We start from the raw sequence: 72,089 nt of genomic DNA on the forward strand, positions 1-72,089 counted from the left end.
CATTGGGAAATAATAACATTTACCCGAATATAGGGCGGTAAATTACCTGACAACCAAGTACCCGATATAGAAGCTCTTGTAACGCTGGCAACTGCTCAAGCAACTCAGCAGTGTCTAAATCTTTGGTTCTCTGCATCATTGATTCAATTGAAACAGCATTCTCAATTATGAAACCCAAACAGCAATTACATGTTGTGTATCAGTGACAGTCTCTCAAGGAAACTTCTTTTTACTCTCTAAACACAATATGAGGTTCAAGTAAGCCAGGTCTCTTCTCATTATTTATCATCTAGACTTGGGCTTTAAAAGAAATCTTAAAAGAAAGGTTGCAAGTATGTCTTTCATCAGAAGCATCTCATCCCATGGACAGGGAAACTGGGAGAGTTTGGAGCCCTGATACTTCCAGCTCCTTTTCTTCTCTTCGTCATCTTTGGTCCAACACATAATTTGACAAATCCAAAGCCATCCAAAGGATATTGCACGATTTGTTTGGAAATGAAGGTTTCAAAGGAAGTTAACTCCTTACTTTGACTCTTTTCCATCACAATTATATCTTCAAAAGTATTTGATTTTGGAAAAAAAAGAAAGAAAAGCACATTCAAAATTTTCTTATTCCCCTCTTTGTGCTTTCCATCCCACAAAGAACATGAAACCCTGGATCAACTTTCTCTCCTGTGCCCTTTTGCTACTACTCCGTTCACCTTCGCTTTTAGACAATGGTGGTTGTAGGTGCCACCCTTGAAGTACTGGTGATTTTCTTAGGCAAAGTGCCCTTCTTTTCATTGGAAAGAGTTAGACCTTAAGGAGACTTGTGGCAGCAGTGGGTTTTTAAGAAACTTTGGTGGAGAGAAACAGGGAAACTTTGAGGCAACATTTTCAACACCACAGAAGACTAAGAAAAACATTTTCAGGGTCCCCCTATGATATAATCTTTCTAAGGCTTTTTGTGATTATTCATCTTTTAACAGGCAAGTATACTTGGCGACGGGAGTGCTTTTTAACTCCATATGATTACATAGGGGGTTTGCTGAAGTAATAATATCATTTTCTATTAAAAATTAAAAATAAGAAGAAAGAACTCTTATATGTTTTTCATAAACACAAGTAGGTGCATGTACCAACTGGGGAGAGAAGTAGTATTTTTATCTCCTAGAAAACAAATTGAAAAATCAAATGTAAGTAAAAAAGACAATTAACCAACTAAAGAGAGTATATCCTTACCGCACGATCTGTCTCAACATCATACTTTAGCACACGGAAACATTCCAACCTCTCCTCCAAAAATAAGGCATATGAGCGTACCCAAGCAGAATAATCCCATGCTACATGCAGCACATGAAAAGTTTTAGATTGAGATTTTCATTCTATTTAAACTATCTTTTTCAACTTTAGTGCCTTAGAGGAGGTACCATTAGCACTGGAATCATCTTTAAAATGAGATAAATTAAGCATGTGATTTCTTCTCCTGCCATAGTTAATCAGTTCTTCATGAAATGTGGGGTCCACCTCCCGCAAAGCACGATGGATAACAACCAAAGTTTTTAATGCAACCTACACAGTGAAATCATCATCTATTAAACAAATTTAATAGGCACTACAAATCTGAGTTGGAGATCAAATTTAAACCCAAGCCATCTAAATTTGGAATATGCAATGAGTCACTTTCAGATGAGATGAACACACCGTGATCTGCATATGTTATCGGTCTATCGTACATAAAGCAGTCTGATTATAACGCTATTCTCAACAACAGTTTCTATACTAATGTTACAGGATGGTTGGAGTTGCATGATAAATGTTTATCAACCCTAATCAGAGGAACACTTTCTTAGTAGTAACTAACAACACCATCAATTTTGCGTCCACAACAGGTAGAGGTGCTTTGATTTATCTTACTTTCCCTGAGACTTTGCAAAGAGTGACAGAGTTGAAGTAATCAACTGCAATATCAAATGCACTACTAACATGCACAATAACATAGATGACTAAGCTCAAAAAGCTATAAAAGATCAATTTTTTTACTAGAACTTTGAAACGAGAAGATATATAATTCTTTTGATAGCAGTTGATTTGCAAGGAATGCAGATTTGTAATGCTTATGATGTCAAAAGATGAAGACTTACTGCCCAATTATGTGTCTTAGATAATCTTCTTGCCAAAGCATGGATGCAATATGCAACATCAGCTCTAGGCCTGGTAGCTGAAATAGCTGCGAATATAGCTGCAAAAAAGTCCAAAACCATCTTATTGTAATATTATGATTTCTATTATCGTACAATTCGAAATAGAAGAACTGCATTATCAAACAAAAATGTAAGGTTCAAATGAAAAAAAATGTGAAGATACATTCAATTCTGCAAGAATATTACTATCTTGAGAAGGGCATCAAAGAACACACCTCTAATATGTTTTTCCTTCGCAGGACGTTCAACATGATTTGTTGACTTAACTATAGCAATGTCTAACTCCTGAAGTCAACACCACGCCAAGAACATGAGATAGATCCAGGCTATTGAGATGCAATTAAAGGAGGACTTATAGTACCTTATAATCACTGTTAACTTTAGCTAATGAAACTGTGGTAGTATCCTTCAGAGCTCCCAATGCTTTTCTAAAGCTATTCTGTGTACCCCCACCAGACATTCTCTCTCCCTCGCTATTAATAAACCTACAAAAAAAACTCAACAATATGATATGGTTCACCTTGCACAAACAAAAACTATGCATTAAGCAAAAATCTTCATAAATAATTAATTTCACAAATCGTCAATTGATCTGCCAATTCAAAGGCACCATTGAACCATATAGAAATCCGTCAGGGTAGACAAAAATCACAATAAACTCCATATTCATCAGCAATATTTCACCGACACACAAGAAGTTAAAATTCCGGCAGGGAAAACAAAATTTCAAAAAACCCAATTAAAAAAAGTAGAAACTCAAATCTTAAAAGGAAAAACATCATTTCTATAGATACAGCATGAATTCATCAAATAAAAAAAAATATTTAGTGTGATAGAAAACTCAGATTGAAACGCCAAAAAAAGCTGAAAAGGGAAAAGTAGGAATCGAAGTGAAGGGCCTAGATTGCACTAAACCTAACCCAAAAGTGTACCGTTACAAGTATAAAAATGGAAAATCAAAGAGAAACTATATTGGATAGAAAGATCTAATGAAGTAGAGCAAGATTGAAGGCAACAGAAAACGGAATCAACGGTTGGGAGCTGAGTTGGAAAAAAAAAAATCAGAAAGAGAAAAGAAGATCAAAGGAGTGGATACCTGAAAATCAATGGAGAAAGAGAGAAGAGAAGGCGATCGGAGGTTAGTCTGGAAGCAAAGAAAAGTCGAAAATGTGAAGCTGTGTGTATGGTGGTGGTCGTCGGCGTCTTACACAGCTTTAACTATAAACTTTTTTAAAATATTATTAATTTCTTTTTTCCTATTTTTCTATAATTTATAATTAATTTTATGAATCTCTCTTTATAATCTTTGCTGTCAGAAAAATACGGAGTTTGTAAGAATTTGTACTGCGCCGAAGTTAAAATGGGAAATATTCTTCTATTAGGCGTCTTCACTTGCTTCTTGCTTCCTCCCTTCAGATCTTGCCACGTGCTTAGAATCTTGATTATCTGTCATCCACCACTCTTTAATACACATTAATCAAAACTATTTTGATAACGACTTATTCAATTCTATATGCATATTGACCTTTTTTTTTTCCCTTTTTAACTCTATGTAATTTAAATTCAAGTTTAAAATAAAAGTCCGGATGTATATCTTTAGGATAAAAAAAGTTATAATCTTGTTTTAATACGTTAGATTAATTATATTTTTATATGTTTTACATTGAAAATAATTTATTCAATCCATTGAATCTTTCTTAGAAAAAATCAATTGAATAGTTGTACAATAATGACTCATGATTAATATAATTGGTTCCTTTAAAATTAAAAAAAGTATATCAAACCACATCAAGAAAAGCTAGTTTGCTCAAAGTAAGTACATTTCTAAACAGGAAGTCAAAACTTGTTGGTGTAGTTGAAATCATTCCAACTAGCAAGAGGTAGTTAAATAATTACGGAGCTAGGTTGAAAAATCTTATAATTACACTAACGGCATCGATATTGTATATATCTCAAGCGAATGTCTAAACGTTTAGTCGAACTAAATAACTTTGTAATAAATTAGATATTAAAAAATGTGTTCAATTTAACATTACACGATACTAATTTAAACTCACTCATAAACTAATAGCATAGTATAATAATAATAATAATAGAAAATAAAATTCAAATTAAAAAAATTATTTGGTGATAATAACATCAACAAAAGTTAACTAAGACAAAATAATGAATAACAATGTTACATTTTGAACAAAATAGTGAGTGGTAGAATTGTCTTTTTAAACACAGTAAATACAATTAAATAATTATTAATTATTATTATTAGGCAAATGATGATGGGGAATAGAATTCCAATATGGTTAAATTAAAATGTAGATAGAACCGACAAAGGTTGGATGTAAGTTTTTGAAAGAAAAGTTTGCTTAGAAATTAGAGAAGAAGGGGAAAAAAAAACATATGTAATTGAATTTAGCTAGAGGACAGCGGGGCCTTGAATTTGACACATCACTCAACATTCTCACAAAACCCTTCTAATTTGGGCAATCAGTAGTGACCCACCAAATTCTCCCCTTAAATTAGGGATCTTAAAAGTTAAACCCTTTTAAGAAATTATCAATATAATTAGCCCCACATCATATCATGTGATTAATTACCCCTATTTATTTCATGCTTGGTTTGGATGTTTGTGAAATAGAAATTACCAAAAGTGTTCTTAAATTTATATCCAACAATTAATTGGGGTTTAAATAGTAGGTAATTTAGAATTTGGAAGAGAATTCACATTCTCCTTTTATGTTTGTAGGTTGCTTGAGAACATTCGGATTTTAGTTTTAAAAAATGTTTAGATTTTGTGATGGAAGTAGTGTAGATTCTAAAAACAATTTTCTATGTTTTTATTTTAGGGAGAATTTTAATTTTTATATTTTAAAAAGCACAATTAGATTCAATCATATAAAAATATTTAGAAACGGGAGGTAATAAACTCAATTCTTTTTCTAATATAGTTTGATTGTGTGTGAAATTTTATGTTATGGATTAAACTTTTAACTTCTCCCAACAATAATAAAAATTATAATTATAATTGTTTAAATATAAATTATATTCCTAAATAAATTAATAATACTTATAGTCAATAAACCAATTTTTAAATATTTACACATCTATTAGTGTATATCAACAACTACCAATAATATTTTAGAATATTTGTAAATATTTTGATTTATATATTAGGTTTATGTTGATTTAATAAAATGTAATAAATAACCAACAACCACATTGAATGTGTTAATGAGATGCTCTTTTGTACTCAAGTCACACAAGTTAACTAACTTAAGATTTCCATTAAAATGAAAACAGTTATAAATTGAAACTTAAATAATGCAGCTTCTTTACAAGTTTGGCAATCTATATTCTATTCCTTGCCAAATTAACCCATAAAATTAGTTAAACGCATAAATTATTAACATTTGATATACAATAATAACGAATTGACTTAAACACGAAATAAAAAAAATTTAAATATAACAATAAGATCTAAAGTATTTACAAATGTATTTAGATTTTACTACTACTAAAAACCTAAACATAATAGAATCTATATTTATTATTTTCAAAATTGTGGTAATACAATTAATTATTATTTCTAAAACTATTCACCATACCTTGAAAGAGTATTTACAAAGTCTAATCAAACTATATTATATTTTAAAGGCTAAAATATCATTCTCCTTTTTAGACTTTAATATTTATTAATTTTAATCTTTAAATTTTTAATAAATCTTAAATTAGTGTCATTTGTCACTTTTTTATTAGCATTTTTTCTATAAATTTTAAAAGTTTATTTACATATTGTGTTTTAAATTTTCCATAAAAATATAATTATTCGATCCATTTCAATAAAAGTTATCGGTAAGATTTACTAAAACTATTCGAACTAAAATTAATTGTTTTGAAGCACAAAAATTAAAATGAAACAAATGTGAAAGAAAGTAAAGTAAATTAAATTCTAATGGAAAGACATAACATAGTGTTTTTTGTTTTAAAGTTATTAGAACAGAATGTAAACTGAATAGGTGGGTCCATTTGGTTGATAATCAAATAAAGCTATAGTTTATTAATGTTGATTTTTGTTTTATGGTCATCATCCAGATGCTTTGGACCAACAAGCAAGAAAGAGTTGTATTTTCTTTTAAAGAAAGCTAATAATAATAAATAAGAGTACTATTTTGAATTTATATAGACAAATAAAATAAAAAAGCTAATATTGATAGGGTGTTTTATTTAAAAGGGAAGAAAGGGTTTGGGTTTGGCGTAGGAATAAGAGACGGACAGCTCATCCACATCACTAACTCCAAACGTCGGTTCCGATGTATATTATCATCAACACAAATCCCCAACAACACAACACCCCCTTCCAAACCCTTCAATTACAATCCCCCACCGACAAATCCCTACATTTTTACCCTTTTCATATTATTTTAATTTTACTCAATCATTGTGGATGCAATCATGGACCCTCCAACAAACTTTCACAAACATATATATATGGCAATGACACACATTTTCAACTCAATTCTTATATTTTCAAATTAATTTTAATATTTTTTTAATACTAATTGTTTCGATTGTTTGAAATGAAACGTCGTATCAATAACACTAAATTTAACTCTAATTTAAATATGAAATTTTTTAGTTTAATACAAATACTACTTTTGTTCCGTTTTTTAATTATAATTTATTTTGATCTTCGTATATTGTTTTGTTTTTGTACTTTGTTTTCATTTCTTTTAGTTTTTGAAGGGGCCAAGATAATTATTTTTTTGTAAAATGGAACAAAATGAATATTTAAACTTATTAGGGTGAATTGAAAATAATAATAATAAAAATAATAGTATGGGAGAGTTGAAAATGAATGTTGTGAGTAAATAGCAAAAATGGACCAAAATAGAAAAAAATTAGGGGATGATAGTAGTATACTATAAACCAAAGAATAAATAGAAAAGTTGATGCTCTTGAAATCATGTGAGATTCTTTTTAATAATTTGCCACCAATTAAATTATTTTCTGGATTCCTCTTTTTTTTTCTTCAACCAAAAGAATTGATAAATGTCAAACTTTTAGACTGTTTCAAAAAGGAAATACACCATAATTTTTACTTGTCTTGTTGTGTTCTTTGTTTTATGTGAATCCAGATTGAATTTTGACTATGTTATTTCTGTAAAACTACAAAATTCTTTAACACATGTGAAAATATCTATTTATAATATGTTATTCACGTTAATATTTTCTAAGCTCATCATGGTTGGTAATATCTCTATTTATCAAGAAATCAAATAGGTTAGATAAAGATTTGCTGAGTCTACTCATATTATTCTCACTCGATCCTTTGATATCTCACTCAACTATGTACTTATACAATACCCATATGAATTGTGTTCTCTTCAATTTAGCTAGGAACACAGTAAGTCATATTCTTAATGAAACATGAAGGTCATTATGGTATAAGGGTTGATTAAATCTTTTAAACTAACATTAAACGACTTATAAATAAATTAATAGATCACTTCAAATAAAGTGAGTGTTTGGATCAAGGAATTAGAAAGTTTGTAGTTATTTTATCAACTACACTTCTTGTATCGGTTTTCTTTATATATATATATAAAAGAAGTGCGTAAAATTGAAGTGAAGCTCGAACCTATTGAAAGCATGCAAAATTCGTCGGTGGCTGGTCCCAAATGCAACGTTCAAGATGACAGAGGTCTCCTTGTTTGTACTTTACATGATTGTAGTCTTCAAAGCTGGGTTGGAAATCTTTAATGGGTTGCCTTTTTTGGTTAGATTTTATGGGATTCTTTGATTAGTTGTTGAACTCCTACAACTCAAATTTGTTGTCCTAGTTTTACCAATTGAATTGTTAACCAAGTACAGACGTAAATATGATTCTATTTAAAAAAAGAAATAATAAAAAAATAAAAAAATCCAGGACATGATCCAGCTATTTTTAAATGATAAAAAAGTTGACTAAAATTAAAATAAAAATTGTTATAATTGAACTATAGTCTATATACACCTAGCAAAAAAGTCATGTTTATTCCAAGATTCTACCAAAACTTCATCGCCTACCCTGACTATATTATTATAAAAAATCAAAATCAAAAATTGAAATCAAAACTGAGACTATATGTTTTATTACCTTAGAAGAGTATGAATTACAAATGGTATAAGAAAATGGGATGATAAAAGAATACATAAATTTCGCTCAAGGTGCCAAACGAGGGTGCCTGCTTCGGCTTCATTACCTTTAAAACATTTTGTGCTGCAAAATCTCCGACTAAGTAACCTTACGAGCGAAAACAGACCGATAGAGATCAAAAAGCATCAAGATCTTTTAACCAGAGCGGTACCAAAATATGGGTGGTGATTGAACTCGAATGAAATCTTCAAGGACGGGTCAAGGCCCCCTACCTTGTGGATCAGGTTCAAGGCAACACTGTTGTGCTCTGCGACTTGCTCGATCCTTCGGAGTTCGACAAGTTTTTCGGGGTCGTTTGAAAAGCTACTCTTCAATTCCTTTGCAATCTTCTGGGCATCCTTAAAGCAATTATATGTAACCAGGTTCTGTAGAACGTAAAAAGGAGAGTTTGAGTTTCTTATACATTAATGTACATACTTCCATTAAAATTTAAAATACGCACAGAAATGCGAGCCAAGCGAGTCGATTGCTCGTATGAATCGTATGTAATGTTGTCGGGAATGCAAGCCTTTTGTAGAAGCTCAAAATGTTGAAAGAATCTCTGCATAAGAATATGTAATTTGTTACTTGTATTAGATTTAATAAATGATTCAGAGAAACAGTAAAGATTTAGCTTTGATTTATGCTTTTAATTGAAAGGTTTGATTAAACAATTTTAGGACAAATCGCAAAATCCACCTCTAAGCTATGGTGGTGGTCGTAACAATTATACAATTGAACTTTTAATTATAAAAATTGAGCCTTCAAACTTATACAAATGTTAAAATTAGATCCTCAAACTTGTATTATTATAGGAATAGTATCAATCGTAAAAGTTTGAGGGTGGAATATTATCCCTGGGGTCTAATTTCTACTAGTATTTCAAGTTTGAGGGAAAAATTTAAACATTAGTAGAAGTTTGAGAGCCCAATTTTTACAATTGAAAGTGGTGTAATTGCAACAACCACCATAATTCACTCATTTAATATTAAAGAACGATTGAAATTGAAGTTAAATCCAGTTTAAAGGCTTTACAATAAAGTTAAGGAATAACATTACCTCATACTCGCTATTGAAGGGGCTTGGACTCTGTGCGATCATATGTTCGTTCCTCAAAGCCGCAAGCATCTGAAAGATTTGATTAAAACTCATTTATTGCAGCATTTCAATTTCCCATTTCTTGCTTTAATGTCTTGCTTTGTTTCTTATATAGTCATTTATTACTTTCTCTCTCCTAAAAAGAAACAGAAGTTTACTTGATATTTATATATATACTGGTCTACTCTAAAATATTTCTTTTGAAAATGAGTCTACATGAAAATTGAATCGTAAAAGTAAGATAATAGAAATTATGCCATTTTGGATTTGAATAATGGCTACCGAATATATTTCTGCTCCTGGAAAATAAAAAACCAGAAAGAAAACAAATAAAAATTAATGTGAAAAAACAGGGCCTAAATGTCTAACACGGCAGTCCCAATTAGCAATTCTAAGAATAATGCATAAAACAAACACAAATCATTATCAAACAGCCCTAGTCGAAAACCTAAAAATTTTACAGCTACCTAGGTAAGAATTAAGATCACTTGCAGCTGGAAGCTAGTCTCCAAGCCGCTACTTTGCTCTTTGCAGTCAACAACCGGAGTACAGAAGTCCAAGTTACGTGGCTCCGAAGAATTCTGGACACAAATTGTGGATTGTTCTCAAGTTTTGCTACACTCGATGACCTTGACCCAACCAATAGATTTACCTTTAAACATCTTCATTATATTGAACTATAAACTTAACATAACAATCGTTATTGGTTCTTTAGGCTCACTCTTTAATCGAAGTAATCTCAAGCACCTGGAAGAACTTGGAAGGACATTTTCCATGCTCACTGATAGAGAAAATGGAACATCCCGACATTGACCAAAGTAAAATAAGCAAAGTATTCTTACCATTACTAGCCCTTCAGCGAGACATACTTGGCACTGAAGGAATGACACTGCTGGTGGAATTCGGAAATCTTTTCCAATATCTTTTGAGGCTCCTTTTTTCTTTCCTTTTCGTTTACCTGATTGATAAAAGATGGGAATAGTATTAGACACCATCAATTGTGTTTACTTTTCCCAAACGTGTCTCCTTAGGAAGCTATAAAGCTCATTGTAATTTTGTCCCTAGAATGTTTCTTTGCATTAATTTAGATAAATTATGATAGATATCGGCAGCCAAGTTTGCAAACTCACCAGTTTCATTGTTCATCAGTGCTCTCAGATGTATTTTCTCCACGAGCTTGATTAAAACAACAGAAAGGTACCAATATACCATGCAATAATCACTGGGTGAGTACAGCTCTAATTCGAAACCTAAGACAAGGAACCGTGAAGAAATCCAATACGTTTGCTCCTCTACCCAAATAAGGATGTGTTGGAAAATCTTCATCCATGCATTCTGCAATACCAAATATTTATTCCTCAACATGGTGACCTTAAGTAGAAAGTTCAAAGAAAACAGCATCGAAGGGTCATTAGATTACTTGCACATAAGACAACATAAAATTGTGAAAATAACACAGCAGAAAATACGGCTATGCTAGCAAAAATTTGGAAAAGAGAGTTCAAAAGAAGAATGCGTTTGAAAGATGGGTTTTCATTGGGGTGCATGTAAACATTACGCTTTCACTTCAATAAATACACAAACGTATCTGTTGCAACATCAATTGTAGTACATCAGTTTACAGAGTGCTGTAATAACAAATGGCAATATTCCTCGCTGATGCAATCCGCATACTAGAACTTTGTAAGCATTATTAGTAGGTAGACATTGGAGATATTGTTCAAATACTAGGAGGGCAGATTCATCATTTGAAAGTTGATTGTTGACAAGAAGTTACAAAGTAATGCCAGAGAGAAGGAGTTGAAAGTGACAGCAAATGGAAAATAATGTTTGGAGTCCAACCCTCAGAACTCGGAAGTGCTAGGGTATTGTGTTTTCTTTTATCATGTCAATTTTATCTTTCTATCACCTTCCGTTGCAAATTCAGGTTCCCATCAAACTTCTGGTGGTGGTCTTTCTATGAAGACTTTAGTTGGACAAAAATTGAACAGATATACCTAACTTACACACAAATAATTGAAAGTAGAAATGTACCTCTCCATTTGATATGCTCACGATTTCAGCAATATCCTTTTTGAAAGCCATCTCCATCTGCCAAAACAATATTTATAGAACATCAGCATTCTTGAAGTCATTGTTAAAAATTAAGATATTATGGGTGCTTCCAAGTCTTCAAGGAGCGGGGCTTATTACATAAAAGCACTTCCTGATTTTTCATTTTCTATGGCTGCGTATCAATTTTCTTCTCACATTGTAAAAAACATTCCCCTGCTCTTTTGGAAAAAGCATATTGTGAGCATCTTTCGGAGGTCATTGGAAAAGAATGTTTCATTATATAACACTGATCCCAAAGGCATTAATGAAGTTATCCTTGGGCAATAATATGTAAGACATGAATTTGCAAAGTCATCAGGCTACTAAAGTATTGTTTTCAACTTTTGTAAATAACAGCATTGTTCAAACATAAATCTGTATCCCACACTGCTTTCCCAATAACAAGGTTACATAGATTATGAATCCCTTAGAACTATCATAATCATAAATGATTAGCAGAATTCAGAAACTCGAAGTATGAGAGGAAGCAAAAGCAACAGAAGAGAAGTTTCAAAACTTAAAAGGAGAAATTAACAGACCTGCATGTAGATAACTCGCCAGTCCTGTAATATCTTACCAAGCTTGCGTCTTTGCCATGCAGAATTTGTGCAAAGCACCCTGAGCAAATTTATCACTAACTGCATTTGCAGTTGATATATGACACTTTTAGAAAAGCAATATCCAAGAAATTAGAACATTACTGGAACTGCGGTTCTAAGTATAAGATAGACTTCCATACATGAGTAAAAACCATCAAATTTTTTTATAGAAACAACTGCTTTCATTGAAAAAAAATGAAAGAATACAATACCCACAATAGAAAAGCCCATAATACCCCTCTAAAGAGAGGTTCCGACTAAGTGAAATACTACCTAAAGGATAATTACAAAAAGTCCTCGAGACCAAAGCTCGAAAAGAACATGGATCCTCATCAAGGACCAAACATCAACATCATCCCTCTCCACACCTCTAAACACTTGTCATTCCTCTCTCCCCATAAAGGAAAACATGTAATGGAGCTATTACATTTAGCCACTAAAAGATGTTGGAACTGAATCAGGCATTTAAAACAGCAAAGGGCCTTTAAAATTAGACCAAAAAAAAAATAAAGAAAAGAAAAACCATAGTAATTGTCATCCAAACCTGTCCTAGTTGTACAATGTATTGGTTCTTCAGATTTTCATGGTTTTTGGCAGATTCTGGCAGTCCTGCAGCTTTAGTGATCACTGCATATAGAGGATCTCTACCGTAGAGCTTTCCATCTTGAACCAGAAGGAACTGATCAAGAACTTTTGTAGTTGAGAATTTAGAAATAATACACGTATTAGCAAGAACCTTAAATTAGTATAGTTTTTTCTTTGAAACTTAGAACATTTTTTAAATAATGCAAGGGAAATTTCATTAACAAAAATTGAAAGCTCTGGAAGTCACGAATAGGTCTTCAACACCACCTCCAGCCTACAAAGTTTGATTATATTTCCCCAACAAAGTTGAGTTGCAAGATTATGCAGAGAGTTCAAAAAGACGATCTAATTGAAGCAACGAAGTCAATTAAAATGTGGAACAGGACTACAAGAAAAAAAAGCAATGAGCTCATAATTATGAAGTGGAAATATTTTCCACTAATGGTTCTCTGAGATGGCTGAGGCAAGTTAAAAGATTGGACAATTTCAGTTCACCCAACTACGGACAGTCGATAATCATCCTGGTCCATCACAAGACTTAGTGTGTGTTTGTCAGAAGAACATAAAAGGACGTATTTCAATCATTTCAAATCAATATCAAGCCTATTATCATGATGAATTTAGGTAACCTAGCAGCAAGAATATTGGAGCTTTTTGCAGTAAAGAATATTTGATTATCTTTCAAACAATATAGTTTTTTCCAACAACCCATTGAATCATAACTGGAAAATTATTGAATAAACAAGATACATAACCATCATTCATCAACCATAGTCTTTCCTAAATCTCTCTTCAATTCTTTGAGAAAAAGTACACAATCATCAATTATGAACTATGCAATAGAGGAATAGAGAGGAACCAAATGTAAGTTATGTAACAAACCTGAAGGAGAGATCTAGCAACCAAATCAGGCTGGCTTTTCTGGAACTGAACCACAAAGCGAAAAACACCTTCCAGAAATGTGTCCAATGAATACGAACATATATTATCTAGGTCACGGAGCAGCTTCACAAAATAATCTAATGCCTGCTAGGAAATTACACCATGTCATATGATAAACGGTTATAGTTAAGTCTACAATATAGGTCCAATTTTCTCACTTTTTTCCAACTAAGTAGTTTGATTGCACGTGGTGGAGTAGGGGCAGACAATCTACAGTTCAAACTAGAATCAAATCCTAGCGGTTGACGGCCTGAAGCAGTTGTTGTATCCTCCGAATCGTCTTTGCCAAAACTATTATTGCTAAGAAAAGTGGATGAATTGCGGATCAAGTCTAGTTCCAACAAACAGGAAGCTATATGTTTTCTTGCCAACTCCAAACCTCTGCCCTGAGGCCGCCTCATACACGTAAGGACATGGTAGAAATGCTGAAAGAAAAGCAAAAAGGTTGAAATAGAGCAGATTGTACAATATAAATAGTACAAACTAAATGCAAACATCTAGAGCTAAAGTGATGACTTAAGATAAAAGGAGACAAACCTCCCTAATAAAACAAGATTAAGAAATGTCTTCTATCTCAATACTTTAGATGGGAAACAAGACCATATAACGTAGGAGAAAAGAACAGACCAGCACCATCATGTTGCTAATAAGGAAGTAGCATATTTAAAAGCTTGCACATATTCATCTTCTGCACCTGTGTACAGGTGTATAAGAAATTTCATAAAGGAACTTACATAATAAAAAAATTCCTACTTCATATGGACTGCACTAGTTTATCCACAACCCCTTCCCCATTTCCCAGAAAACCTGAACTGGACCATGAACACACTGCAACCTAGGCATGTAAACGTGGTGAAAATGAATGGGACAAGACCAGTTGACAAGTAGACAAGAGCCAATACAAATGACTTCAAAGCATTCAGTGACCAGAACTAGTGCATCATAAATAATAAACCCATCACAAATGAGATACCCATGAAAAAGGATCAAATAAAATAGGTTTTTTTCGCTCTCTGAGGTGTTTCTTGTAGCTCACTGGGTGTGCTCTCTGTTATGGGATATTTGGGGGGAAAGAAATAACAGAGTGTTTTAAGGGTGTGAAAAGAGAATCCTAGTGATCTCTTGTCATTGGTGAAGTTTCATGTCTCTTTGGGTTTCATTTTCAAAAACCTTTTGTAATTATTCACTGGGCAACATTATTCTTAACTGGAGACCCTTTCTCCAAAGGGCACTTTTGTGGGTAGGTTATATTTTGTATGCCCTTGTATTCTTTCATTCTTTCTCAATGAAAGTAATTGTGTCTAATAAAAAAAATTGTAATAATAATAGGTCCAAACAAAATAGCTTGAAAATGAAAAGTACATCACCAGGAACATAGATGTAGATTTCATAGATTAGATTAGGCACCTATTCAAGTACACAAAATGTAAAACTAAATGACAGATTTTTATGAAATAGCACTTGGCTGAAAGTTATGCAACTGCTTCGCTCCTCCTTTTTGGGCCTAGGAGCCTCTCATCCCTAATCCCCTCTAGATAGTTATTTAGTCTTTTTTATGATATAATTTGGAGTCCTATATCCTTGCTGGAAGCCTCCATTGCTCACTGGAACTCTGTTTATGAAGCATGGGACCTTAGGTTGAGATGCAACTTTAATGATGTTGAGATTGTTGAATAGTCCGTATTATTAACATTACTATTTCCCCCAAATAGGCCTGCGGTCGATGACACATGGAGATGGAATCTGGACAAATCTAGCCAATTTACTTAAAAATTGCTCACACATCACCTTGCCTCTTGTGGCATTGATCAGAATGCTTTCCTATGTAAGACTATTTTGGGAGGTCCTGTTACCAAAAAGATGTGGTTCTTCTTATGGAAGGTCAATCGTGGAAGCATTAAAATGATTGATGTTCTTATCAAAAAGGCTTCTTGGATCGTGTCTGCCCCAAACTGGTGTGTTCTATGCCACCAACGTGGTCAATCCATTATGCACGTACTGGTCTTTTGTGACTATGCTCAATCATTTTGTGTGAGAATCTTGTTGTGCTTCAACTATCAAGTGGTCTTCCCAAATGACCCCTTTTCCTCTTGGGTATGCTTCTTATTGGTCATCCGTTCAAGAATAACAAAGCAATCGTGTGGACTTTCAACATCAAAGCATTATTTTGGCTCATCCAGCATGAATGTAATCATTGTATCTATAGAGATAGAGAGACATAATTCGTTCCTTTTTTATTACATTTTGTATACATCGCTTTCTTGCTGTAAATTCACAACCTTTTTTTAATGATTATGACCTTACATCTCTTATTTCACATTAGAATACCATTATGTAATCCCACACAACACCTATTGCTCTTTTGTAATTCCACACCATCAATGAAATTATGATGGAGTGTTTCTCATAAGAAAAATCCTATATCCTTCCCTAAGTGTTCTTTCTCTCTTCTTTTCTTTCTTTTACTGGAAACATGAGTTCCTATTATCCTGCTTCATCTTCCTATATTCTTTTTGTAAAGGTCTTTTTGAGAAAAGTAACAACTTTCATTGAGAAAAATGAAAGAATCCAATGGCATCTAGAAAAAACAAGCTCACAAAAACACCCACCTAAAAGAAGGGTTCCAACTAAGTAAAGTACTAAGGAAATAGTTACAGAAAACCTTCGAAACCAAAGCCCGAAGGGACACATGAAATTTCACTAAAGACCAGGCCTCATTTTGGTCCCTTTTCCTACCTCTAAACACTCGATCATTCCTCTCTCTCAGATTTAGAAGTTCATCAACTTTCCAACTCGCCCAAGTTTTACATGCGTTAGATAACCATATTAGCCTATGAAACAGACAACATTATCTTTTGAAATAAGAATCATCAACTTGATAAGATACACAAGGATTTGATTCAATCATGATAGATGGTCAATATGCTTGCTAATAAAGAAATCTTGAAGACAAACACCATTACCATGTAAACATCTCAAAAGTCAACCTCATACTTAAGCATGCATTACTTAAGGTTACATGCAAGATAGCAATCCAAAGAAAAATTGACCAATAGAATACACTGGTTAAGACCTTACGGAAGCGCAGGCGACATAACAGAGCCCTACAGTAGTGCTCTTCCAGATCGAAAGAATTTTGTAACGGCTCTACATCTGTAAAAAGGGCAAGTACAAAAAGAATATTGAGATCCCAAAATTAGCAAGCAGATGCAGTTCCATAGAAATGGGAAAAATAGAAATAATGAAGACATAAAGCTTCAAATGATAGGGGGAGCTTTTAACCACCGTGGATTTGAAATGACATTGATCAATTGAAAAGGTGAAAGCACTTCGGAAAAATGTGCTCAAACTCAGTAGCTAATGGCCACCTATTTGGCTATACTACGAGTTCAACAACCATATCTAGGTCAAGGGATGTTCTATGACCAATTGTCCTATCAGTGATTACAAATAAATTGCAGAATTTATAAGCTCCATCTCTCGTGTAGTCTTCTTCTAGGTTTTGGTAACCCACTTGCTTCTTCTGTTATCTTTTCTTTTCTTTCTTTTTCTTTTCTTTTTTTTTTTTTTTTTGAAAGACCTACTTGCTTCTTGTTGAAAAGCTAAATAAATAAATCATTACAGAAACACACACATACATGTATAGACACACACAAACATATATCAGACAGAAAAAGGGGAAAATGATTCATGACCACTGACCTCCTTATTAATAATACTATGCAAAACAATGATAAAAAAAAGTCACTGAACATTGAAATTAAAAATCTTGATGGAGCTAATTCTCATTTTTCTGTCATTCCAGCCTCTATTTTATATACACAAGTCCACTGGTAAACTTTAGTTATTCAATGTTCATGGGAAAACTTTCTAGAAAGATATTTTTCTGGGCACTATACACATAGATCAGGTCTATCTAACAAAATACACCACTATGACTTTTAAATAAACTAAACTATTAAGCACCGAATGAGGGAATGAGTAGATTGCCTTCTGGTGCTCTATTTTTCAATAATGGGGATTTACAAGCCCGCAATTGGCGGCAAATTGTTTCTTCAACAGCGTTTAGCATTGATAAGCATTTGTCATCTCCATCCCCAGTCAAAGGAAGACCATATGCCATTATGAAAAGATCCTCTTCCTGTGAAAAAAGGGTGAGATAATGACTACAGATATTTGGGGAAAATAGTAAAGGACGATGCTTCAAACTAAGAAAGATAGGGGCATTCCATAAAGTATCTTCAATTTATCGCGCTAATTTCTCAATTTTTCTTCATTTGATTAACCCACCCACATATTATTATGCCATAAAGTAAAATTTTAATGAAAATACAAACCCTTTAAGAACACATTCAATTGAAAGGAAGAAAAGTAGAGTCGAAGAGCTGTTTGAGTACTTTACTTCATGTGTTCGGGCATCTGAGACAACTGCAATAACTGCCTTGCAAGTTGCACGTATGACACTGCAATAGGAATGCAATAATGCATGTGAACTTGTTCTGTCAGGCCTCAGAAGATAAATGCACGAGAAGACAGTCTGTGCCAATGAGTGACCCCTATGCCATGTAGCCTGTTATGCAAGGTCACAGCTTAATTAATGGAGAAACTTAAAAAAGTAAAAAATTAAACTGCAGGTGTAACTACTAGATGTCATATGGGTATAGGACCCTATAAAAAGAAAGCATATGTACTTTACTTCTATTTGTTGGTAGAAATGTATATTTGGAACTTGACCACACTCCTCAACCATTAAACACAGCCTCAATAGAAGCAACGGATCTTAGAGAGTGTATCCAATAAAATATCCTTTATACATAGCATCATATAATCTCCAAAAGACATAGCATCGAATCAACAGCCAAAGGGCCTTTTATGTATCTAGTATCTTATTTCCCTAATCTATATTCAAGAAACAAAATTCACTTCAAACTCAGAGATACAGTGCCTGCAAATATCACCTAAACAATTCATTATCCACAAATAATAATAAAAAATAATTAATATACGTATATATACATATATATATATAGGAAAAGAAGGATGGTTCTCTCTCCAGCCTCCCCTTCAGGCACCAAGGGGTAGTCCAGTCATTTCTTAGATGGAGTGTGGTCCTCCTCATACGAATGAATGTTTACACATTGGAAGTATATGGAAACATCAAACAGAAAAACATTGTTCTCCATTGCGTATGGTTAAGGCCGTTTCTTTGGAAACCTAATTTTCTTTGGAATAAAGTGATTGCTAGCAAAAAAAAGAAGAACAAAAAGGAACGGACTACATTGGAAAGTTCACACAAGGACATTCGCACAATTATTCTTCCAATAAGTCCATGGTCTCACATTGCTAAGCTTGTTCCAGCGTTTGGTCCACCCTAAGTTCCCACAGGAGCACTAGTGATGCTTCAATCAAATTTTAGAGTAAGAGGGAGCTGACACTTCAGGAGCTCCAGCCCACGACTTGTGGCCTGCAGGATGAGGGTTATCTATGTTGGAAGTTGCATTTGAGAGGAAGAATGAAAGATGGAGAGGGTCATTTTTTTGGTAAACTGAAATTCTTTTCATTTACTTAGTGAGAAGTACATCAAAATGATAACCCAAATAGCATTTATTTTCCAAATGGCTCAATACAAATGATGCTGTTTAAAGAAGCTAACGTCACTTGTATGCTTTTCCCAAATGGTGTGTTTAAAATAGAAAGAACAAAATAACCTGTCAATACAAATTAGAAAAGTTCTCATAACAATCATCAGAGTAGAGAAACATGCTCATTTCCAATACTAATAAAAATAAAGTAGAAAATAAAAAATAAAGAGGGGGGGGAAGGCATACTGCCTGGAGTCTCTTCATATGCACAGGAATTCTTGTAGGGAACTGAATGCACAATTCTCAAAACAACCAAGACAACGTCATGCAATAAATTGAAAAATAATATCTTTGTTTCGAATTAAAACTTAGGGTCACAATAAGCACATTGGAAAAGGGAGTACCTCACAAGATAGAAGATGGTCCATGATATCAATAGTGCACTGAACATCAACCGTTCTATCAAAGCTTAGAGGAATTGGAGCAGCACCATTCTCAATAGCTTCATCAACAGAATAGTACTTACATATCATACCCGAATCCATTTTTGGATCCATTATCTACTAAAAAGGAAAATTCAAAACAATCAACAATATGTGGGTATAAAATGGGAGAAAAAGTAAATCAAGTGAAATAGTATAATGAAAATAGCTCCACAATCCCATACAACAACTTGTTGGGAGTAGGGAACTACAGGCATTCACCATAAATACAAGGGCTTTGAGATTGAGGATTTTCTAATATCAAGGAGTGGTACATATGAAAAGTTCAAATATAACTAGTTGAAAATTTATGCCACCTTCCGTATAACAGTCTGATAGGCTGTAACTAGACAACGTCCACCCCGAATTTGCAGTATCTCATACACATAGATAAACTAAACCACAGGAAGGCCGATAAATAAAACATTAAAATGTGAGGAAATGCTGCAAGAAATACAGAACATAGGAAGTTCACTTCTAATCGTACTATTGAACATATGAAAAGCAAATAAATTTATGTATAGAAGTCAATACATAGAAATAGTAGCATCAGCCCATAGAGTATGGTCTCATAGATATTAAAAAACAATACCATATAATGGCTAATAAATAAAACAAATACAAAGTGGTGGAAACCTGTCAACCATTATGAGTACACAATGAATGTGACAGAAAACACCAAATATTTGTTTTATGCTGTTGCATATAAGTTTTCTTATATATTAAACTATGAAGCTGTACCTCTAAAGCAGACATGGCAGAAAAAAGATTGAAAGTCTCCCCATGAATAAGTTCCCCATCTTGAAGATCTGAAACAAGATATATTTTAATTGATGGTTATAAGCAAAATGAAATCCAAAAATGGGTTGCTCAAGTTGATAAAGAGAAGAACAAAAAAAGATTATCAAGGAGTTACAAACAATCATAGTCTATTAGTAGAAAACTAAAACGATGAATTAACAAAATAATGAATTTATACTTATACACAGATAACGTATTCCAGTGTTATGAAAGCACAAACTATAAAAATCAATAAACTATCTCCAAGATAAATTGCTCAACAAACAAAATCATTGTGGAAACTTAACCTTAGCAATCGTTTACCTCCTCACACAGATAAATTATCAGAAAGCCTCCATTTAAGTTAAATTAATTCCATTTTCCTGCTTTAACATTCTCTCGTTTGCTTGTAAAGCCAAATAGCAATGCTTTAGTCTAAAAACTAATAAAGCGATCAAACAATGCTATACATAATTATTGTATCAACCACGAAGATTTAAGAAACAAATACAGTTCACCACACCGTAAGCTAATCAAATCACTAAATGATGTATATCAAACATTCGCACAAAACATAATAAATAACAACACAGCAATCAACATCTCAGTTGTGAAAGGGAGCAATCACAATGTGTGATCAAATGACAAAAAAAAAAAAAAAAAGTAAATAAAGAAAGAAGAAACCTTGGCAGGCAGCTTCAAGAAGAGGCGAGACATCGGCCCAAACAGTATGCTCGCCGGAAGGAATAGGAGAGGCAATTTGAGGTGAAACAGTGGCCATAGTTCCTTGTTCTGGCTCTTTATCGGCCATGGAGGGAGGGAGGGAGGTAGAGTAGAGAAGCTTTGATGTGTCGGTCTTCGACAAGTCGTCGTGGAGAAGAGAGAGAGTAGGGACGACGGTGTCGGTTCTTCAGGTCGAGGTTTTACAATAAATTTAAAAAAAGAAAAAGAAAAAAGGTTTCTTGTTGTATGAACAAACTTTCAATTAATTTGCGTCGAAGGAGTAAACTGAAATCGGGTTTAGGGCTTCACTGAATTTGCATCTTTATTTGCACGCTCATCGCTACCTCAACTGAAATGACTTACCAAAATTATAGGATTTTTTTTTTTTCTTTTAGTAAATTGGAAGAGTCACCAGTCAACTACGATGGATATTTGCAATTACACCTCAAACCATTTGAAATGATTTTAATACTGTGGAGTGAGGTCTAAGTTGTCTCGCTTTAAGAATTTGGGGTACAGGCTTACAAGACTTGGGAATGAAGTCCAGATTTTGGTTCAGTTTCTTAAATATTTTTAATCTGTCTCATCTTAATAATTTTAATTTTGTTAAATTTAAAATAAACTAACAAATGTGTAAGAATATTTGATTTTTTCTTTAATTTTGAAATATGGATTTAAATATAATTATAATTTGATTTGATGTATTATTTATTAATTTGATAGTTTGATTTGACTAGATTTTTAAATAGAATTTTATAGGTTTTTGTCACTTTTCTTAATTTAAAAAATATCTTGTTTTTTTATTATAATTTGTAAATAAATTAGTATTTTAATTATTGAAAAATTATAATATTTTGTATCAAAGATTGAAAGTATAGTAAAGTTTTAATTCTAATTGTTATTTGGCAACTCAATTGTTTCCAATATTTTAATCTTTAAGTTTTAAAAACAAGTCTTGGTTAAATTGATCACTGAAAAAACGAAAAAATATTATTAAAGTAAAACATACATAATATAGTGTAAGCAATATATATTTACATTTTTCACTATATTAACAATAAATTTGATTTATAATTGAGATTACAATATGTGGTCGATTTTCACGTAGAAAAAACAAAAAAAAAAAAACTAAACTTCTTTTTAACTTAATTTGAAACAAATAAAAGAAGGAAGATAATTTTTAAAAGAAAAATATATTAGTGATGGTAAGAAGTGATATTGTTAATATTTTCAAAGTTAGAGGTTGCCCAAATGGCAAGTTAGTCAACAAGTGTCACCGAAGTTGGTGTTCATAAGTTGGTCGACTAATTTTTTAAATTAAATTAGAATTTTAAATTTTTGGTTAGGGTAACATTAACTAAGAGAATAAAAGTATTGAAAACAAATAGTTATTATAGTCTTCAATAGTATTGGCAAAGACAACCATACCACATAATTTTGCATTGGCAGGGTCATTTCTGGGGGGCACTATGGTAATTCACATATTTCCCTTTTCTTTTAATTGTTTAATTTTGAATAACTATTTTTCTCTGTGTATATGTATTGGTATAATTCCACGAAGGAAAACCATTACCCAATCAATGTGTAAGCTTTACATTGAGTCGTCTGAGCCAAACAGAGTGAAGTACCATATGGAACATATCAAACGCCTTTGCCGGCCGATGAATCTCAAAATGTCTCTGCACTTTCATCACTCCTCGCTGTAGTTTCAAGTACTTCTTCATCGAAACTCCTCTCAAGATCGTCTTGATCTCCGGAATCCTCTCAGACGGAATCCGCATCGAGAATTTGCTCCAATCCAGCACATCATCGAACGGCAAGGAGTAATAATCAGAGATTACCACTGGTACACAACCGCCGTGGATCGCTTCCACTAACCTAGGGCTTGCAACTTCGTATCCGCTAGGGCAGAGGCAGAATTTGCTTCGATCGATCAATTCGGTGTAGTTTTGGGATGGAGGAAGGTACTCGTGGACTTGGATTTCATGGTCTTTGTCTTTCCAATGCTGCATTAGGATGTGGCGGATGAATCCGTGTGCTCCGCCGGCGAAGAAAGCTAGAATTGAGCGGTTCTGTGGCGGTTGGCCTAATCGAGGAAGATTGAGGTGGAAAGTTGGAGGTAAGTTAATCTCGGGCAAGGATGCATCTCGCATTGGATTGAAGCCTTCGGATGTGTTGGCATTGCAAAGAACTCTGATGAAATATTTGAAGAGGTTAGGATCTTCTTTTGTTACTTCCGGCGCCTGAAAGCTTTCCAAAATGTTAATTTTGTTAAACTCCCAATTCATAGTCCATTCTGTTAACTATAATTTTGCAGTTTTGGTTTGAGTTACTAGGAAGTTACCCAATCATGGCAGGAGACCATGAAATGATCTGCTCCACGTGTACGGTTCCAGTAAGGGTACTTATTAGCTACCACCCTCACATAATCCGTGAAAATTCGAACGAGACGGTCACGTGCGTATGTGGTAATGGGCTTGTAGATGTAATCCACAATATAAACGATACTTATAGGCAAGAAAAATACTTGGGCCTCTTCTGGTTCATGGGCCGAAAATGGGCTCTTTCCACTGTCCATTTCGTCAATAAAATGGCCCTCAATTGAGTATATGTGTTTCATCGGCCCATCGTGCACCAATGGCTGCTCTCCTTCTTTGTATGTCCATATTTTTAACCTCTTCTTCATCTCAATATGACTCCTACAGTTTATGAACAATACATATTATTATTATTACCATCTACATTTGTCTATTGGTTCACACACTAATCACTATTGTTTGTGTGAATCCGATGCTATGGTCTAGAAAATACCTCAGTGTAACAAACAATATCATAATTGAATTGTATATTTCAAGATCACTAATGTTTGTTAATCTTACACGTAGATATTGCTTTAGTTTATATACTTCTAATTGTTTGATTTGATCGTGGTTGTATCACAATGTCTATTTATTTTCATTTTTATCCAAAGAATAATGTTAACCTGCACTCCCTTAAAAGTTGCTGAACATCTCTGATCATAAAATTATTATATTAAAGAGTTTATACGGTGAATTGAGGAATATGGATCAACATAATTACTATTTGAAAAGTAAAAGAAGATTTACATAAAACAAGATGAACGTTTTCATAGTCCAATAATTAAAACAGACCAACTGGAAAACGTCATATCATGCAATTCTATGTTTCCAACTTTTAGTAATTACAAATCAATTTTTTTTAAAAAAAAAAACAAATTACAAAATATAAAGGGGAATAAAGATAGAGGCTAAAAGGAAGTTGTTAGCAAAGTTAAGTCTAAGGTTTAAAATCAAAATACAGAATTTAAGTACTGATGGAATGAAAATGGTAATAGTGTAGAGTAATAAAAATAATAATAATGATGAATGGACAACTGTTTAGCTAAAAACAACGAAGGAACAATGTCAACAGAGACAATCGTTGGACTATTTTGGGCAGCCTAGATTTAGTCCGTGCCAAGGCGGCTGGGCAGCCTCCCCCTCCCCCCTGCCCCCTGCCCCCCTGCCCCCTTTATTCCTAATTATTACACATAGTATTATTTTAATTTTTTATTTTTTTGTTATTCATACTCTAGCCATGACTTCTCCAATTATTAATTTCTAATTATGTTTAAATGACATATTTATTGAAAATTTTGTAATTTTTATGAATTTGTAAATATTTCATTTACTATACTTTAATGCATCAATTATTTGGTGGAGTAATTATTAGGCTAATTAAGTAGACTATATAATGAACAATTTTTAAGTTTTATTGCTTTGAGTACTATGTCTATTTCATCTACTTTGTTTTAGGAAAGTATTCAACACATTTAATCTTCTCTTTAACAAACATTTAATTCATTTCGCTTTAAAAAAATATATATCAAAATATCAAAACTTTTACAAGAATATTGAATTTGTTCAATTTTAGTAATTAAGAATAAATAGAATAACATTTTTTAAAAGAAATCTCAAATTACATAATCAAAATAGTATGTATATATCCATATATATGTAACTTAGTAAAAAAGCTAAAGCTTTTTTAGAAAATGTGTCAATTTCTGACCAAATTAATTAATATGAATTTTTTGATTTTATAAAAAATTATAGATGGAAAACTCGTGAGTTTTTTATTTGGGGGTGAGAAACGTTTAATGGAATACTAAAAATGTGATCCGTTTTCATTTTTCCCTAAAATGTGTTATATATAATCATTATTTATTTCCTGATAAATATAAATGAATTATTTTCTTAAGAAAGAAACAAAGCATATGGAAATTTGTAGAGAGCCAAAAATGGAAAGGAAATTAAATAGGACAGTGGGAATCTTAACTGATGGAAAGCGTATGCGTTTCTGTAAACCCTTCCTCTCGGTATGAAACTCTCCTCCTTTTCCGACGTGTAGTTTCGGGTTACGATCGCTAGTCGGATCGCTGCTCGAGCCTCCGCCAAACCCTCTTCGATCATTTCACTCTTCTTCTGCATGCAACAGTATCGTATAATGTAAAATATTATCTTAAACCTATCCTAATTCATCACCTTATATAAAAAAAAAAAAATCTATCTGTGATGAAAGGATCGAGACGACGGCGTTTGATTAAAAAGATTAGTCTTTTCTTTTAAAAATTAAACTAAACTTGTCTTTAAAAACTAATTAGAAAACACAAGTTAATACTTTGATCAATAAGTTTGTATGAATTTTTTCATTAATTTTCTACTCGTGTTTTCAAAACTGTAAGAAAAAGATTCAGAAAAACTATTTAAGTAAAAATTTTAAGTGTTTTGATTAAGAAAGGAGAAAATTAACATAATTTGAAAATTTGAGGAGGAAAGAAAGGCATACAACTTCTTTTATAAAGAAAAAAGCAAAACCAAATTGTTACCCAACAAATAAGAAACCATCCAAACCAACCTTGCGGGTGGAGGAGTAATCTTGCGGCTGTGAGGGAGCAGTGGCAGTGGCAGTGGTGGGAGGAAATTGAAGGGTGGATTGGGGTGGCGACAATGGTGGCTGGGGTTGTTTGGATGAATGGAAAGGGAAAAGATTTTTGGATAATATGGATGAGAAAGGGTTGATTTGATCATTTGGTGGGAAGAAGCAGAGAAGGAGAAGAAGGAGGAGGAAGAAAGGTAGAAGTAAAAAGAAAGAGAGTTTATGAGGAAACTCCAAGGAGGAAGCCATTAAAAACAATGGAAGCTAAAATTAACTAATTAAAAAGGACTCAATAATTTAAAAAAGAACATTAAACCTTTGAGAAGAAGAAGAAGAAGAAGAAATTAAGTGAAAAATGTGAAATATGGTGTGTGTGTGTACTTTTTGGGTTGATCAACAAAGTTCTTCCCACTTTCAATCTAAAACATGGAAGCAAAAGAAATATTTTTTTTTTAAAAAAAAGAAGAAATAAATAAAAAGAGAAGGAAAGTTGAAGATGAAGAAGAAGAAAGAGAGGGTTTTGTGAGTGTTTTGACCAATGGAGATTCAATTATTTTTGGTAATATGTATAGTTAAGGGGGTAATTGAAAAAGAGAGAGAGGGGAAGGGGTGAAAATGGTGAAGAATAATATTTGTTGGCTTTTTCTGGACTTGTGATTTTGTATAAAATAAGTTCAAATATATTGCCATATATGACTTGTGAGATATGTATATACATAAACTTATATATATATATATATAAAAGAAATATATAATATTAATATTTTTTGTTATCTACTTTCATTAGAAATTAATCCCAAATTTAAAATTTTCGAGAGTGTTTTGTCATTTTTAACGTTAATTAGAAGTTTAATTCATTGTAAAGTGATGGGTGCAATATTTATAATAACAACTTTGAAAGAAAGAGATTTGATTTTTCTCTAGAAAAAAAAGTTCAATCTCAAATTAAAAGGTAAAAAAAGAATTTAAATGAGAAAAGTTATACATCATTTTCCACTCCTTTCAATTTTCTTGCTTACCAACACTAACTCTAAAGTCGTTCTTCTAAAAAAAACACTAAAGTTAAAACAAAGATTTTCTTTTGGTTTGGACATGTATGATAAGGGGTGAAATTGTTGAGTTATTTACTATTATTATTAGTACAAGTAGGAGTAGAAAATAGTACACACTAGCTTGGGTTAAAAGTTTTCTAAATTTCTATTTTCAAAGTCGATAGTATAAACAGTTTATTAGTTAAAATTTAATTTAAACTTACTAGTTAACTTGTATTTAAAAGCCAAAAGCTTAAAAAATAATAATACAAATCTTTAAATATTGGATATCAAATTAATGAGAATTGGTAGATTAATAGATATAAGTAATCATTAAAGTAACGATGTGATATCAATATCAAGATTAATATATATATAATCATCAAGTATTTTTTTTTAAGGTTTTATAGAAGATATTTGAGATATCAATAAATCTTAAAGATCAATGTCGAACTCATTCGTATTAATTAACAATTAAATATTTTAATTATTGATTATACAAATCAATTAGAACACATTTATAATTAGGGTATTTATTATAGAACACTGAAAAAAATGTAACAATTAATGTGTCACATGGATGGAAATGTAAGACACATTATAATGTTTGACAAAGGTAGTAATAGGAGAGGAAGTACGTGATTAAAAAGAAGGGATGGAGTTTGGGATATTGCAAAAGAAGAGAGAAACGAATCACATGGGAAATACTTTGGTATTTATTTAAATTTGTTTTGTTTTTGGAAATTAGAAATTTTGAGTTATGGGGTTAAAATTAAATGTTGAAAATGGTGAATTTTGTGGAATAATTATAAACGAATTGTCGTTGTCATTAGAAATATATAGAAACTGACAATACGACGAGTCGGCCATTTCTTAGAGTACATTCCGACTAGGGTTTAGTACCCAAAGGAGAGATGGATCGGACAACCATGAGAGGTTTTAGTTTTATATATAATTTGTTGAATATTACCAATTTTGCACATTGCAAATTATTACGTCAAAATTAATTTTAATTTTACGAATTAAAAAGTGACAAATTGTAATTGGTTTCGGTTTCAATTACCAATTATGTCTCTAGAAATAAAGTATAGTTTAATTTATTATCCCATTGCATGTGATCATTTCATTCACATTTTGACACATATCATTAGTTGCTATATATATATATATATATATATATATATATATACATTAATTTTACAATTAATCTTCAATTTTCATTTCTTTTATAAAAAAAATTATAATCTAGCGAACATTTACACATATTTTGCATAATGTTGTCCTACTTTATCGACTATTAGAAATGGTCAATTATAATCTTATTAATCTATAATCAAACTTTCATTAATTAATTAAAACAATTTCTATCGTTTTCCATCAAATTTTATGAAAAAATTCAAAATTTTCATCAATATCGATGTTTCAATAAAATTGGGACCTTGATGTTTTTATCGGTATTGGTATTTCATGTCTTGACTTCGTCTAAGTTTTACCTTATTTTTATGTGAGTTCTAGGTCGTTTTAATTATTCTTTTACATAAGGAAGAAAGAAAACTTTCCATGTTAATTACTATAGCATTATGGAAATTGACTTCATGTAATTAGAATAGAAAGAAGTTTATCTTCGTATAAAAATTGAGCTCAGTGTAAAAAACAAGTCTCATAAAATGACAATTTGGCCTAAACAATTTGAGTATATCTAAAACCAGGAAGTTCAAGCCAACACATAATATATTTATGCACAGTCTTAAAGAAATTTGTGTACACTCAAGAAGTTAGAGAGGCCAAGAAATTGAAGTTTATACTAAATAAATAAAGAACTTCAAAATCAGAAATCACTGTGAAGATATAAAGATCTTCAAAGACAATTTGAAGAAATATATGAGGGGTGAAACTTAAAAGAATTTGATTTACAATAAAATAATTGTTTTGAAAATTTTAAAGAGAAATTGATCAAGATATGTGAAGTGTACAAATACTCGAGATTGTGTTGATTGTTCAAGAAGTCTATGGCCAATTTAAGATATATAGCATGTGAAAGTAGATATTGAAGAAGACAAAACAAACAAATGAATTATTGTTGATCTAAAAGAATCAACAAGTTCAAACCAATGTAAGTTAATCAACTAGTCTAAAAACGTTCTAAAAGAACTAAAACGCGAGTGAGCCTTGATTCCAACCTTAAAAACAAAGTACAATTAAGTATATGAATATTCATCAATTAACCCAAAAGCTTAAAATATTAGGTAAAGTTTAATTTCGAAATGAATATTTAATTTGGAGAGGCAACAACAATGTAAGGATTTGAGCCTAAGACATCGTAAAACAACTTGCTTCGATGTCATCTTAAATGACTAATTGTCTCAAAAGCTTAAACTAGTAGGTGAAAGTAAATTTAATATAATATAATATTTGAACGTATACATTTAAGATAAAGAACAAGAGAAGAGCATATGTACCAATACCATACAAATTTAGGTCACAATTATCCAAGTCCAATGGTAATAATAAATAGCAATTTAAAAAGTGAAGGTTTTATTTGATTACATTTGATGTTGTTTACTTGTATTATATGCATGTGTGTACTGATATATAGGGTTTACATGCAAATCTATAAACAAAAAACCAAATTGATTGACGAGCAAAGATGATCAATCCCATTGAATTAAAAAATTACATCATACCATTACCATTACCGTTATGTTATGGTTACAATTTGGCTATTAGAGATTAACAATCAATTTGACAAGATTAGTAGTTTTAAGATTTAAAGCAATTTAATTACATTTACAATTATGATATACAATTAAAGTAGAAATTTTATTACAATAAAACTATTTTTAATTACAAATTGGTAAACGTGCACCTAACGTTTAATTCCGTAGCATGTGAATAATCACTAAGTGGCTAGGATGAAATATTCTCTTTAGACTATTTAATCTCAACTATTAATTTATACTTTGGAAAATATCCATATCAAATCTCATGTGATATGGACTTTATTTTTAGACTAAGAGGTTTCTTTAATATGTATTAATTATTTAGCTCCTACTTCTATTCTTTTACTTTAGGTTTTTTAAATTAAATGTATGAAAGAAAATTAATACCCTTAATTAATCCTATATGCTAAATGGTTAGCTCCAAAATCTTTTGCATTTTCTAATTTTTTATTTACGTACATTAAATACATGAATATTTGTTCAATGTGAATGTCAACCTGAGCTTAGCTCAACTAACACTTCTATATTTTGAGTTTAAATTCCATAAACCATCTATACAATTAATGATTAATTTTAAAGAATAAAATCAAATTAATTAACTAAACATCTTTATAAATAATCTCCTATAGCCTAAATTCAAAAGGGATCTTTTTTTTAAAAAAAAAGAACAAAACAACAAAATATTTATGTATAGAATAATTTTTAAAACGAAAAAAACTCACAAGTCCACGAAATTTCAAAAATGTCCCGATTAATTGAGTTTAGTATTCGAAAAACGATAGTTTAGGTTGGTCTACCCAAATCTAAATCTAAACGATTTTTTAAATAATTTTTTGTAAAATTTTTTAAAAAATTGAATAAATAGGAGAGAATGATGCTGAAGAAAAATATATAAAACATGACATGAATAAATTGAAAAGAAGATGAAAAAACCAACACAAGAAATTATCGAAATTGAAAAATTGTTATAAACTAGTAAAGGTAAATATGGAATTCTGCAGCAAAAATTAGCTTTAATAGACTTTTCTTAAATGGTTTTAGGGTTTAAATATTTTGCCCCTTTATTCTATTATAAAAATTAACCCATTCAAAATGTCCAATTTAATAACTACAATGTATGCGTATAGATATTTTACAACTTTTTTAAAAATAATTTGAAGGATATTTTATAAAATAACAAAATATTGAAACTAATTACATCAAGTTTTACTATATTGGGTGAATAATTTCATTTTATTCTGTCAATGAAAAATCTCCTATTTTAAATAATATTGTTAATTTTGTTGGAGGGAGTTTAAATAGTTTGGTTAACTTTTTCTATTTTTAAAAAAATTCCAACTCATAGAGTTATTTAAAAAATTATTTAATAATTGCTTTAATTTCATTTTCTTAAAAAAAGGGAAAAGAAAAAGTTATTTAATAATTGCTTTAATTTCATTTTCTTAAAAAAAGGGAAAAGAAACTAAAACGGAATTTTGTTGCTGTCGGTGGAATCGAAGCCACGCCCAGAATCCTGAGGTAATTATAATATTATTCGTCGGAGTTTTTAATTTTCTCCACATTTAGTTTTTTATTTATAATTTTGTTCAACATTTTCAAACAAACACAGAAAATTCGTCAATATTTTATTTCTGTTATTTATTCACCAATATAAAAGAAAAAAAATTGAATTCTCCTAAATAATTTTAAAATCAAAAGTTCAAGTTTGTGGAAAAAAAACACCAATTTGTTTTACAAAATGAAATTATTTTTTTTGTATCTTGTCAATATATTTATTTTTTCTTAATTTTTCAAATTAATTTATTTTACTAAAACAAAATTATTTTATTGTATCTTGTCAATGTATTTATTTTTGTCATTCTTCTTCATTTTATTTGTGATTAATCAATGCATTTTAAAATATTGACATTGCAATAGTAACATGAAATTCTAAAAAATTGGAAATAAATATATAGTTCTTCTGACAAAATATTATAGAAAATAGAAAAAATCATTTATATAATCAAAACTGCAGTATGCTTATAGTTTATATATATATATTTAAACGTTTGAAAGCTAAAAATAATTATCAAACATGTTTTTGGTTTTTTTGAAGTTCAAAGAATAAAAACAACAATTACAAATTAGAAAAAAAGAATGCCACACATGTATGATTTTTGGTTTTTGAAAACTAAAAACGAAACAAAAAAAATTCAAAAATCAAAATTTAAATGGTTATTAAAAGAAATCTAAATTAGTTGTTACATATTTGATTTTATGACTATTATAAATAAAAAGTGATTAAGATTCCGAAACTATATATAGCAAAACAAATCTATAGACTATAATAAAAAAACTTTACTTTGAACATGGTTGGTAATATTCTCTCAAAATTAAAATTATAATCAAAATTAGTTTTAAAAGATTAAACATTTAAAAAAATGTTTTCTTATTCATTTCTATTTGAACATAAAAATTGTTTAAAGTACCATTTCACTTCAAAATCTATTTTGCCTTGACAAAAGTGATTTTTAACAATTTTAAAAGGTTGAAAGTTTTCCATAACTAAAAATTTGTAGTTCATATGTATGGAGGGTGGTAAAACAAAATAAATTCAAATTGTTTGTTAGAATTTGATTTTGAAATTGAAATTAGTAAATGGATATATATATAGTCTTCTCATTTGGTTTGTTTCACAATTAGTGCATTTCATTTCATTTCTTAATTATATTATTTAGCCTTTTCTTAACCGCGTTGTTGTTGTCTAATGTTTATAGAAAGGTTTAAGTTATTAAACCAACACACTTTTATTGATAAGTTTATGTTTTTTTCTACTATTATAGATCATTGCAATTGATATGATGAAAAATTAGTTTAGTTAGCAATTTATGGAGAGGATTTAGATGAAATTAAAGGTATATTTGAAATGGATCAAGAAAAAAGTGTTTTTAAAAAAGTAAATTTTTATTTAAACATTTTTTTAAAAAAACTTCTTAAAAGAAAAACCCAATATGTTTGGCAACATTTTTTCAAAAGTGTATTTAGGTAAATTTTCTTTTGATTTGTTATATACTAAAAGTTTATATATATATATATATAATTCCAAATTATAATTAAAGAATTTTTTTGTGAAGATTTTGATAGAAGTTTGGTAACAATCATCGAGGATGGTGGTTAGAGGCCGAAGACCATCACTACGTAAATGATAATCAAATGTTGGCAACAACAGTTGTTGGAAGTCAATCGACAACAATCACAAAAAATGGTTGTTGTCAATTGATCAATAACATTCACATAAAAATGATCCAAGAAAGTTGATCGGTAACAGTCACCAAAAAATGGTTAACAAAAGTAAGCCGACAACGGTCACCGACAAGCGATCAACAAAGGTTGATAAGAAATGAGAACGAAAAATGGTCAAAGAAAGTTGGTCGACAATTGTCATCGAACAACAGTCGACAAAAGTTGGTTAGCAACCGTCACCGAAAATGGTCGTTGATAGTTAGCGCAATTATTATCGTAAAATAATAGATGAAAGTTGGCCAACAATGGTCATCGAAAAACGGTCTATGAAAGTTGATCGACAAGAGTCAACAAACAAAGATCGATAAAAGTTAGTCGACAATGATCACTAAAAACGATCGTCGATAGTTGGCTAGCAACTATAATAAAAAAAATGGTTGATAAAAGTAATTGACTATAGTCACCTAAAAATGGTTGACCAAAGTTGACTGACAACAATTTTCAAACAACGATTGAAAAAAGTTGGCTAACAACAATCACTAAAAAACGATCGACAAAAGTTGGACAACCACGATTGTTGAAAAGCAGTCGACAAAGTTTGGTCGGTGACAATGATGACAAATGATGGTCGGATGTTGATTGACAAATGCCATTAGGAAACAGTTGTCGAACGTTGATCAACGAAGATTATTGAAAAAGGTAGCTGTCAAAAAAACTGTTGCCATAAAAACGTTCTTCAAATGTTGATCAGTGATGGTTGTCACTGGTCGATCGACAATGGTTGCCAAAAAATAGTAGACAAAAGTTGATCTTCAGTAGTCGAAAAAAAACAGTAGTTAGAAAAACGATTACCAAAAGTTTGTTGTATACGAATAATGGTGGTTGATAATTGTTCTGCGGCAGTTGCCAGAAGACGGTCATCCAAAGTTTGGCTCGTTACAATTGTCAAAAATTGGTTGCTGGAGGTTGGCCGAGCGGTTGTGGGAAAAACCATAAATGAAAATTGACGACTGTTGATGTTTACATAAAAAGAATTGTCAGATGTTCACTAACAACGATCGTTAAGGACGATAGTCGAATGTTGGCAACAACTGTTGATGATGACGATTGTTAGAGGTTGGTTGGTGTGGATAGGTGAAGGTATTGACTAAAGTGTTTCATATAAATTAGAGAAATTAACCATTAGACACATAAAAGTTATTTTTTAAAAATGTTGGTTTTAAGTGTTTATCTTAAACCACATTATTTTATTTGGTTGTCAAACGCATGCATTTTTTTAAAACAACTTACTTTTTAATTTAATCATTTGAAAATGCAATTCAAACACATCCTAAATCAACTACTTTTCCATTTACACATCTTTTTTCTTTTGTATTTAAAGTTTGTTGTACATGAATAGTGGTGGTTGATTAAGAGCCAAGAATAGGTAACATTCTTCTTTTCTTTCTTTCAATGGTAAAAGATGCAAATAGTTCCCCCATGCCCTTAGCCTCTCTTTTAATCTTAAGAGTTAATTATTGCAGTTTTAGTTTCGAAGTAAACAGTTGAATGAATTTTGTATTCTCTAGTTCCTTTGCTCTTGCTACCAAGCTCTCTCTCCCTTTCTTTACACTCTTGCACACTCTTTTTAATGCTTCATTTTGTCATCTAACCTCTTTGGTTGAGACTTGTTTAGTTTTCAATTAGAATCTTCATTCCTTTGGAATCCGTTGGGTATGACCTTTTACTTCCACTTTCTACGGTAAAAAATAGGGTTTATAAATTTTTTTTTTATTGGAGCTAACGGTAAGAACTTCCTTTACTTGAACTCTAGATATTTGAGTTTGCAACTTTGTGATTAATTTGTCTCTTTTGATTTGATTTTGTTGCATACGTAGTACGCTAAAATGACCTTACTTGTTTGCATCACACTTTGCACACACTAATACAAAATGCACACACTAAGACGACTCAATAGTTCAAGTTTGCATTTTGTGTTTCCTTGTTCATTTTTGTTTTGCATATCGATCCGTTTAGTTGAAAGTTTTGATGTTTGATAGCAATTGGTGTAGAACCCGTGAAGGAAAATAAGGAATTAGAAAATGGAATCAATTATTGTTCATATGTCGTTCGATGATATGTCTAACAGTTCAGGTTTACAAAGAGCGTTGATTATTCTAAAACATAGAGTATGAATAATTGCCATATGTGCATTCAACAATATTTAGCTTATATGTTTATATGTTCTTTACATTACTGCAGCACCCATGCTAATTTCGATCCGAAATGCTTTTCTGGAAGATGAAATGAAAAGTAAATGAAGCTTTCAGATTAGGAAAATTGTTATTTACGTTGTTGTAACACCACAACTTTCCATGTTTTTCTTTTCTTTTTAATATTTTGGAATGTGGCTTGGTTGTATATATTATTGTTGATTTCCTTTACAATCTATTTTGATTTTGATTTATGATACATTTTAAATTTAAGTTTATTATTTTTTCAGCTTAATTGAATTTTATATTATTGATTCTTAAGAAATGTTGAGTTTCTGTTTTTTTTTTCCCTTTGTTATATGATGTTTTTTATGAAACATTTTATAATTTAGATTTGTTTGTTTGTATTTTTACATTATGGATATTACCTTTCACTCTACCATTTTTATTATTTTATTTTAAATTTTACTATAATCGAATAATCAGTACTATTTTAAATCTTGCTTGCATTTTTTATTATTTGCATTTTGTATTATGGGGTGTTTTAAAATCTTGAGTTTCATCTTTTTTTTTTTTTTTTCTTCTTTTGATTTTTCTAGACGATGACTTTTTAAGATATTTTTAATTTAAATTTATTAACTTTTAGTTTTGTTGCATTTTAAGAAACATTTTTAACTTACATTTGCTTTTCATTATGAATTATTTTGAATTTTTGAATTTATACTTTTCTTTTTTGTTGGTGATGTCTCTCTTTATGTCATTTTTAATTTAGGTTTATTATTTTTTTTAGCTTGCCTGCATTTTTTATTTTGAATTGTTGTGAAATTTTAAAAAAAATTTCTTGGGATGTCCTTTTAGAAGACAATTTTAATTTAGATTTATTATTTGTTTTAGTTTGGTTTTTTGCATTAAGGATTGTTATGAAAATTTGAGTTTTTTTTGTATGATTCATTGTCGGATGAGATTTTATGAAAAAATTGTAATTTAGATTTATTATTATTTAGTTTGCTTGCAATTGTATTATGGACAAATTGTTATGAGATTTTAAGTTTCATATTTTTCTTTTAATCTTTGTGTATCTTTTTTTTTAAAAATAAATTTAGATTTATTACTAACCTTCCATTTTGTATCATGGATTCTTATCAAATTTTGAGTTTATGTTGTTTTTTCTTTTGTTGGTCATTTGTTACTGTGATATAATTTTAGGAGACACTTTTAATTTATATTTATTATCGTTTTTTTGTTTGCATTATATAAAGATTGTTTTTTAATTTTCGTCGTGCAATCAGCTTTTATGAGACATTTTTAATTTAGATTTATTATATTTCTTGATTTTATTTTGTCTTATGGATTATTTTGAATTTTTTAGTTTCTTCTTTTTCTTTTGTTTTTTATTTTACGATATCTTCTTATGAGACATTTTTTTTATTTAGATTTATTGTTTCTTAACTTGCTTGCATATTGTATTATGAATGGTAAGGTAGTCTCTTTTTTTTGAGTTATTTTTTTGTTGTGCAATACTTTTACGAGACATTTGTTTTATTTAGATTTATTGTTTCTTAACTTGCTTGCATATTGTATTATGAATTGTCCGGTAGTCTCTTTTTTTTAGTTATTTTTTTTTGTTGTGCAATATTTTAGGAGACATTTTTAATTTAGATTTATTACATTTTAGCTTGCTTTACATTTTATATTATGGGTTGTCTTTTTATTAAATTTTGAGAGTTTCTTTTTCTCGATCTTTTTTGTCTTTTCTTGTGCGACGTTTTGTAAGAGACATTTTTAGTTTAGATTTGTTATCCAGTTTGCTTGTATTATTGATTGTTTTGAAATTTTGAAATTTATTTATTTGTTTTGTTGTTGTACGATGTCTTTTTACGAGACATTTTTAATTTAGATTTATTATCTTCCTTGCATTTGTATTATGGATTAATTTGAAATTTTGAGTTTTGTTTTGTGACGTCTTTTTAGGATACATTTTTTTCTTACTTTTCTTTTTCGAGATATTTGTTGTGCTATGTTTTTTTATGAGACATTTTTAATTTAGATATATTCTTTTAAGTTGCATTTTGTATTAGGAATTGTTTCGAAATTTAAAGTTTGTTACGATATTGCTTTTGGTATTCTTTGTTTTAGAATTTTTTTTTTTCTTTTCATTGTGAGGTTCTTTGGTTTAGTTCTACGCTTATTGATGTGTGAGTTATTTATTGCATGTTTCCTTTTTTAGAATTTAAGATAACTTATATATATATTTGTTTTGAAATTTTCTTTGTTTGGCACATATACTACTATCTTGACCAACTATAAATTATATATATTTTTCCTTTTTATTGTGAGCCTTGTTTTCATTTCTTTTAATCATTTTCGTGCATTTTCATTCTATTAGTTGGTATTTTAATTTCATTCCTTTTTTTGTATTTTTATTTATGAATTTTTTTAATATAATTACGGAATTTTTAATTTTTTTTTATATTACCTTGATAGAAAACACTTCTTCTAGTTTCATTTTGGTTGAAGTCTTTCTTTTTCATTTTCTTATTTTAAATATTGCTTGCATTTTGTATTTTGAGTTGTTTTGAAAATTTGAATTTCTTGTTTCAGTATTTTGTTGTGCCATATATTTTTAGAAGATTATCTTTTTTAGTTTGCTTTTGCATTGTAGATTATTCTGAAAAATTTGAGTGTCTTTTTCTTTTTTGGTTTTTATTGTGTCATGAACTTTTGAGTTTCTTATTTTTTTTAGGAAATATTTTTAATTTAGAATTATTATTTGATTTAGTTTGCATTTTTATATTATGGATTGTTTTGAAATTGTTTAACTTTTTGTCCTTTGCTTTTTTTTATGCCATGTTTTTTAATGAGATATTTTTTTAATTAGATTTATTATTTTTTACCTTGCATTTTGTATCATGGATTCTTGAAATTGAGTTTTTTTTTTGTTATTTGTTGTGTGATATTTTATAGTTTGCATTTTCAAATTATAGATTGTTTTTAAATTGAGTTTGTTTTTGGTTCTTTGTTATACAATTAATTGAATTTTTATGAGACATTTTTAATTTAGATTTATTATATTTTTTTGCATGCTTTTATTTTGTATGAAATTTTGAGTTGAATCTCTCTTTTTTTGTTCTTTGTTGTGTGATGTCTTCTAATGAAACATTTTTTTTAAAATTTAAATTTATTATTATTTTTAGCATATTTGTATTTTGTATTATGGATTGGTGTGAAATTTTGAGTTTCCTATTTTTCTTTTGGTCAATTTTTGTTGCGCTCTCTTTTGTCTTTTTTACCAGACATCTTTAATTTAGATTTATTATATTTTAGTTTGGTTTGCATTTCGTATCATGGATTATTTTTTAGAGTTTATTTTTATTTTTTTTGGTCATTTCTTGTGTGATGTTTTTGTATGAAACATTTTTAGTTTAAATTTGTTATCTAACTTGCTTGCATTATTGATTGTTTATTTAAATTTTCAAAATTATTTATCGTGCGATATTCTTTTATGAGATATTTTTAATTTATATTTATTATATTTATTTAGCTTTTTTACGTTTAGTATTATGGATTTTTTTTTTAAATTTAAGTTTAATAGTTATATTTGTAATCATTCAAAATATTAAACATGTTGCTTAAAATTCATAAAAGATTTAACTTACTTTATTTTTCTAATTATTTAAAAATACTATTGACATCCATTAATGTTGATATTTCATGATGTATATTCAATACATTAATAGTTCCGGTGCTAAAAGAGAAAAAACTTTCATAGTTCAATCCAAGAAATTAAAAGTTAATGTATAATAATGTTTGTATTTTAATATGAAAAATATCCCAATTGATTTGCCAATCTAACCAACTAAACAAATATTTCCGGGGAACAAGATGAGAACGCCTTTCTAACCTACGCAATTTCAATCCTTTCCTTCGCTGCTAATTTACGCCTCAGGTTCCGAGTCTTCAAGTTTCATCTTCAACCCAATGATTAACCCATTGCACCGCCTATCTCTTGTTGGTGTCATCTAATCCATCTTCTTCCTGCATCTTCTGCAAATGCTCTCAGGTTTTTTCCTCTCTCTTGTACACAAAACTGATCACCCACGTTGTTCCCCGGAAAATGATTCACATTCTTCCTATCTTGCCTGCAGTGTCTTTGACTATAATATGATTGAAATTCACTTGTTGATTGGTTTCTAATTCTTAATTACTGTTGGTTTTTCTGTTTAGTGATAATACGCTGTGAGAGTTTCGTTCGTTTTCGGGTTTTTTTTATGCGATTTTGTCAGAGTTTGCTACGTATGCCGGTCACCCTGTGGGGAAATGTTACAGGTCGACCGGAAATGGAGCTAGGTTTGATACGTGCAGTTTGAGTTGTGGTTTTGTGAGGATTTGGTATTCGTTATGTGAATTTTGTAATTAACTATGCCGTTTGATTGATATTTATAACGGTGCGTTGCTTTTTGAGGTTGAGAATTTGGACTTAACGCCTCTTTCTATTCATGGTTAATTGGTTTCATTTCTTCCTTCTTGTTGACTGAGATTGGCTGTAGAATTTGTTGCCGCGTATATGTTTTAATGTTTTAATGGTGGCCTTTTTTTTTTGAATTTTTCTCCCTCTCAGTGGGAGCTCCCTTCTGTTTTTTCTTTTTTCCTTCTAGATTCTTTTTCAATAATCTTTCTATCAGTGGAAGTTCTAACCCATTACTAAGTATTTCTTCATTCTCTTGATATAGTTGATTGAATCATCAATCATGATGGGAAATTTGAAGCTGCAGTTCTTGTTTCTTCAGCTTGCGTTTGCTTTGTGCATATTTATTAGCTCTCTGAGCTTTGGGGATGCAGGGATCACCAGTACATTTATTCGATCAGAGTGGCCATCCATTGATATACCTCTTGATCATGAAGTATTTGCTGTTCCACAAGGTTACAATGCCCCCCAACAGGTAAAGCTCTTGATATTTTTTTATACTAAATTTCATTTTGTGTAATATAAGAGTGGCTATTGACTTAATTGTTCTTCCTTTATTGAAAGTTTCTATTGCTTATATGTTACCAGCATTATTTGAAAACCAGAAAATTTGCGTTCTCTTTTCTTGTACCTAATTCTCGAATTAATAATGGCGTCGTTTACCCATAGTTGCTCTAATGCTTCTTTTCTCTGCAGCATGTTGTTTTAATTCTTTGCCATATGTTTGGATGGTCCCTTTCCATGTTTGTTATCTGGCTTTATAAGATTTGGAGAGAAATTAAAGGATTTTTAAGTTTATTTTGAATTTGTTGTCATGGTTTTCATTTTCATGAACCGAATTTTGGACGGGTGGGAATAAACAGTCTGGAAAATAAACTTAATGTTTGCTTGGAGCTTCTCTTGTCTTAATTTAAAGGCATTAGGCAACACAGAGTCACAACTCAAAGCCCAATTCTGTAAAACAAATGACAAATGAGACACGTTATTCTTCTTACTTTCTGTCTTTTGTTTCTAGTGGATGTTTTCTTTTTCTTTTTCCTTATGAAGAATAATAAGAATATTCCCATCGCTTTCTTGTAGGTGCACATTACCCAGGGTGACTATGAAGGCAAGGCTGTTATTATCTCATGGGTAACACCTGATGAGCTAGAGCCCAATAGTGTACAATATGGTACATCAGAAGGAGGTTATGAGTTCACTGCAGAGGGAGCAGTGACAAACTACACTTTTTATAAATACAAGTCTGGTTACATTCATCACTGTCTTATTGCTGACCTCAAGGTAACTGAATGTAGTTTTCTAAGCGATGGGAGTATTAATCTTACTTATAATTTCAAGCTGGCACTTGCATATGAGAGTTCAGAGATTAAAAAATTACCACATATGCAAACTTCTATAATGTAGCTTGACTTTCACTAGGCTCTCCCTCCCACTGATGCAAATGGTTTATCGTCTAAAATTTGATATTACTTCATGGTTTTTTTTTGTTAGCTAATTTGACATGCATATATGTGTTTGGTTCCAAAATTATTGCAAATCTCTTCCTCTCTTGACTAGACAAGCATGGTCTGAAAATATGTTCCATTGATGGTTTTAATGGTGTCCCTTGATCCAGTATGATACCAAGTATTATTACAAGATTGGTAGTGGCGATTCTGCTCGAGAATTCTGGTTCCACTCACCCCCAAAGGTTGATCCAGATGCTTCTTACAAATTTGGGATAATTGGTGAGAATTCAGCTTTAGTGTTTTATTGCTTTCTTTAAATTAGATATAAAGTTTCAGTTTTTTTTTATACTTTTTAAGTTTACGAGTTCCCATTTTTTAGTGATATTCTAAGTTTCCAAAAGAGGAAAGAAAAAAAAGATTAGTGTTCATTTAGATAATTGTTCTTATTTGGATAACTCTAGGTGATTTGGGCCAGACGTTCAATTCTCTTTCTACTCTTAAGCATTATATGAAGAGTGGAGCACAGACAGTATTGTTTCTTGGAGATATCTCTTATGCTGATAGGTATCTATATAATGATGTTGGTCTAAGATGGGACACGTGGGGTCGATTTGCAGAGCAAAGTACAGCATATCAACCTTGGATTTGGTCGGCAGGAAATCATGAAATAGAGTACATGCCTTACATGGTAAAATTTTTGAAATTGATTTAAATAATTGAACTAGATAATTATTCTTTGTGGACATGCAAATATTGTATTACATTTTCTATATAAGTAAATTATCTTCTGAATTTATTGTTTAAATTCTGAATCTGCCTCTGAGTTACTGGTCCGAAAAATGGGGAAAATACTTTGTCCTGCTAAATCAAAACATATGTTATATAATTTCCTAAATGCTCTAAGTTCACTCAGCTTTATGTTGGTAATTTATTTATTTGTTTACTTTTAATTTGTAGGGTGAAGTTGAACCTTTCAAGTCATATATGCATCGGTATTTGACACCGTACTTAGCATCCAAAAGCAGCAGTCCTCTTTGGTATGCAATCAGAAGGGCATCTGCTCATATTATAGTTTTATCTGCCTACTCTCCATTTGGTAAATACTAAATCTACATCTTCTTGCTTTGCACGATTAGTTAAGCTCCTTTAATAGTTCCTGCTCGTTATTTAGGGAGTTCTTATTCCTTTCATTGCCTTTTTATTTGTCATTGCCTTTTTATTTGTACATGAACATTAGGTTTGCACATTAATTACATATTGCTACCATAGTTGGAGATCAAGAGATTTTTTTAATTAGGTTTTCTATCTTTTCTTTCCTTCTTTTTCTTTTTGGTTGTGGGTGTGTTTGGGTCCCCATAATTGTATAAGGTGGTATTGTAGCTTTTAATCATATATTTGAGAAATTGGAAAGATAGAATGTCACATAGGGAGGATTTCAATCGCTTCAACTTCTTTGACAAATGGGTCTAGTGACGTTGGTTTCACCCAATGAGCGTGAAATTTGTTGATTATGCTGTAATTTCAGTTGGTGCTAGAAACTTGTTCTCTGCATATACCCAATTTGGATTGTTGACATGACAATCAGTATACTAATTGCCAAGTACATGTGGTTAAGCTATTGAGTTGTCAAGTTTAAGGACTTTCCATGTAATGTACCAAACTGTTTTATTTAAGAATGTGTTAGGATAGTTCCTAACAAGAACAAGAATTTTTGGTAATGTAACTATAAGGAAATACAAAATAAACCCAAGTACAAGGCACTTTGAACCTCCCTCTTGAGTACTCTCGCCCAAGCCCTAGATCACTCCACAGAATAATCTCACCTCTCTCACTTACACTCCCTCTATTATTAACAAGTAGTAACCAGCCTAGTTAGTCACAAGTTGTAACCAACCTAGTTGGATTGTTGACATGACAATCAGTATACTAATTGCCAAGTACATGTGGTTAAGCTACTGAGTTGTCAAGTTTAAGGACTTTCCATGTAATGTACTAAACTGTTTTATTTAAGAATGTGTTAGGATAGTTCCTAACAAGAACAAGAGTTTTTGGTAATGTAACTGTAAGGAAATACAAAATAAACCCAAGTACAAGGCACTTTGAACCTCCCTCTTGAGTACTCTCGCCCAAGCCCTAGATCACTCCACAGAATAATCTCACCTCTCTCACTTACACTCCCTCTATTATTAACAAGTAGTAACCAGCCTAGTTAGTCACAAGTTGTAACCAACCTTATACAGTAACTACCCATAACTCCGTATCTATGTAATTACCCTTATACCCCTTAACTAATACAAATAAATATCTAGTACCTAACATTACCCCTCCCTTCAAAGACACCTTGTCCTCAAGGTGTGTTTGCAAACATGATTAAAAAATGAGGTAACTTCTTCTCCACAAAACCAGCAATCTTCTCTTCAACCTGCAAAATAATTGGCGTTTGATCCCATTTGCTTGAATTTGAATTTGAAGCCTTTCTTCTATGTGTTGATTGCATGTTCAGTGGTAGGTTCTTCCTCTTTTTTTTTCTCTTCCAGCCACTGTTTCGTTTGTTCCCCCATTTGACCACTCTCTTGTTCTTCCTTTGTCTTCTCTGTGTTGGTATTTTACTCCTTCCCTTCCTCGTCTCACTCTCAACATTTTTAACGTTTGACTGTTCTGGCTTTCTCCATCTTGTTGGGTTTTTTACTTCATTTTTTTCAATTCTTCTTTCTTTACGCCCCTCTTGACTCGCCGATTGGTTTTCCCAAACTTTTTCATAGGATTACTCGGGTATGATTGTTGTCTTCTTGCCACTTTTTGAACTTGACAAGATAGCTTTTGAATCAGGTTTTTGATGGAATCCAGAAACTAAGAGGATTCTACTTTTATTGATATTAGATTCAAAACTGAATCTAGGTTACACACACTAATTCGATCACACACTAAAGCTGCAAACCCTCTCCTGTTATCCTATCTCTCAAGGAAGAACAAAACTCTGCCCCTTCAAAGTTTCTAACTAACTCTCCCGCCCAACAATTGTTCTTTATTTATACTAACCTAACTCACACGTGTCACTCTACGCACGTGCCATGCCACTATCCTTCTTCCCTCTCCTAGTATATTGATATAGTATCGGAGGTCTATCATTACTTTCTCTCTCCAAATTCACCTTGTCCTCAAGGTGAAAATCTGGAAATCGTTGTTGCAGATCTTCATATAGCTCCCAGGTTGCCTCATGTTCTGGCACAACTCTCCATTCATAATTCTCTGCTAGATATGGAATATCGTCACGATTCTCCACATGTGTTCCAAACACTTTCTTCAACTGAGACACATGAAAAACTGGGTGTATAACCGCATGTTCGGGTAATTCCAGTTTTTATGCCACGGGTCCAACTCTTTCAATCACTTTGTAAGGCCCGAAATACTTGGCCGAGAGCTTCTCATTCCTCTTTCTTCTCAGCGATACTTGCCGGTAAGGTCTTATTTTCAATAAGACCAAATCCCCTACTTGATGCTGCACATCTCTCCTCTTCAAATCAGCATATGTTTTCATTTTATCCTGTGCTACTTGCAAGTGTTCCTTCAAAGCTCCCAAGGCTACATCTCTCTCCTTCAGTTGTTCATCCAATGTTGAATTGGATGTATCCCTATCTTCATAATATATCAGAGGAGGAGGTAATCTTCCATATACAGCCTGAAATGTGTGATACCTAACGAACGCTGATAAGTGGTATTATACCAATATACAGCCCATGGTATCCATTTTACCCACTCCTTTGGTTTTTCTCCACAAAAACACCATAAATAAATCTCCACTCCTCGATTCACTACTTCTGTTTGTCCATCTGACTGAGGATGGTATGTTGTACTATGGTTTAATCTTGTGCCCGCTAGCCTGAACAACTCTTTCCATAATGAGCTCAGAAATACTTTATCTCTATCTGACACAATAGACTTTGGAAAGCCATGTAGTCACACCACTTCTTTAACAAATAATTCTGCTACAAACTTCGCGTTATATGGATGCTTCAATGGTAAGAAGTGACCATATTTACTGAAGCGATCTACCACCACCAGAATAACCTCGAATCCATTCACTTTTGGTAATCCTTCTACAAAATCCATGGAAATATCTTCCCACACTCTATTAGGGACTTCCAAAGGTATTAACAACCTTGCTGGAGATAATGCTAGAGTTTTATTTCTTTGACAAATCATGCATTCTTCACAATATTTTTTAACATCTTGTTTCATTCCTTCCCAGTATAACTCTCCAGTCAACCTCTTGTACGTTTGTAAGAAACCCGAATCATGAAACGTATGTAATATCATAGGAATCAGTTTGGAAGTTTTGGAAATTACCATTTGATTCTTGTACATCAACATCCCCTGCTTCATAGAATATTTACTGGACTGCTCCTCACCTTTTTCCGCTAATTCTTCTCTGATCTTCTTAAACTTCTCATCTTGATTAACCTCTTCTTTAATCATTGCCACATCAATTATATATGGAGCTGTCAATTGATTCAGATGGACAGTAGGTGGTACTCTAGATAATGCATCAGCAGCCTTATTTTCTAATCCTGGCTTATATATTACCTCAAACGAATATCCCATAAGCTTAGATATCCATTTTTGGTACTTGGGTTGTATCACCCGTTGTTCCAGCAAGAATTTTAATGACCGTTGATCAGTTTTTACCCCGAGTCTCTTTCCTAGCAAATAGGGCCGCCACCTCTGTACTGCCATTACTACAGCCATCAATTCCCGTTCATAAACAGGTTTAACTTTATCTCTAACTGCTAGAGTGTGGCTATAATAAGCCATAGGCCTTTGGTTTTGTATTAACACAACACCTAAACCATAGCCCGAAGCATCCGTTTCAATTTCAAAGGGAATGCTGAAATCTGGCATTGCTAATACCGGAAGTGTCATCATGGTTCTCTGCAACTTGACAAAAGCTTCCTGAGCCTCTTCAGTCCATCTAAATTCCCCTTTTTTCAACAATTGAGTCAGTGGTGCTGCAATCGTACCATAATGCTTAACAAACTTGCGATAATATCCAATTAAACCCAAAAATTCTCGGACTTCTCTCACGTTAACTGGAATAGGCAATTCTTTGATGGCTCTAGTTTTCTCCGGATCCACCTCAACTCCCCTTCCAGATATGATATGCCCCAGATATTCTACCCTTGTCTTAGCAAAACTGCACTTTTTCTTGTTAACATATAATTCATTCTTTCGCACTGCTTTGAGGTGATCCAAATGAGCTTTCAAATCTTTGCTATAGATCAATATGTCGTCAAAAAATACCAGCACATACTTTCTGAGAAACGGCTTGAATACAACATTCATTAAGGATTGGAAAGTTGAAGGTGCATTCGTTAGTCCAAAAGGCATCACCATGAACTCATAATGACCTTCATGCGTCCTGAATGCAGTCTTTTCAATATCATCGATATTCATTCTAATCTGATGATACCCTGCTCTCAAATCCAACTTAGTGAATATCACAGCTCCATTTAACTCATCAAATAACTCTTCAATTACTGGCATTGGAAATTTATCAGGCACAGTCACGTTGTTCAAGGCTTTGTAGTCTACGCAAAACCGCCAACTACCATCTTTTTTTCTCACCAATAATACAGGGCTCGAGTAAGGACTCGTGCTGGGCCGTATTATCCCTGACGATAACATTTCTTCAACTAACTTCTCCATCTCAGTTTTTTGTTGGTAAGCATATCGATATGGTCGCACATTAACTGGATTCACATCCTCCTTCAGATGAATATGATGCTCTATTATCCGCCGTGGAGGTAAAGTTTCTGGCCAATCAAAAACATCGTCAAATCTTTTCAACACAACAACCACCGACTCTTTCTCAGTTAATACTTCCTCAATCGAATCTTCTTCATCAGATATTTCACATCTTTCCAAGGCTCTGTACTCTACTAAATAGCCTTGATCCTCTTCTCCCTATGTTTTAACTAAATTTTTCAGGCTAACTCTAGCCTTAGTCAAACTAGGATCTCCTCGTATTATAGTTTTCTTTCCTTGATACATAAAAGATAGTATCAAGTTCTTCCAATCTACCTCTGTTATCCCCAAGGAATTAAGCCACTGCATCCCTATTATGACATCTACTCCCCCTAATTCCAAAGGTAAGAATTCATCAATCACTTTCAAGTCTCCTATCATCAGTTCCACAGCTTCACATATCCCTTTTCCTTTTACAGCAGTACCAGAACCCAAAATTACCCCATAATTTGAGGTTTCTTTTGTCTCTAGTTGTAATTCTCTAACCAGTATTTCAGAAACAAAGTTGTGTGTTGCTCCACAATCAACACCACAACATCTCTCCCTTGTAACCTTCCCTTCACCTTCATCGTCCCTAGATTAGATAATCCAACCACAGAGTTGATAGATAACTCTACTATCGCCTTCCATGATTTCAATAGTCTTCAACTCCTTCATTGTCTCCTCTCCTTCCTCAATAATTTCGTACTCTTCATCATCGCCTTTAACTACTAGCATTCGCAATTCCCTCAACTCCTTAGCTTTGCATTTATGGTCATGAGAATATTTCTCATTACACTGAAAACACAATCCTTTCTCCTTCCGAGTTTGGAATTCCGCATCAGATAATCTCTTTGATGGTCCTTCTTTTGGAACTTCCTCCTTTGATGTTCCACGTAGAGTAATGGTTCTCATTGGCCAATTTGTCCCCCCCTTATTTTCTCCAGCGTTCGAATTCGTGTTAGCCTTTGTATTATTATGTGGATTAGTTGTTCTTCCTCTGGAATATCCAGGAAGATTTGCCTCACGCCGAATATCTTCTCTGTTTTCAATCTTTTGCGCTATCTTCATCATATGGGCTAATCCTTTCGGTTCGCAAAAGTCCATCTCTGCTTGAATCCATGGTTTCAATCCCGAAACAAAAGTCTCTTCTACTACTTTTTCGGGTAAATCAGTTAGTGGTGCCACCCACTTATCGAATAAATTTCGATATTCATCCACAGTTGTTGTTTGTTGGATACCAAAAATCGCCCATACAAGGATCCTTCTCTCGATGAACGGAATCTCTCCAACAACCTCTCCTTCATATTCGCCCAATCAACAAACTTCTCCCTTTCCTCTTGAGAACGAAACCAATTCAACGCTGGTCCTTTGAAACTTATAGTAGAAACTGTCATCTTCTTAGATTCAGTGAGTTTATGGATACGAAAATACCTCTCAGCGCGGAATAACCACGAATCGGGATCATCTCCGTTGAATATCGGCATCTCCACCTTCTTGAATTTGTTTCGGTCATTGTTCCCTTCGTCATTCGTTTTTTCTTCTTCGTTTTTCGTTTCCTTTTCTCGCCTCGAAGATCCTTTTCTTCGTTTTTCGTTTCCTGTGTCTGTGTATTTAATTACTCTTAATATCTAGTACCTAACTGAATGAGCCATAATTTGAAGTTCTACCTTATCATTTTGGAAGATCAATATGTCCAAAAAGACTACCAATTCAACCATTGCAACATGAGAATTAACTTCATTATCCTCCATCTAACTGCATTCCTTAATTTAGTCTAGCTTTGGAAAAATCTAGCTTCAATGTTTCTAGCTAATTTGAATACATGAACAGGTACTTAGATAGTGAGCTCATGTCCGTTGTTCCATCTCACATCTTACGTTTTCCTTTAATCAATTACGAAGGCTGTCAATTTTCAAGTGTTTTTTCCCTCTTAGAAACTTCACAATTATTTATTTCAGTGAAGTACACACCTCAATGGCATTGGATTCATGAAGAGTTCGAAAGGGTTGATCGGGAGAAGACGCCATGGTTGATTGTTCTTATGCATGTTCCAATCTACAATAGTAATGAAGCACATTTTGAGGAGGGTGATAGTATGCGATCAGTATTTGAAAGTTTGTTCGTAAAATACAGAGTTGACGTTGTCTTTGCCGGCCATGTCCATGCTTATGAACGATCAGTATGTTGCTCTTTCCTTTTTAAGCCATATGGTGATTATGCATAGATTGGGACAAATTTTTTTGGAGTGCAGCTTAGTTAAATAAATGCTTACGTTTACCTTGTTGCTTTGTTATAATGCCATTCAAATTTTGTAGTCTTTTCGTTAATAACTCACACCATGATGCGTTGGGAAATTTTCATCCACGGAATGGTGTAGTTGATAAACAAGAAAACTTCATTAGGCAGATATGGTTCTCACTAAGCCACATTTTTTACCAATAATTAGTATAATAGATTGTTCACTAGTAGCCAAGGCAAATTTTTTGAGTAAGATGTCTTCAATATAAATGTATGTAATTTTGATGAACATTGCATGTTGGATCATAATCTGCATGTACATTTTTATACTTGGACAACATAATCAGCTAACCTCAAATTTTAAACATGTTATTAAGTTCTCACTACGACCTTATTTGAACAGGATCTATACAACTATGTCCTTAAGTTCTAAGTTATTGCATTCTTAGTCCATGAAAAGCATAGGTTCTGGTTTATTTTTTTAGGTCGCTCAAAACTTCATTCTTAAATAAATATGGCACTATGAAGTTCATGTAACAATAAGACACTGTTTCCTCTTATTACAGTTGCTTTATTTGGTTCCAAGTTGAATTTTCCTCCTTTTTCCATCTTATTCTTAGTATCGAATTTCAAGTGTACACAACAATGTAAGTGCCGATCATCACATTGTACCAGACAAATCAGCTCCTGTATACATTACCGTTGGAGACGGTGGGAATCAGGAAGGTCTTGCTGGAAGGTAAATTGGCTAAGAATTCGTTCATTCGCTCATTGATGTTTAGATACAAAAGATTCACTTGTGTTATGGTCCATTCGTCTGTATTAGGTTTAGAGATCCACAACCAGAGTACTCGGCATTTAGAGAACCCAGCTATGGGCATTCAACTTTGGAAATAAAAAATAGAACTCATGCGTTGTACCATTGGAACCGAAATGATGACGGGAAGAAAGTGGCAACAGATGCATTTGTTCTACGCAATCAATACTGGTTAGTTTGTTTCTGTGTTATTGTTGTACTCTCGTGTTACAATTTCTTTGTTCTTCTTTCCTTTTTTAAATGAAAGTTCAGCTTCCATCGAGAAAACAAGACGGATAAGAGAAAGAGTCGGAAAAAAAAAAACCTATACTGCGAAAGGGCTTCAATCAATCAGAATTACAGTTCAATTGGTAAAGAAATAGGATAGCAAGTTCAAGTGACTTGCGAGGATGTGTTAGGAAAGGGATCAAAAGTGGAGATGACTTATCTCTTTTGTTTACAAGTAAAATTGTTTTCTAGTCTTGATTCCGTTGAGATGGAGAGATTAGATGATTATTTCTTTCTCTGTATCTCACTTTACTAGGGGCAAGGGCATCTCATCACAATTCAAGGAAATAGAATTATCCTTGGAGCCGTTTGCTTATTTTGACGAGAGGAATTAGGGGGAGAAATATACCATCGATAGAACAATCTTCTACCCTTTGGTTTTGTCTCCTACTTTTTCTCGTCAGCACTTCTCTCTACTGTAAACACCAAAAGTAGGATTTTACCAGAAATAAGCCCACTACTAGGAGCGTGCTTCATCTTAACACCTTAAGGCAGGCCTATTTCATATTGCTTCTAATTAAACGGGTAGACGAAGCAAATCAAACTGTTGATATGCTTTGAATATATTGTCCCACATCCAAAAGGATTAGGAAAGCCATGAGTTTCAAATAGTATGAAAAGAACTCTATGGCTTTGGTTTCTATTTATATTTTATCTTCACATTATCTCTGTATTCTATATTCAGTTCTTAAATATTATAAAACCAATTCCCCCTTCTCCCATGATTGAAGTTAACACATCGTTGGCGAAACAAGTAAATTTGACATTTGCATGTCAGTTTCTTCTTATTTGTTTATCTCATAACATTTTTTTAGGAGAAACATATGGAAAATTTCAGTGATTGGAAATGAAATTTCATGGACAGTTTGTGAAACTCCTTGTCATTGAGATCACTAACAAATGTTCGTGTGTGTAGGGCCCGTAACCGTAGAAGGAGAAAACTGAAGAAACATATACAGATGGTGATTGATGAAGAGATGGTCTCTTGATGCCTTTAAGCGCCTTGAGGTACAAAAGCTCAAAACTACTTGTGTAAAGTAAACTTTTAATATTGCTTCTATTTTACAGAGATGATGGTTAGCTCTGGCTTTTCAAATGGGTTCATTAAGCCTGGGAATATATAATTTGTTTGGTTTGGATGGATCTCAAACTTACCTGTTACTATTATGATTATATTTTCATGGGTGTTCTTTTTATTTTATCATCGTTGAAAATGGAAGTATTTAGATCAACTAAGTATACAACCAACCAACCTAACATAAAAAAAAATTCAAATTTTTTCAAGTGTGAACCGAGCATGCTTTATGCTACCATGAGCTTGAAATACAAAATGTGGTTAAACACACGACAATGACATTTAATTTAAAATTTTATATTTTGATCTATTTTTATAAATTTTAATTCTATGATTGTTTATTAGATGCGAAGTCAGAGGTTAGTATCAAGAGATGGTTAGTTCACATCTTAATGAGTATGAATATAGCTCAATAAGTTAATAAGTTAATTCTCTTTTTACCCGTATTCATAGGAGTTGTCCCTCTCATGTACGAAAAACGATTTGTGTAATAATTCTACTTCAAGGCTTGCACCAAATTGGTATCAGTGTCCTCGAGAAGGGATCTCAGCTAGAAATAGCCATGGCAAGCTTCCTATTCATCCCAATTCTTCTACCTTAGATTCTCTTAAATTTCTTCCCTCTGGGTTGTCTACAATCCCACCAAAATTATTTTTCAACGTACCTTCCTCATCCTTTGTATCAAGAAACCATCTTCAAGCCCAAGAACACATCAATTATGGTCATAATAGTCTTCAGTTTTTCTCCTTACATCAGCATGTCCTCAGCTTGAAGTCGTGATGAGTGAATTGAACACTTTAACCTAAAGACATTTTCTGATGAATTACCTTTTTTAGTACTTCCATTTTGAAGAATACATCTGTTTGATTTATAAGAATAGATTCAAGCCTTCCACTTTCGAAATATATTATTTTATTTCTTGAACTTTTAAACTTATATACTATTTTGTTTCTTGAGCTTTTAAAAATGGATTTAACATGGTCCTAAATAACTTTATATTTTTATTTAAAATAATTGTAAAAAGAATAATTTTTAAAAATTATACTCTTTCTAAAATTATTTTTAAAATTTAAATATCATATAATTAAAAAAATCACCTAAAATAGTTATTGAAACCTAAAATTTAGATGAAAATAAGAAAAATACATTTCAAAAACTCGAAAACTAGATAGGTCCATTCTCATAAACCTGCAAACTAAGAAGATGCATTTTTAAAATTCATAAACTTAAAAACTAAAACGATGCATTTTTAAAATTCAAAAACTAAACACACATTCATCAAATTTTTAATACATTTTCTTGGGCACACCTAACATTTAACTAGTTGCTATACTCAAATTAGTTTTAACAAATTTTAGATATAAGTAATCTTCAAACGATTTTCACTTTTGTTAGAAAAAAACAATAATTTAGTTGGAATCAAATTATCCCTTGAGCAATCCAATCTACCCCAAAATGCACCTAATAGTTTGATATATAAAAGCCCTTTTAGCTCGTTTTCAAATGTAGACAATGAAAGTAAGACCACAATCTTATACAATGTGGAATGCAAGTTCTTTTTATACAATAGTCGAGAGGGGATGTTGATAAGTTTGAATTATACACAAAACTAATATATTGAAACAATGCAACTGAGGGGAAAAAACAAACATTGAATTAATAGGTGATTTAAACAAGGTTGAAGATGTAAAATAACAAGCGTGGAACAGACCTGTGTTGGAGGTGAACTACAAATGGATATGGTAAATAAATGGAATCGCAACTCTTTTAAGGCAACCTTGCTTTATCCTTCTTCTGTGATATATAATCTGCTCTTATTGCCCATAGCTGCTCCCCAACTAATTTCATGTCTGGACGGTCAGCTCGAACTGGTGCTGCACAGTGGATTGCCAATTCGAACATTTTGACAACAATGTCTGCATCCACAGTTTCTTCCATTAAAGGATCTAAGGTTTCCAGAATTTTGTCTTCACTATACTTGTTGAAGGCCTACAAAATACAAAAACATGAAGCAACTTGAGAGGTCGAACCCGTAAGTTCACTAATGAAATAAAATCATGTGAACAGCCAAATGAATAAAAGAAAGATTGCTCTTTCAGACACAATGAATAATGTTGGTATTTTCAGAGGCAGATTTCCAATGATGACCATTTTGTATGCTGTCCGGTAAATTTATCCTACAACGAAAATGAACACCATAAACTATGATCCTCCCTCTCCTCCAACCCTAGAGGTAAAAAGCAAAAGAAAAAAAATCCCCGAAATGGAAAACATGATAACAGAATTCAGTCAGTCAAAATATATATAAATCAGTAAATCATGCTTTAGACATAGATAGAGCTTGATGTAGCATCACACTCTAGATAAAAAGGCTCTAATTGTTTGGATCCATCTATTGAAGAGTTCGCACGTCACAAACACAGAGCAATTAGTCCATCTTCTTTAAGAAAAATTATCTGAACTTGGCAAGCTTCTTACATTTCCAGACACAAGTGTCCAAGAAAATGATTCTTACCCATCTTATGGTGACCCGCTCTTCTGGAGGCCTCTTCACTTCCAATGGGCGGCGTCCTGTTAGAATTTCTACGAGTAAAATCCCAAATGAGTAGACATCGCTCTTAGTGGTAAGTTGATAGGTCTTCATATACTCTGGATCAAGGTAACCGACTGTTCCTTTCACCTGGGTTGAAATGTGCGTTTGTTCAGTTCCCAATGTTCCAAGCCTTGCAAATCCAAAATCCGCCACCTTTGCTCTCATGGTTTCGGTCAGGAGAATGTTGGTAGATTTCACATCTCTATGAATAATTTGCTTCTCTACCGTAAACAAGAAATAAAGGTTAACTGGCTTCAAAGCAAACAAGATCCAATACTATCATCCCAAGACCAAAACAATACTAAAAGAAATCTGAGCAAGGAGCTTTGGTTCCGTGTAAATCAATTCATTGATTCAATAACTATAAATGAACTCCTCTAGTTAAACAGTTGCTAGCCAGTTACACAAAAGAACTGAACAGTTACTCAATTATATATAATAACTTTTTAAAAGAAAAATCAAACGATTGTTTAGAAACGGCTTTTTAGAAGGCATGCTTCATTCTTATAAACACAAATTTGAACAATAGTTTTTTAGAAGTTAATTTCTATGTTGTCTATTTCGATAAAATCACTGTTGGTTGGCCTAGTGGTCAATGCAGCAGTAATAAAATAATTAGAGAGCTCAAGTCGTAATGCCACCTACCTAAGATTTAAATTTAATATACTACCGGCCTTTTTGTCAATCAAATCTAGGATGGCCAAGTAGTTATCTCATGAAATAAGAGGTGTGCACAAATTGACTCAACAAAAGTGTTCTTAACAAAGAATTTTGGAATAAAAGTTCATGAAAATTTCAACTTAGATAACCATCTCTTAGAATCAATTTTCGAAAAAGAAAAAAAAGGCTATTTTGGATCTAGTGTCTCAAATAAGCCCCGAAATATCTATCTCAACAAAGTAAAAAAAAATAATAAATAAAAACATTTTTACTGTACTAGAAAATACACAATCAAATTAATACGTTGCATTAGAAATTTGGTCCACTTTCAAAGTTGGCCCTCCATGATATCAAAAAATGACTCGACGTTTCCAGAATCAACCGACTAATTAAAGAGTTTCTAACCTGCATATAGATGGAGATAAGTTAGTCCATGAGCAATGTCAATTGCAATTTCAAGTCTCTGATTAAAATCCAATACTTTCCCATGCACACCTACAAGGAGAAAAGAGCAGTCAATGAGCCTTGATGAAGCCATCAGCATTAAACAAAACAATAGTTTAATTTTAGACTTCATAGTTTACAAACGTTACCATCCAAATGTTCTCTAAGAGTTCCGTTTCCCACATATTCCGTAATGATGATGCGCTCATTTCCATGGTCAACGTAACCTAGAAGCTTAACCAAACTCCGATGATCAATTTTAGACAGTAATTCAACTTCACTGCCAAAGTCAGTTCTTGAATTCTCAAATTGTTCCTGCAAAATAATTGTGTTAGAGATACAGGACTAACCCCCAAAGAACTGTTATAGAGGTTATAGAATAAAATGGATAAAAAAAACCTTCATAGCTTAATAATAAGATCCTGGACGTTATACATTGCATAAATTATCTCTGTAGTACCTCTTTTGATCATACGAGCAGCCATTTAAAACGAGAAGCCAGACTATTTTTTAGCATTAAAAAGGACAAAAAGAATCTACTTATACATAAATTCATGGGTTGTACCAATTAACTCCAAATTAATTATAGGATCAACTAAAACCTTAAACTTTCATTAGATCAAATTAGACCCTCGGTTAGAATGTTGTTCTAAAACTGATAATACATAATTCTCATGGGTATGACGTGACTTCTTCAAATACAAGGACTAACAAAAGATTAGGAAGAAAGCGTTAGAATCAAATGGATAGCAACAACTTTCATTTATATGAGTAATTTTCATTTTTTCTTCCCATTCTATTTTTCTCTTTATATTTAGGAAAATCTGCATGAGAAATTTCCTTCCTAATCTGGTATTGCTCTAGGCGAAGTTTAGGGTACCAATTTTTTCCCCCAATTAAACTATTGACGACGGTTCATTTTTCATTTGCTAGTTATTGTTTGGACGAAAATCAACCAAATAGATGAACACATCCAATCTTGCAATTGACTATATGATACAAAAAGGGTATTACCATATACCCTCATGACTTGGCTCAACTCTTTTCACCTTCATGTGCAAAGACAGTGAGTGTTGATAAAACCTTTCTTCATGAATCACGGAAGGTGCTTCAATATTTCCCTCCTACTTTACAAAGGCTCTTTGGAATCGTAAGGTCCCTGATAAGTGTAGAGACTTTGTAAATACTCGTACCCTTGCCCTTAAAGGACTCAACACTATGGATAGAGTTCAGAAAGTGAATCCCTCCATTGCCCAAAGCCTGCACTGGGGCTCCTTATGTAAAAGGGGAGGGACTCTGAGAGGATAGTTAATAATTTGATAACTACTTCCATGTGTGTACAGAATCTGGACAATTATTTTCTTGCCCTTAGAGGACTCCACACAATGGATAGAGTTCAGAAATTATCGAGACTCAACAATGTGTACAGCTATTTCCTTCAATTTTAAAGTTCATGATTAAAAATATTCTGTTTCGGAAAGATTCAATTTTAAAGTTCATAGTCAAAAGAAGATTAGAGAAATTTTGCTAGAAAAGATTAAATATGTGCACACAGATTTGAAATAGTATTTCGTCTACCTACGTGGTCCTGTCAACCATTCAAGAATCATCCATACTAAACAGGAAATCATCATGATTCCTTTTAATCGAATCTAGCAGTTGTTAGGCTCTAACTATTTTCCCTTCATAATTTTCCCCCAGTCAGTGGACCAAAGAGAGAAAAGGAAAAAAACGAGATATGGATCTAACATTTATTTGTTCAAGTAGGGGAAAGAGAAGTTGAACATGGTCCTTATTACTCAATCCTGAGAACCATGTCAAGCACATAATTTTAACAATTATCACAATGACAAGAATGGACTGAGTAGCATCAACATTACTCTTTCATGCAATTCTAAGCCTTTCCTAGAGTAGACACACATTTCACTCTAAATTACATCATGCTTGGCTGGCTATTTATTAACCACTTAACTGGATGCTCTAGGAAATATGTAATACTGCCCTCATAATGATGTTGTTTTGAAACCTAAGGTTAGCAGACAAGATGTGCAACATTTACCCCACTTACAGCTTCTGTATTGGGAATAGGGTCCATGCATGAACACTAATATACATAGAATTTGAGATCTTACAATATACTATCATCACCATTAGTTAGAAGCTAAGTACATAAAAACATCATAAAGAGTTGGTACTTGCCTTTTTTGCACGTTTTATGGCAACTATCTGCCCATCATCCAGTTGTGCTTTGTAGACAGTTCCAAAACCTCCTTCGCCTATGCGGAGAGCTGATGAGAACTCCTGAGTTGCTTTAGCTACTTGGCTCATGTTAAGATGAACAGATCCAAGCCGTTTAAGTTTTGGAGATGGAGAATATCTAGGACTAGGTGGTACCCGAAGGGGACTGGCTAGAATTTTCTCATGAGCAGAGTTCATTGCTTCAATGGTTGAGGCTAAATGCACTGTAGGAAAAGATTAATAACTCACATTTTAAGTAAACTTGAAATTCGCCAGGTCATGTCAAAGAAGAGCAATGCCTTCGTGAAAGAAAGACAAACAAGTACACAATTTTAACATACTGTACACATTGATGTATCGAGAAGGGTGAATGACTGAAGACCGAGTAAAAAGACACATATGAAAAACAAAAAAAACAACTTATTTAATATGGCCATTCTTAGGGGAGAACAAAAATTCTAAATTGAGTTGTCAATCTCAATTTAACCTTTTAAAGGCTTCAATAGGACATGGGCCACATGACATTCCATAAGTAACAATACTCCTATTCTATCAAAAAAAAAAAAAAAGTCACAATACCCCTAATTACCACGAAATGCAAAAGAATTGAGGTAGGACCAACGACTCACCTGATTGTTGTTCTTCTGTAAGTTTTTGAACAGAACGTCTCCTCTTTCGATAGAAACAAGGACAGAGGACACCACAACATAAAACGAAAGTTCCAGTTACTGCAATTCCAATGTTTTTGGGTGTTGAAAAAGATTTCGGATCTTCTTTTGCTCTCTGAGGAAGATACTGTCCGTCTTTAAGATTAACGTGTTCCTCCTTCCGTTCTTTTAACAGTTTCCTTGATACTTTAACTCTTATACCAGCTGCAAAAAAGTTACACTCCAATTACATATACACCGTGTAAAGTCAGCCAGAACACATCTGAAGTTGACAAATAGGAATTATGAACTAAACATTTCATGATTGAAGTTTCGAAATGAAAACCAAAATATAGAGTGCTTACAGAATGAACTATCCCAACGGCCATCATCACTTCCCCTCGAATTCTCAAATATGCAAGGATATCCACGCAAGAACTGCAGTAGCTTACAGAACAAAATTTTGTCCATAGGAATCCCATTCATGAAATAACAACGTTCACAACCTTTCGGAAGTGAACAGGGAATCTGATTACCTCTTGAACCCCCTGATTCCAACATAAATTCAGAAGCAAATACTCCTGAGGATTGCACCAACAAAACGGCCGTAATGGAAGCCATTATCGATGACATAACAAGAAGAAAAGCCATCTTTAAAACCCAAACACTACGAGAGCTATAAGACTAATTAAATCAATTCATTCCATCCCGACCATCAAGCTGAGCCGAATCCGGTGTGAGTTCATTTCCAAATTTCAACAAACCGAGTTCAGTCATTCGCCGGCACAGTAAGCGAAAAAGCCAAATTCTATAATACCCAGTTGATCAAATGACTAAAAGGACCCAACAGAATCAGAAGGAAAAAACGAGGTCAACAAAATCAAAGGATAAAGTAAGTATGACTTCAAACAGCATCCAGTGAGAAAATTACGCAAGCTCTATATCTGTAACAGGCAGCAAAATCCCATCAAAATTCAGTCCATCAAAGTACCTCCCAGTAGTTGCACAGAAGCAATAGAAGTTAGGAGCAAAGGCATCGCCGGCGAAGGAAAGAAGAAAAAGGAATTGGATAAGAAGGAATTGAAAAATGGAAGAATGATGGAGAGAAATCCGGTGGGAAGGGATGAAGAGAGTTGAATTTGGTTGAAGAAGGGGAAGTCAGAGTCAACTTTTTTTGCAAAAGAATGGGGTTGGACAAAGTTGACTGCTCACAGAGACACCATTTCCCCAAGAAATGAAGAAACCCTCTCTATTTCTTCTTCTTTACTACTCTTTTCTTTTTCTTTCTCTTTTAATTAACTATTACGTGAATCTACTCTTTTTATTTTTATTATCATTATTATATTTTTCTTAACCAAATATTTAACATCTTTATTTTAAAATTTTAGGTCATCCAATCCAATTGTGAAATTGGCATTCATACAAAACAAAAGATTACAAATTCCAAAAATTGTGTTGAAGTATATATGTTATTAGTTGCCGTCTTCTTTTCTAACTTTCAATAGTAAAAATGTCATTCTATACAATTTTATTTTTTAAAACTATTTTCAATTCATTTCTTATCATTTATTCTTTTCATCTTTCTTAGGTTGAATTCTTACTCAAATATAAAAACAATAAGTTTTTAGGTTTTTTAGTTCTTAAAACTTGGTTTAATTTTTTAAAAAAACAGTGTTAGAATCTTAAATATCAAAATAAGATTTTTTTTTTAAAAAAGGTGTAAATTATGTTTATAATATAAAAAATAAGAACGAATAGAAATTATAACTAAACATTTTATCATTGAAGTTTAAAAGATAGTAAAATATCGAAACTATAACAAAAATCCATCAAACTTTTTTTAATATATTTATTTTTTTACTATATTTTGTAAATACTACTTTTTTTTCTTCTATTCATAACAATTCTTCTAACATATACCTGATTTTTAAAAGCAAAAATATCACGTTCTAAAGTTTTGTTTTTTAAAATTTATTTATACTCTACCAATTGTTTAAAAACTCAATCCATATTTTAAAAATCTAAAAAAAGAACTTTTAAAAAGTCGTTTTTATTTCTTTAACTATTGTAAATCATTTTATACTGTAGATCATCAAACAAGACATGAGAAGAAAATATATATTTAATTAAAAAACAAAATATTTATCAAACACAAACCTAATAAACCAGGCTTGTAAATCTTAATTTGAATATAAATCATTTAATGGAAGAGAAAAAACAAAAGAAAACTTTAAAGGAGCTAATTTAAATATTATAATTAAGATTATAATAGTCTAATTTATAGAGGGAACTATTATAAATTATAACCAGTTTTGAGATTCCAATTGTATTGGTTGATTTTTCCGACTAATCTAACTTACAATTTATCTACTATATTACTATTTCAATTATAGATTATTACTATATTACTATTTCAATTATAGATTATCATGTTCAAATATAAACAATTATAACTCATTCGTTATTATAATTCATTAATTATAATAATGAACGACAGTCTCGAACATCCTTAAATTATAATATTATACAATTGAATTGCATATTATTATTATTTATTATTATTTTGTTGGGTTAAGATAATCAAATTGAAGTTTGAATGTCGGTTTAGTTAATCCACCGTTTTTAATTACATTTCTACACTTCTTCTCTTCCAATTGTTTTCTTTTAATATCGATATCTTAAGTTATTTATTTAAAAGAAAATAAACTTTTGAGGGCAATTTTCAAATATGCGCCACCTAAGCTTAGTGCTCAATGATGATAAATAATTGCAACAGTATCATACCTTTTATTTCTTTCTCTCTCTCTTTTTTTTAATCTCATATTCATCACCTCTAGACTTTGAATGAACATTAAAGTAAACACTAATAGTGACATGATATGATTGTAATTTCTTTTACTTTACATTTTCATAAAGTAATACTTTGTTAAATTTAAAAAGTTAATAGTTTGTATATCTTTTGATCCATCTTTGTTTTATGTTTATTTCACATTAATGTTATGTTCTTTTTTTTTTTTTTATAAAAGAAGATATAAGCTAAGCATGATGTTACTTATAGTTGCACTTTGAAAACACATTGGCTATGTATGATTGAAAATTATGGTTTTCAAATTAATGTGAATGTGACTTTTTTAAAAACAATAATAATGATTGTCATGGGGTGCTTGGGAGAAGGCTCAAAACCCAAGATCAAGCTTAAGTTGAAGAGAATTGATTGTAATGTGGAAAAAATGCGTGTTCCAAAAAAGAAAAGTTAAAACCTTAGGTTTTAAGTCGTCCAACCAGACGCTAGGGAAATATATACAATTTGAAAAATAATTGATTGTTGTTTTGAATCTGATTAGGGGTGTACATAAATCAAGTTGAGTCGAATTGGAGCTAAATTATGGACCAAGCTCAGGTCCGCAAAAATTGAATCTTATGGATTCAATGTACAAGAGTCAATCCAACTCAAACCATAATTTTTGAGTTGGGTCACGAGATTTTTTTTTTTTTTTTTTTCATAATTTAGATTATTTTTTCATTCTTTCCTTTTCCACTAAAAAGTTCAACTTTTTGCGGTGGACAAAATGTCATGTATTGTTTCGTAAATAACCTAAATTTGTTACGTCATTTTTTGAAAGAAAATTATAATCAACAAACAAGCATCCTAAGTATATTCCAAGTGTTTACCCTCGAATACATGAAACCTAAGTTCATGTAAAATCCAAATCTACAATCAAATTCATTTGAAATAGGTGTTTACCCTCGAATACATGAAACCTAAGTTCATTCAAAAGCATTTTATGCAAAGTTTAAATTTACATTCAAATTCATTCAATATATAATAATAATAATAACCAAGTTGGGTCGGATTGACCGAATTATTAAATTTACAACCCAACCCAATCGAAAAATATTTTTTTAAAAAAAAAATCAACCAACCAACTCAACCTTTCAGTTTCAGTTGGGTAATCTCGGTTGGTCAAGTTACCTGATTTTTTGAACACTTCTACCTACCGGTGCTCTACAACCTCGAGGACCACAACCACCATGATATTGTAACCTTGAACATGTTGAGATGCGAGGCTTTGAGATCTTCTAATGCATTGAGGGGTGAAACACTTTGACTGCTTAATGCATCAACAGTTGAAGCATTATGTTTTGACATGATCGTTGAAGCGTTACATTTTTTGACATGACCATTGAGGCATTACATATCTCCGACGTCAGTGGTGATCTTGTGATCGTTGAGGTGTTATGAAATTTACTAATATATATAGTCCATCTCATCATCTCATTTTGTTTCATCGGAAAACACATTTTCTTACAAAACTTCTTCTATCATTTTAGTTTTCAAGAAAACTCATTCACAAGTGTTTGGTATTTCGGTCGTGGTGCATTTTCGAACGAGTATTTTTTGTTATCTTACCTTAGAGACTACGTGACAATACCAAGAACTGTTTGCACTCCAAGCAGAGTTGTGAAGCGTCTTAAAGAGACACTACAGGAATTCGAAGTTATCTCGACACATAAAAATGTGTAGGGATAAATGACGTCGTAAGAAAATGGTTTTGCCAATGTCGTTAAAATGATGTCGACTTTAGGGGTAACGACGACGCAACAACATGACGACGTCGTTGAAGGTCATTATTTAAAAATATTATTTTAACTTCTAATGACGCCATGCAAGCCCGCGTTGATGTTTCCCCCTAACGGTGACGTCATACCCTATCCTAAGCACATGCTTGCTTGGCTCGAGATGTGACATGAACCCAATCGATATTGCCCACTTCAAGAACGACACCAGCTGACCCTTAACCTTAACCCTTGAAACAAAGGACAACAACGGAAGCTAACACAAGACTTATAAACAACATAACTGAAAAAACTCTTTGTTTCTCTTAACATAAACCTTAGACAAATTCATATACAGACACAAAACATAACTTATTTACGTAAAACAAACTTACAACCGACCTTTCTATAAACTAAGCTTGACACAAAAAAGAACCAACTAAACATAAATACAACAAGACACATACGATAATAAAAGAAAATCCTTCAACAGAAAAATAGTAGTGATTCAGGCCCCGAGAATACGATTTCTACCTAGAAAGTAGGAAAGCATTTTGGAAAGGGTGAGCTAACGTGCCCAGTGAGTTGTAGTTTTCTAAATAGCCTTTCGTAAATCTTTGTAACAGTAATATTTAAATCCTTTTAACAGAGAAAAATAAATCTTAACATGAAAGCCTTAAACCTTATAGCAATAATAAAACATAATCCTAATTTTTCTTGCTCGAAACTCAAGTATCTTTTATCCTTCCCTGTTACGAGTAATTTAGTCATGTTCTGTCACAAGTAAATATTAAGCATGTCCCGTGACAAGTAAATTTTTAAGTCTGCCTCATAACGAGTAATTTTGAGATAGCTTGGTTCCCATAAAACATTTTTAAGCCATAAACCTTGAATCCTTTTGCAATAAGAAATTCTTAATTCATTCAATAACAATAATCTTGCATAAATACTTTAAACAAAATAACCTGCTTAAAAAAAATTCATTACTAGTTTTAATCATTCCTAAATCATGCTTTCAAATACTTTAACAAAATCATTTTCCACTCACAAATATAGGTTTAAATTCTTGGCTTTTAAATTTGTGTGATCTCTTCTTGACCTGAAAAGCTCATATATCCTTAACTAGTCCTTTAAACATGAAAATATCCAAAACTTCTCTTAAATATTCCCAAAATAACCTCTATAACATAACATTTTTGCCCATCTTGCCTAATTTCTTATCCATAATACATGACCTGACTTAGAAAACTCATAGCTTAAATTCCATAACTGTTTTGCTAAACTTCATTCTACAAAGTTTCTCTAAAATTTCTTAAATTCTTTACCTAAAAATTTTAAAGCAAAATTCCAAAAGATGAGCTCTCTAACCTTTCGAGAGTGCAACTTACTCAGATTCACCCGAGAACTAACCTTCTCGCCTTTTCTTAACCAAAACGCCAGCTTTCATGCATTCAAAATACCTAGCAGCCTTACTCAATAAACTAGACACAATTTCTGAACTTTCATGACCAATTTAAGTGAAAATATGTGAGTGAATTGTGAGATACTCCTTGTTGAAGTTAGTTAAAATGACTAACGTTAGTCATTTTTCCAACCTTAAACGTTAGTTAAAATGACTAACTAGAACTAACGTTAGTTAAAATGGTTAACCTCTATGATCTTTCTTCCTCACCAACCTTAAACGCCCAAAACACCTTTCTAACCTCTATAGCCATTTTTCCAAGCCAACAAAAAACATCTAGACACATCTCCACGATGCCAAATAACCTCTCAACACTTGGCCACCTACTCCAATGACCACACGCTTGTCCTTTAGAGGTTCTCAAGCCTCTCTTTGCTGCCCAATGACACCCATATGGAGGTTCTCTTGCCTTCCTTTGCCGTTCATACAAACCTCCAAACTCCAACATTAACTCTTTTTGACACCCAATCAAATTTTCCCAACCTTTCACTTTTTCTCAACTCTAAATTTAAATTCCAAATATTTTTACCTTCTTTTCCTATAAATTTCATTTTCTCTTGTCCTTGACTAACTTTAGCAAATTTCAAAAATTAAAAAAAAATTGGGTCTCACATTAAGTGCAAGAATTTTCTTTGGTGCAACGTTTGAGGACCTCAAATCCAAGAGTAGGGACAAGAACAAAATGTGCAAAGAGGAAAGTTGAACATTATTACAAGCTGCATCGAAAAAAATGAGATTGCTTCAAAGAAAAACGATCCTTGCTTTGGTGTTCTAGAAAACGGATTGGAAAATAGGAGTAGAAAATGACGAGACTGAAGAACCAAACAGGTAAGAGGCAATAGAAAGTTTTCCACTTGCTCTAGTGGTCTCGTATGCAAGTGGAAAACTTTCTATGATTTACATGTTCGGTTCTCAACCTTGTCATTTTCTGCTCATCTTTTCTACAAACGTGTACTTTTTTTTATTGTTCGTGTAATTTCTGAACCTACAAACGCGTACTCTTTTTTTTGAATTGATTGTAATATATAATTTTAATTTGATATTTTAATTTTACATTATCTATTTTACAATTTCAATCGGGATTAAATCAAATTCTATCTTAATACAACAAAAAATTTAATAAAAAAATACAGTAAAAGGGTTTTATCGATGCAGACAGCGGGTCGCACGAAGTTATGTCAATGCTTGGGCTCCACGTCGGCATTAGTATATTGTCGACGTTCCACCCCAATGTCAGCATTAATATATTGTCGACGTTCCGCCCCAATGTCGGCATTAATATATTGTCGACGTGTTGACCTTGTCGGTCAAAAGTCTACGCCGACGTCTTCACGTTCCTGCGTTGGGCATTACCTCTTACGATGAATTATTTACGATGCTCTTGTCGACATGCCCTTTATTAACGTTATTTATTACTTTCTAGCAACACTCGACTGCATCGGTAGAACTCCGAATTCTTGTAGTGAGAGTGAGTTCCATGACTTAGTCTTCATCTAACAAGTTTCTATTTTGCAGTTAGGCGTCCATAAATCTAGGTGTTCTGTCTAGGCTACCACTAGTCTAGGCGACCAAGCTCTAGACGTTTCTGTTCTAGACGCTCAAAATACAAACACCTAATTGCATGCTTATAAACAAAAAAACTCCAAAAAAAAATTTGTAACTAGCACAATATTTTCGATTGTCCATAATTATATAGTGTAAATGAAGGGTAAGAAAGTAAAATGGAAATGTTCTCAACATGAGAATTTAGAAAATACATGCATGGATTTTTCCCTTTTTAAGGGTATCCTAAGTTGTCTCACGAAATATTTAAATATGTTCAAAATATAGCAAAGCAAATGAGACAATCCGAGTAGTCATCCCATAAAAACTTAAGATGCTAGTAAAACAAACTAAAGATTATACAAAATGGATTTGGCTAAGTTGTAAGTAATAATTACACTATTGTTATTATTATTGCCATTGCCATTATCGTCCTCGTTATCATCATCACTATCGCTGCCATTGTTATTGTCATCATCTCATTTTAGTGTTACATAAATTGATACTTTTCTCTAATCTAAAAGTTAAATGTTGTGGATTTAATTTTTGCCCTCAAAACTGTTATAAGGTAACTCACACTTTGACTCACCATGCCTTTGTGTCGAGGTCTTCTCATGTCTGAATTTATATTTTGCTCTCTTTGCTTTTTCATATTGTTGGTCGAAATGGAATCTTTTGGTGTCTAAGTGTGTCTTGGTTGTTTTCTTTTCTTAAAAAAATTTGGAATAGAGATTTAAGCTACATAATTTTTATTCACTAAGGCCTATATTATATCCTAATTAAGTTATCCTAGTTTTAGTTGTCACTATTACTATTATTATGTTATATTTACCAATTAATTTACCGAACCTGCTATTATATATACTTTGAAGTTTTTTTTCCATATGTTTTCAAGTAAAATTGGTTGAACTTCTTATACTTTTAAGAACTATAGGATAACGATCATTTGATCCACCAATAAACAATTTAAATACAACTATTATTCTACCAAATACTATTGATAACATGTGCGATCTTAGCCAAATATTAAAATATCAATACAAGATTTTGATTTTACAAATATATTGACGATCATATCAACAAATTAAAATTCGATATAAATTTAAAAATACATACATTAAAAAAATGAATTAAACTAGTAATTAAATTGCTTTAACTTTCAAACTAAATCATTGATCTTGTCATTAGTGTGTATCTTCCAAAACATGTCATCTATTTTTTCAATATTTTATTAATATTTATAAAATATACGAGGATATTAATATCTAAACTCATCCCTTTATAGATATATTTATAAGCAAAAATAGTTGTTCCAAAGTATGATTGATTATCTTTTTCTTTTGAACTTATTGTAAATCTAATCATTCAATCTAATTTTATAACAATAAATCATAATACAATCAATACAACGCTACAAAATGAACAGCGACAAGGCAAGCTTCGTTCCAGCCTGTGATCGGACGCTAATGATGTTGATTTTATTTATTTATTTTAAATACATACATAATTTTAACTCATTAAATTCCGTTTGAGAAATAATTTCTATTCATTCAATCAAATTAGGGTGTGAGTGATTACTTTTGTAAATATTTTCACTTTATAAAGTGTTTGTATTATAATAGGTGACAAATATATACACGTACGTACTTGTACATGTCACCCGTACGATGGAACTAATAGAATCAAATATTAATTAAAACTATGCCCTAGCTTTAAATGCAGGGAGAATAATTAGGTAACTTTTTTGAATTTGTTATTTGAAGAGAAACATCATTTAATTCATTGACCAATTCTATTTGTAGCAGACTCAGACAAAATGGGATCATTTAATATCCTACGTACCTTCATTATTAAATATTTTGGATATGTTCTATATACAAATGATTGTGTATGCTTTCATTTATCTCAAAAAAAAAAAAAAAAAGTGTAGCGCAATCCATTGGAAAAACAATTCAATTTATCTTCCTATAATTGTATTAAATTTTCACATGTCCCAGGTTGAAATAGTTGAAAGAAGTCCGATGGACTCGACTCCAAGTCTATATTTTATATACAAAAGCTTTCTGTATACAGAAATTTTTTAACCCTATTTTATTCTTTCTTTATAACCATTTTTAAAATTAATTTGATTGATAGCTTATTTATTAAATTAAATGAATATCGTTAATTAATAAAAATAATTATTAATTATTAATTATAATCAAATGTAATAATAAGATAGAATATGAAATGTTTTTATTTATTTATTTCAAAAAAATCACTCTAAAATTTATAACTTTACCTTTAATTATAGTTACATTGGTTCCAAAACTTTTGAAATTTTAGATGTTTTGTAATATCATTTATGTTAATATAAAATGAGTCTTTTTTACTACAGTTTCTAAAACTTATCTTCTCTTAATTTGGAGATTTAGTAACTTGAAGATGAAATTTTATTAATTTTGGTTTGAAGATGTAAGGTTACGGATGGAGTTCTAGTGGCTTTATGATAAAATTTATGTTTGAAAATGAGAATGTTGGAGTTTACAGATTGTCGGCTCAAAGGTGAAGGAACACAATTTTTTGTTATGTAAATATGATCGTTCTTGTATCTAGAATCATCTAAAGATCCCCAACCATATCGTTGTTGGCAGGTGCAGTGTCTTCCATGCCTTCCATTCCACGTATAAATGTGCAACCATTATGTCTTAGTGCAATGGAAATATAATAGGTTGTATATATATATGTTTGGAATCCATTGTTATTGCTTCTGGATCATAATTTTCTGCATGCAACATTGCTTTGGAATTTGACAAGCAGGAGACTCCTTCAAAAAACCTTTTGACAAGAAGACCCTCAATATCCCTAAGCCATTAAACAAACATAATCATAATATACACATTTCCTCCTTTGAGCTCTATCATACTTTAATTTCACTCCAAAAAAAAAGAAAAAAGTAAATAAGTAACAAGTAAACAATCACTTACAGACTTTGCAATTTCTCCAGTTGATAAAAATCAGCATAATTTACCATCGGCCACTTGATATCCGTTTGTATCCCATGGAGCTGTTCAGTGACATGGACACCATACCTTGTTATAGTTACACCATGTGCTTTATGAACCTCAAACCAGACCAAAACTTTATTCCAATCATTCACCTCCATGGAACCCCACTCTAGAGAAGTTGTTACTAACCATATATGTTCTGATTTTGATGGAAGAAATGATCTTGAAAATGAACAATAGAGTTTATTGCAAATGAATATATTGCATGAAATTCGGGCCCCTCTTTTAGATGGATCTCCATTCACTTTGAAACTAACACCGGCAGCCAAAGTTCTTTCCATGTCTGGATAGTGTCGAAAGCTAGCGGTCACCAAATTGGATGTAGTCTTATAGCTGAACCATTCTGGAATCTCAATGCCCGTTAATATGAACTCTCTTGAAATCTCACCCAATGTGAGGTCCTATAGAGAATAAGAATTCGTATCATTAAATTTTCTAGGTGCAAGGATAGGAACAAAATGAATGGAAAGAATCGAACCTATTTTATTGATATTATATCCACAATGTTATCTGGACTTCTAGCCAACGATTCGCACTGGCATCCAAATTTTGTATGTTTTGGGGGGAAGGTTTGGAATTTCTTGAAGAACCTTACAATTGCTTAATTCAAGATTCAATAAAGACATGAAATTGTGGAGACATGAGGGTAAACTTGGGAATTTGTTTTTGGACAAGCGTATATCAGATAAGAGAGGGCAACATCACATAAAATTTCCAAAAAATTTGCATTTGATATGTTGCAAGATTGAAGATCCAACAAAGTGAAACGGGAACGTAAACTTTCAACTGCTACTAGCAAATGGGGAAATTCCAAGCTCCACGAAGATGCTTCCATCATTTTTGGAGGAGAGCATACTGGGTGGATGGTTGGATCCCATTTATGGGGAAACATTTCAAATATAGAACAGCCACTAAGAGGAAGATCCTCAAGACTCCTTAACAAATAAATGTATTGGGAAGGGAGGTGAGGTTTGTGCAACCGGTAAGGTTTAATCTATAGAGGTTAGTAAGATATTCAATGGATGAAGGTAACTCCTAAATGGCAGTAAAATTCAAATACAATTCCTCTAAATATTTCATGTTTTCAGCAATTGTTGGGAAGCTTTCAAGCTTACAACACCCAGAAAGATATAAAGTGTATAGAGACTTTAACCTGAGATAGCTTGGAAGCTTTACTAGGTTAGTACATTGACTAAGGTCCAACAATCCAAGCTTATCCAAAGATCCAACAGATTTATGAATCACTCTTAAATTTGTGCATTCTTGGAGATACAATCTCTTAAGGTTTGATGCTGCAGATAAGTCTGGAATTTTCTCAAGCTTCTTATAGTAAGAGGGCCTCAATTCTTTAAGAGAACTTAACATGAAGTAGCCTCTTGAAAGCATTTTAAGGTTAGAACAACCTTCAAAGTTTAGGACAGTAAGCTTATTGAGAGATAAAATAGACTTATCTAGCATTCCTAAATTTGTGCAATTGGTGAGATACAATTCTTCAAGGTTTGATGCAGCAGAGAAATCCAGAATTTTCTCTAATAAAGTAGAGTAGCTAAGATCAACATGCTTCAACTTTCACAATCCTAAAACACATTGAAAAAGAAACCAAAAGGAAAAAGGGTATGTAATATAATTGGCATACCAAACAAAATTTAGATAAAATAGTGGCTAAAAGAATAATTGTAAATATAGAAAAATATAAAATATAGGTTAAATTTTTTTAATAATAACCATTAATCAATATATTTAGGCAAACTAATTATAAAATTCCATATACAAAAGTAAATCAGTGATCAACTCAATCCATATCAAGATTAATCATCTATTTATTTGGCACTATTCCATAAGACTAATTCTTAAAAGATATTGTAATTAAATAATCAAACCTCTAATCTTGAAATTGATAGTACAAACATCAAGTCAGTTGTGCTACGCTCATATTGACAAACAACACACTTTTTACTTCAATTAGTTTGATACTATGTGTATTGGATGTATTTTATAAGTTTGAAATGCTTAAAAAATGTAATTTATGCAGAGAATAATTAGTTTAAATTAAATTTTGTTTTGAATTAAGTTTTAGTTTATAAGTAATTTATTAATTAATTATTATTATTGTAAAGTAATCATTATAACTAAAATATATTATCTTAAATTTAGTAGATTGTAAACTAACCATTTAATTTTATACCTTAAAAAGATTGAGAATGTAGTTTAGCCAATTTAATTAGGGTGGAAATTTGGTTTCAATTTTTAATTAGTTTTATTTGATCTTAAATTAAATTTAAAATAAAAAATAAAAAAACGTAACGGAAAAGATATAATTGAACAATATAATCTTCTATATATCATCTATAGTATATATAAAAGCTTTAATGTTTAACGTGGAGAAACTTTTTAGGTACTAATTCAAACTAAAACATAAAAACTTTTTCAATTAGTTTTATTTCCAAACCACTCTTTGGTTTTATGATAAAATTCATTTTTAGTTTTGTTTTTTTTAATATAATTAATTATAGTAGAAGTCTCACACTACTTTTTCAATTAATTATAGTTAAAGAATGAATGTGAAAAGCTCATTTACATTTTAAAAATTAATTAAAAATTAAATATCTTATTAAATCTAATTAACCATACAAATTTAAAGATTTGGAAGTTGAAAAGCTTTTCGTAACATTAGTTTCTCTATCATTTATTTCTTCCTTAACTACATTTCTAATTCTGTCTATATATGCACAAGTTCTCTTTTATGCTCACAACAAGTCATGATAAGTTTAATGTTGAACAAGGTAGTTGGATTTTAGAGATATGAAAGGGTTGGCAAGTTTGATGTTCAACAATATTGTTGGTAGTTCGATTTTAGAGATATGGAAGCGTTGGAAAGAAAAAACAAAAGGTGGGATCAAACATAGCTTAATTTGTCCATCTACTCAATAACTAAAAACAAAAAGTTTGCCATCAAACATTAGTTGGTGAGCAAATAATCTCTTTTAGAATATATTCACTTTCAAACTTTAAATGCTACTAATAAAATTGTATTTCATGCACGGGTTTAATACTAGTAACATAAAAAAAAATATATCCAATATATTATGTTACATTATGATAATTGCATATATAATTCCAATATATCATCTATAGTCTAGACTCAAAAGTGATAATAGAGATATTACAATGCAAAAAATTATAAATATAGAAAAATTTAGTTCCACGATAGGCCATATCACTAATATGAATCTGTTAATAATAGATCATATGACTAGTAGGAGTCTATTGTTGTGCGATAGATCAGTCGTCTATCATTAATAAATTTTGTTTAATCATATGTTTGTGATTTAAAAAAAAATGATAAAAGTTTTTAAGAAAAACAATGAAGAAATCTCCAATCAAATACACATACCAAAGAAATATACTTTACCTTGAAGTCTTCTCCCAAATCTTTTGATGAAGCTATGTCGCAAATCAAGTCCA

The 72,089-nt window shown here is 31.8% G+C and overlaps 5 protein-coding genes across 7 annotated transcripts in view; 1 reads left to right on the forward strand and 4 right to left on the reverse strand.

Annotated features, from left to right (window-relative positions):
• Window positions 1-3,434, reverse strand: part of LOC101208107 (putative clathrin assembly protein At5g35200) — a 6,084-nt gene extending 2,650 nt beyond the window's left edge. Inside the window, exons 1-7 of the mRNA XM_004150480.3 lie at window positions 3,280-3,434; window positions 2,545-2,668; window positions 2,399-2,468; window positions 2,124-2,221; window positions 1,410-1,551; window positions 1,222-1,322; window positions 47-130 (exon numbers count right to left, since the gene is read on the reverse strand). Coding sequence (XP_004150528.1) covers window positions 47-130; window positions 1,222-1,322; window positions 1,410-1,551; window positions 2,124-2,221; window positions 2,399-2,468; window positions 2,545-2,643 — 594 coding nt within the window. The 5' untranslated portion in view covers window positions 2,644-2,668; window positions 3,280-3,434. The remainder of the gene's footprint in view (window positions 1-46; window positions 131-1,221; window positions 1,323-1,409; window positions 1,552-2,123; window positions 2,222-2,398; window positions 2,469-2,544; window positions 2,669-3,279) is intronic.
• Window positions 3,435-8,282: 4,848 nt separating this feature from the next.
• Window positions 8,283-21,747, reverse strand: LOC101209071 (N-alpha-acetyltransferase 35, NatC auxiliary subunit). 3 transcript variants are annotated; one of them, XM_004150483.3, is made up of 16 exons: window positions 21,202-21,729; window positions 20,479-20,546; window positions 19,660-19,815; window positions 18,076-18,243; window positions 17,664-17,814; window positions 16,747-16,826; window positions 13,832-14,098; window positions 13,614-13,757; window positions 12,691-12,825; window positions 12,087-12,185; window positions 11,488-11,544; window positions 10,584-10,788; window positions 10,296-10,411; window positions 9,415-9,483; window positions 8,819-8,917; window positions 8,283-8,741 (listed from the first exon to the last, which is right to left on the reverse strand). In XM_004150483.3, exons 1-16 carry the CDS (start codon window positions 21,326-21,328, stop codon window positions 8,502-8,504), a joined length of 2,181 nt encoding a protein of 726 aa, XP_004150531.1. In that variant the 5' UTR covers window positions 21,329-21,729; the 3' UTR covers window positions 8,283-8,501. The 3 variants fall into 3 exon arrangements, 2 of the variants coding, with proteins under 2 accessions (XP_004150531.1, XP_011655351.1); XR_004216829.1 differs by lacking the exon at window positions 8,283-8,741 and adding an exon at window positions 9,921-10,034 and having other exon boundaries at window positions 8,868-8,917; window positions 21,202-21,747; XM_011657049.1 differs by lacking the exon at window positions 21,202-21,729 and having other exon boundaries at window positions 19,660-19,818.
• Window positions 21,748-22,522: 775 nt separating this feature from the next.
• Window positions 22,523-26,835, reverse strand: LOC101208828 (probable glycosyltransferase At5g20260). Its single transcript, XM_011657042.2, has 4 exons — window positions 26,155-26,835; window positions 25,576-25,721; window positions 23,585-23,939; window positions 22,523-23,483 (listed from the first exon to the last, which is right to left on the reverse strand). Exons 1-4 carry the CDS (start codon window positions 26,422-26,424, stop codon window positions 22,818-22,820), a joined length of 1,437 nt encoding a protein of 478 aa, XP_011655344.1. The 5' UTR covers window positions 26,425-26,835; the 3' UTR covers window positions 22,523-22,817.
• A 12,376-nt stretch (window positions 26,836-39,211) lies between these two features.
• Window positions 39,212-51,573, forward strand: LOC101207864 (bifunctional purple acid phosphatase 26). The gene is made up of 10 exons (XM_011657038.2): window positions 39,212-39,400; window positions 40,071-40,280; window positions 40,886-41,086; window positions 41,421-41,532; window positions 41,715-41,941; window positions 42,211-42,349; window positions 48,996-49,216; window positions 49,896-50,014; window positions 50,102-50,263; window positions 51,276-51,573. The coding sequence occupies exons 2-10, from the start codon at window positions 40,089-40,091 to the stop codon at window positions 51,346-51,348; spliced, it is 1,446 nt and encodes a 481-aa protein (XP_011655340.1). The 5' UTR covers window positions 39,212-39,400; window positions 40,071-40,088; the 3' UTR covers window positions 51,349-51,573.
• A 1,357-nt stretch (window positions 51,574-52,930) lies between these two features.
• On the reverse strand, window positions 52,931-59,288 carry LOC101207619 (calmodulin-binding receptor-like cytoplasmic kinase 3). Its single transcript, XM_004150478.3, has 7 exons — window positions 58,382-59,288; window positions 57,999-58,241; window positions 57,331-57,593; window positions 55,281-55,446; window positions 55,093-55,182; window positions 53,950-54,248; window positions 52,931-53,423 (listed from the first exon to the last, which is right to left on the reverse strand). The coding sequence occupies exons 1-7, from the start codon at window positions 58,665-58,667 to the stop codon at window positions 53,202-53,204; spliced, it is 1,569 nt and encodes a 522-aa protein (XP_004150526.1). The 5' UTR covers window positions 58,668-59,288; the 3' UTR covers window positions 52,931-53,201.
• Between the last annotated feature and the right edge of the window lie 12,801 nt (window positions 59,289-72,089).

Source organism: Cucumis sativus, chromosome 1 (assembly GCF_000004075.3).
Source record: "Cucumis sativus cultivar 9930 chromosome 1, Cucumber_9930_V3, whole genome shotgun sequence".
NCBI classification, from domain to species: Eukaryota; Viridiplantae; Streptophyta; class Magnoliopsida; order Cucurbitales; family Cucurbitaceae; genus Cucumis; species Cucumis sativus.

Excerpts from the sequence above, each read along its gene's own strand:
- LOC101209071 (XM_004150483.3), bottom strand. The coding sequence starts at position 21,328 with ATGGCCGATAAAGAGCCAGAACAAGGAACTATGGCCACTGTTTCACCT. Across the intron at positions 9,484-10,295 it reads TCGCTGAAGGGCTAGTAATG|ATGCTTGCGGCTTTGAGGAA; the intron begins GTAAGAATACTT and ends CAAATCTTTCAG. Across the intron at positions 8,918-9,414 it reads CCTTCAATAGCGAGTATGAG|AGATTCTTTCAACATTTTGA; the intron begins GTAATGTTATTC and ends ATTCTTATGCAG.
- LOC101208828 (XM_011657042.2), bottom strand. The coding sequence starts at position 26,424 with ATGGCTTCCTCCTTGGAGTTTCCTCATAAACTCTCTTTCTTTTTACTT. Across the intron at positions 25,722-26,154 it reads ATTACTCCTCCACCCGCAAG|AAGAAGAGTGAAATGATCGA; the intron begins GTTGGTTTGGAT and ends TGTTGCATGCAG. Across the intron at positions 23,484-23,584 it reads TGGTCTCCTGCCATGATTGG|GCGCCGGAAGTAACAAAAGA; the intron begins GTAACTTCCTAG and ends GAAAGCTTTCAG.
- LOC101207864 (XM_011657038.2), top strand. The coding sequence starts at position 40,089 with ATGATGGGAAATTTGAAGCTGCAGTTCTTGTTTCTTCAGCTTGCGTTT. Across the intron at positions 41,942-42,210 it reads TAGAGTACATGCCTTACATG|GGTGAAGTTGAACCTTTCAA; the intron begins GTAAAATTTTTG and ends TTTAATTTGTAG. Across the intron at positions 42,350-48,995 it reads ATCTGCCTACTCTCCATTTG|TGAAGTACACACCTCAATGG; the intron begins GTAAATACTAAA and ends TATTTATTTCAG.
- LOC101207619 (XM_004150478.3), bottom strand. The coding sequence starts at position 58,667 with ATGGCTTTTCTTCTTGTTATGTCATCGATAATGGCTTCCATTACGGCC. Across the intron at positions 58,242-58,381 it reads CCGTTGGGATAGTTCATTCT|CTGGTATAAGAGTTAAAGTA; the intron begins GTAAGCACTCTA and ends ACTTTTTTGCAG. Across the intron at positions 53,424-53,949 it reads AGCGGGTCACCATAAGATGG|GCCTTCAACAAGTATAGTGA; the intron begins GTAAGAATCATT and ends TGTATTTTGTAG.